This window comes from Rhincodon typus, chromosome 26, assembly GCF_021869965.1.
Source record: "Rhincodon typus isolate 14 chromosome 26, sRhiTyp1.1, whole genome shotgun sequence".
NCBI classification, from domain to species: domain Eukaryota; kingdom Metazoa; phylum Chordata; class Chondrichthyes; order Orectolobiformes; family Rhincodontidae; genus Rhincodon; species Rhincodon typus.
The window spans coordinates 22,812,560-22,884,648 of NC_063357.1; the positions used below are offsets into that span (position 1 = coordinate 22,812,560).

The window sequence follows — 72,089 nt, forward strand, 5'->3', positions numbered from 1 at the left end:
CAGTTTTGGCAGCTCCATCACATATATATTCACTACAAATGTCTTCAGGACAAAACTTATCATCAGGATAAAATGAGGAGGAGCATAAAGTACTTGAAGTAGTGTGTACTATCTACAAGATGCACTGCAGAAATAATTCACCAAAGATCCTCAGACAGCACCTTCCAAACCCATGACCACTTCCATCTAGAAGGACAAAGGCAGCAGATATATGGGAATAGCACCACCTAAAAGCCACCCGCCATCCTGACTTGGAAATACATTGCCGCTCCTTCACTGGGTCGCCAGGTCCAAATCCTGGAATTCCCTTTCTAATGGCACTGTGGGACAACCTGCAGCAGGTGGACTGAATCGGTTTGAGAAAGCAGCTCACCACCAGTTTCTCAAGAGCAACTCGGGAAGGGCAAGAAATGCTGGCCAGCCAGCTACACCACATCCCACAAAATGAATTTTTAAAAAAATTCCTTTGGAACAGAGGGGTTAGAAGAAAATTTAATAGAGATTTTTAAATAAAGATTTTTAACAGATGCATAGGAAAAGAAAGAACTTTTTAAGACTTGCAATTACAGTTTATAGTTCCTTAACATATCTAATGACATCCTAAAACCCTTCACAGCCAATTAATTACTTTTGAAATATCAACATATCAACAAACGTCAATATCAAATCTGTATATAATATCCAAAAAAATATAAAATGTAAGTTAAAAGAAGAACTACAGATGTTTGAATATCTGCAACAAAAACAGAAATTGTTGAAGGAACTCAGTAGGTCAAGCAGCATCTGTGGAGAGAGTGTAGAGTTTACATTTTGGGTCCAGTGACCCTTCTTCAGAACGAATGAAGGTAAATGACCAGTTACTTTGTTTAGTTGCACTATGGATACTAAAAGGGCTACAGGGAGAACTACCTGATCTTCTCTGAATATCATTATAATTTTTTTAATATCCACTGAAAATGCAGTAAGGAAGGACCTTGGTTAATAACTTTTTTGAAATATGGCATCTCTGGCAAGGTAGCACCCAATACTTATCAAAGTGTCAGCCTAGATTATGCAGTTAAGGTCCTGTTATGGTAATCAAAACCTGATTCAGAGGTGAGAGTGGCTCCATGAAGCCAGGATGAGACTGAGAGACTCCTTAAATGTCTAACACAATGATTTTGTCAGATTTGTAGCTGAGAGGTACATGCAAAAATTAAGCTCCATAACACAACAGGTATGGCAATAGTATAGGAACAGTTCCAAGCTTTTGGGCAAGTTCGCAATGATAGGTCATCAATGTGATATTGTCTTCAAGAAAGTGATGGGACAAATGTAAGAGATTTTAATTTTACACAGAGTGGGGAGCAGAAGATGGAATTTTTTTCCAAAGGGAGTGGTTAAAACACAAGCCATTGCATCTTACGAAACAGTGCATAAATATTTGTAGCAGAGAAGTTATAGAGTGAAGGGAAAAAATCAGGGGACTGGCTCAGTTTAGGATTGATCTAGTCAAGAGTTGGAACAGACATGTTTGGGATGAACAGATGACTATAGATCTATGATTCCCTGGCCTTCCAGCACTGGGAGTTTTCTTGTTAGAGTAAGTGATTGACATTGATTGCTGTGATAATTCAATAGTTCCAATTTCATTATATAGAATGGCTACTGATATTTCTTCTAGGACGAGGGCAAACAATCTGAGCTTATAGTCCATAGTGGTATTAACAACAAAGTTAGGAAGGGAGTATGTGGTCCTGCAATTGGAATTTGAAGTGCTTGGTATAAAATTAAGAAGCAAGACTGTCAAATAGTAATCTCCAGATTACTCCCAGTGTCACATGCAAGTGAGCACACAAATAGAAAGATAAGACAAGTAACTGTGTGGCTGGAAAGATGGTGTAGGAGGAGGAGGGCTTTAGATTCCTGGCAGATTGGGACTGGCTGTGGGGGAGATGGCACCAGGTGAGTTGTATCTGACTGACATCCTTGCGGAGCATTTTGGTCGTGCTATTAGGGAGTGTGTAAACTAACGCAGCAGTGGTGTGGAAGCCAGGAAAGAGTATTAGAAAATAATACTAGGTGCATTAAATGTACGGAGAGGCAAATGGCACTAAAGTAGAGAACAGTAATTTAGTAGGTGAAGATAGAGCAAAGAGGAAGCAATGAAAGATAAATCATACTGCGTGTATGTGAAAACGCAGGGTAAAGTTAATAAGATTAAGGAGTTACAGGCAGGATTTTCTTGTAGGATTATAATGTTGTAGTGGTAACAGAGACCTGGCTTAAGGAAGGCTGGATCTGGATGTTTAGTATTCCTGATTAGAAGGTATTCAGAAGAAATGAGAAAGGAAGAAAAGGAGAGCAGGGTCATTGGGGGAATATTGCATTACTGGAAGAAGAGGATGTTTCAGAGAACACAAGGAAAAAATCAATTTGGCTTGAGCTAAGGAACAGGAAGGGTGTAATTTCATTGTTCAGTGTAATATATAGACCACCAGCTTGTCAGAAGAATAGGGAAGAACAAATATGCAAAGAAAGTACACAGAAGTATAAACATTATAAACTAACTATAATGGGGATCTTTATATATTCAAATTTAGACTGGGATAGTGGCAGTGTAAGGGGCAATGAGGAACAAGTGTCTAGTATATGTTCAGGAAAATTTTCTATAGCAGTATGTGTCCAGTCCAACAACCCGATGGCCTGAACATAGAATTCACCAGTTTTAAACTGTCCCCATCCCCAGCCTCATCCCATGTCCAACCCTCCCTCTCATCCCCGCCTCCTTGACTTGACACAACCTGTTCGTCTTCTTCCCCACCTGTCCGCCCCACCCTTCCCACTGACCAACCCCTACTATAGTCTACCTGCATCCACCTATCACCATTCCACCTACCTTTCCCCAGCCCCACCCCTCCTCCCTCTATCTATTTCCCAGCTCCCTTCCCCCTCCCCAGTTCCGATGAAGGGTCCTGACCCAAAACATCGACTTTCCTGTTCCTCTGATGCTGCCTGACCTGCTGTGTTCCTCCAGCTCCACACTGTGTTGACTAAAGCACGGGGTACTGTTCTAAAGCGTGTACAGGAGCAGAGAGCTGTATGTGTATGTAAGTCATTGGACTGTCACAACAAGTACTGAGAGCTATTAATAAAACTTATACATAGTCATGTTCATAAGTAGGGACAAACAGTAGAAGAACAGGGGGGATATGATGAATTTGTATAAGGCATTAGTTAGACCCCAGTTGGAATATTGTGTACAGTCTAAGCAGTAATTTTAGGAAGGATGTGAATGAATTGAGAGAGTACAGAAGAAATTTACAAGAATATTCATAGGATGAGAGATTTCAGTTATGAGGATAGATTTTAGAATTGGGATCGTTTTCCTTGGAGAGGTGAACACTGATGGTTGATGCAACACAAGTTTTCAAAATCATGAGGCATCTGGACAGAGGCTATTTGGAGAAACTACTCCCATTCACAAGTGGATGGAGAACCAAAGGGCACTGTTTTAGTGTTTGGCAAAAGAACCAAATGCACCTTGAGAAAAATCTTTTTCACACAGCAAGTAGTTAGGGCATGAGGCAGTAGTTGGAAATGCATTGCCTGGAATTGTGGTGGAAGCAGTTTCAATTGAAGTACTTAAGATAGCATTGGATGATTACTTAAATAGAAACAATGTGCAGGGATAAGGGAAAAGGTAGGAGAGTTGCCACTAAATTGAAACACCCTGAGGGCCAGTACAGACACAACGGACCAATTGGACTCCTTCAGCACCATAACAATTCTGTGACTTAGTGATATCATCATCTGGATCATCAAAGGAAAAATGGACAGACATCGATGTTTATTTTCTAGCAATCTCTACATTCCTGTGACACGTTAGACTGAAAGGCCTCCTTTTGGATTTTGGCTTAATGCCATCAGAGTCAGCAAGCAAAGACTTTCATCCAAGTTGCCAACACAGGATTTGAAACCAGTTTCCAGGGTTATTAATCCAGTGCATTATCCCACCATCAAAATTATCATATCTTATTATAGTGGCATACCATTGATTGTGGGTGAATCCTGGAACCAAATCACTTCTATTGATCCAATGTTTAAATCTCTGTGTAATGTCACAGCATTTACTCGCATTTATATGCATTTACTTTAATGTACCTACGTGCATCAACATCTGTGTCTATTTTATTGCAGTTCTGTAGTTACATATTTTGTATTACTCATAGCACATTTACATCAAATGTGAGTGGAAGTTGCTACCGACAATGAAAGAAACATGGCAAAACAGTTCAATTCAGTTGCTCTGCCATTTTGTCTATTTCCTTATTGTTACTAAGCGTGATATTGAAAAGTCTCTACAAGACGCAATTAAATAGGATTCATCATAAGTTAAATGAATTGGAATGGATAGAAAGATTGAGTTCCATGAAACTGCAGTGTAATATCTTATTGATTTGCTGCAGTGATGCCTATTTAGTTCTTTGAATCAAAATGTAAAGTGGAAATGCGCTTTCCCTGTTACATGTATGATACATATTGCTAGCTATGGCTTTATTATCTGTAAAGTAAATGTACTTAAGTGTAATATTTTTCTCAAAATTATATTCTGTAAATAGATGAAATTGGAGAATGCTAATTGGAGAATGTAAATAAAATAAATTATAAATGCAAATGTCCGCACCTGCAGCCTTTGTCACCTACTTGAGCAGTTGCTGGGACCCTGGTTTTACTCCCTTCCTCACAGAAAGAGGAAGTGCTGTCCTCACTGGTCCCTATGTTTCCTAAAAATAATTTGTGTAAAATACCAGAAGTCATATGCCAGATTCCAGGCATATGCTTGTCTAGTCATAGTTTTATTTCTACTCATATCCACAGACTCTGCTAACATTGATCATTTTTTGCCCCCTACACACAGTCAAGTGCTCTCAAAACATTAGCCATTACCTGTTCTCTAGTTCCATTTGGTCTTAGGCATCCCGGCCAGACATTACTAGATGAAAGCAATTTGCACACCAATCTTTAAGGGACCAGATTTTGTAGTGGATTCCCACATAGTCACCAAATCTATCTTTATCAATAAGGTAGATCTTTGCAACTTCTAGTGCTGACCTTGAACAGAACACAAGACCATCTTGTAAATTCTGTCATAGACGATCAAATGGATTGTGGAGTTCTCACATGATTTGTGGGAGCTGAACACAACATTTGTGCATTCTGGGCTGCTAAGTTTCAGGACAGAACAAAATAGGTAGACATCATGTGTATAAGGTCAAGTGACAACTGATGACAACTCTCACAGTTAATTCACTGTTCAATAACCTATGATAATTTGTCATATAGTTTGAAAAACAATAATATTCTCTATGTGTTGTGACATTCATTTTATTGTTGCATCCATGAGAAGACTGTATCCTATGTTATGTAGAGAATAACAAATAACTGGCAGTAAGTGATGAGGCAGCAATGTAGATGAACAGTTTGGTTAATGTCATAAACTGGTTGAATCACTTGATATAGTGTGTATGGCACAGCATCCAACTGTAAATTTAAATAATATTTAATTAACATTTTGTGTGTTTCTACTGTACCTTGGGTCAATCATACCAACAGCATTGACAGAAGAACAAAACTGACTTATTGATCCATTTCTTCCTTCTCTAGTGAAAGCTATTGAGCAAAAGTGAGAGGCAGAGAATGGAGGAGGAGAGAAGCTGTAGTAGTTTGTTATATCAGTACAAAACAGGAATTTTTGGTTTTTGTCATAAAGATTATGGGCTTTGAAATATTTGGTCTGCCCAGTAAATGAGTATATTTGGACCAAGTGTGTTATAGCACTATCAATAATAATTTACTTCTTATTTTCATATTTAAATATTTACACATATTGTTGGCTTTCAGAGTTAGTTAAAAGAATTAGTCATTTTAAGTAACTGTTGTTACTTAGGCTGCAGGTGTGTACCAAAAGCATTTCCTTTGTCTACTGAGGAAAGCTGTTGAATAGACACACTCTTTTTTTAAGCCAGCAAATATAATTATATAAGCTCTTATGTGTACGAATTAGGTCCAGTTGGCTTGATCTGGTTCAGTACCTTACCAGTTAATAATAACCATGATGGGTACGGTAAAACGTTTATGGGAAACAGTTGAGTTTCTGCCATATGCATTAAACCAAATTTAAGCATCTTTAGATCATCTACATTTGTGCAAAATATGCACTCTTTCCCCACTGACAAACATACTTCATTAGTCCAAAGAGATTAGGTGCAGGTTGGCAGAGCCAGGTTTTAGGGACCCCGAAATGTGCACAATGGTGCTGATGGTATTTAAAATGTTAAAACTCTGCAGCTTAAAAATACAAAACTACTAAAAGTTCAAAGTTTCCAGCTCCTTACTTTTGAATCTAAGTAGGTAGAAGCCAATTCCTAGGAAAGTGCTGCTTTTGAAGCATCTATTAGTGAGTCAGATTGTCTAGTCGCTTATCGACAACGTCATTAGTGTACTGCAAACATGTCAATTTCTCAACTTTCATTAGCTCACTTGCCATTTTGGAATTGCATTAAGCCCAAAGAAATCTGGGTCAAACCTACCCCTCCCATAAGGAGTCACCAGATGAATTCAATGCTCACTGAATGGAAATCTGGAATGAGCAGCTTCTCATGATGGCTGGTGTACAGGTTAGTTCTCTGTAACGTTGTGAACAAATATCCCATACCCTACCAAGTGATGGCTTCAACACTTTATACCTGTTTTGATTTTTAGTAGTAGCTGTTTACCTCTCTGAAACACAACAATGACTTTCATTAATCTCAAATCATAAAACCACATGTCTTCATATTTAGCTTCCAGATAACAGAATCAAGTTTCCACTTGTTTACATCAGCAATGTCAGTGTGGTCAATGTAGTATTAGCTGAAACAGAACAGAAGATTTTAAATTGTTGATCATGAGTGGGTTATGCTCAAAATCAGTTACATTTATGTTTTTATTTAATGTATTTTTCCTAATCAACCTGTTCAGAGCTGTTATTACAGACCTCTGGAGAAGGTGGGACTTGAACCCACGTCTCTTAGATTGAGGGATAGGTAACACTACCTCTGCACCTCAAGAGGGTCCTGCATTTGTGTTGTGTGCTAGACCAAAATTCATTTCACCTGCTTCAGGTCTTGACTACAAAACTGGTCATTTCCCCAGATCAAAACTGTGAGCATCCATTATTGCATTTATTAGGGAAGACTCTTCAAATTCTGTTTATTGTCTGAGATGCACTGGGATTAGCCAGCATTTTTAGAAAGTGCTTTTCATTTTAAAAGATATTTAAGTTAGTAAGAAACATTTTAGAATAGCCAATGTAAGTATTAAATGCATTAGTCTTTTTCTAAAAAGTATTTTACAGTGGTTTTAGATTAGGTTACATACAGGTGCATACCCTAATTTAAAAGGCTTCTTATAAGCACTAAATCCATTTTCAGTTTATTAAGGAAACTACTCTAGGTTACCACCTCCAAATATGTTAACTTTTTTTTAATGAACAGTAAAAAGCAATTGTATTCTCTGCTATTGTCTGGTTGCCATGTCTAGACTCCCCTGATATGGTCTTGGACAAATCAGTGGTTTCCAGACTTGTCAATCATTGACAGTCTGAAAAAAGCCTCATTCATCACTGACAACAGACTTTAGCCAAGACAAAATTGACTGGGGATCATTTCTGTGTAATTGAGCATCCTTGCAGATGAACAGAACATATTGATTCTGGTTCATCTCCGTAATGATATTCTTAGCCTCATTACATAATGCATCATAATCTAACATTTGCAGCTGCTCCTGACTGCACCAGAGAGATTTTGAATTCTGCTTTAAAGATGTTTGTTCATACTGTCCAGTTCACCTTCCTGTTGCAGTTGTGCAAGATCTTCTTAGTGGATGAGCAGCCAGCAGATTATATTGCCAGCTTGTTTATGACTTTATAGCTGTAGAGGTAAGGAAATTGATGGATACATCATTTGCCAACAAACCCATTCACTTCAACCAGCTCTGCAAACTATCCTGGCAACATTGAAATGAGATCCTGTAACAGTTGGCCCTTTCAGGCTGAATTCCGAGCAAGGAGGTATGTGACCTGCAGGTCTAATCAGGGACGGAAAGGGAATCTGCATGAGGCATGTGGGGACTTGCCCAGCAGTTGAACTGGGGAGCTAGGCATGTAATGACCATCTCTAAATAAGTGTTATTATTTGCATTAAATCATTACATTTTATAAGTTAACCAGCAGAGACAAATTTTGAAGTTATTACATTGGCAATGTAATAATGCCAAATTGCCAAAAAAAAAGACAAGTCCAGCCTGCAAAAAAGACAACAGTCAAATGCCTCTTTTCAGAGCATTAGAGTTGTTCAATCAGGCTACAGAAGATTGGGTGCAGTATGTCGAATGGTTCAAACTCTTGCCATGTCAATGAAGTAGAGGGGCAAAAGAAACAGAGATTTGGTTAACTGCATGTGGGCACAGACATATAGTCTGATCTGAAGTTTAACATTCCTGGATGGCCCAGATGACAAAAAAATCACAGACATTGTAGAGTTACTCAAAGGGCACTACCACCCTAAACTCCAGATAATTTGATTTGATTTATCATTGTCACATGTAGCGAGGGACAGTGAAAAGTTTTGTTTTGCATGCAGTACAGTAGAACATAATGTACAAAGACACAAAGATCATAGAGTGATTGAACAGAACGAGGAATACAAAGTCATGGCTGCAAAGGAGGTGTACATAAAGCAAGATCCACATTAGATTTGAAATTTGAGAGGTCCATTCAGAAGCCTAATAACAGGAGGGAAGAAAGTGTTCTTGAACCTGTTGGTACATATGTTTAAGCTTTTGTACCTTCTGCCTGATGGAAGAGAGTATAACTGGGGTGGGAGGGGTCTGTGATGATGTTGGCAGCCTTTCTGCGGCAACAATAAGTGTAGATGGAGTCAATGGATGGAAGGATGCCTTGCATGATGGACTGCACTGTGCGCACAACTTTCTTACGGTTGTTTCTTACAGTTCTGGGCAGAGCGGTTGTTATACCAAGCTGTGACGCATCCTGATAGAATGCTTTCTGTGGTACATCTGTAAAAGTTGGTAAGGGTCCTAATGGACATGCTGCATTTCCTTAGCCTCCTGAGAAGGAAGAGGTGTTGTTGTGCCTTTTTGACCATCACATCAACATGGGTAGTCCAAAACAGGTCGTTGGTGATCGTCACTCCTCGGAACTTGACGCTGTCAATTATCTCTACCTCAGCTCCATTGATGTAGATAGAGGCGTATTCTCCTCCTTGCTTCCTGAAGTTGATGATCAGCTCTTTGGTTTTACTGACATTGAGGGAAAGATTGTTATCGTTACACGACATCATCAAGCATTCTATCAGTTTCCTGTATTCTGTCTCATCATTGTTTAATATCTAGCCTACATTGGTGGTATTGTCAGTGAATTTGTCGGTGGAGTTTGCACAAAATTTGGCCACACAGTCATGAGTGTACAGTAAGGGGCTGAGTATGCATCCTTACGGGGCACCAGTGTTGAGGATTGTTGTGGAGGAGGTGCTATTGTCTGTCTTCACTGATTGTGGTTTGTTGGGCCAGGAAGTCGAGGATCCAGTCGCAGAGGGTCGAGCAGAGACCTCGGTCTTGGAGTTTGGAGACAAGTTTGGTTGTGATTATAGTGTTAAATGGGATTATATAAAGGCGGGACTATAGTCAATAGGTAGAAGCCTGATATAGTTTTACAATGTTACAAGTGTACTTTGGCCTGGAGAGCCCCAGGCCATTGCAGCCTTTGTGGTGAGGCTCAAGAAGATTTCAAAGCCTTGTGATTTTGGGTCTACCTTAAATGACATGTTAAGATCATCTCGTATTTGTCATTAATAATGAAGCTATACAAGAGACGATTTTGGCAAAATTGGAAATAGATTTTTTTTTAAAATCGCTGGAGATTGCTTTAGCTGTGGAGAGCATGGAGAAAGGAGTACAAAGTGCTCTGAGCAGTGCAGGCCAGTTAGGGTGGGAAACCGCAAGCAGCAGTGGTACCTGGAGTGAAGATGTTGGTCCAACAAGGAAATGAATATGGGAATTGAGAAATTAAACAAACAGCTTGGATAGACCCTGAGTGCGCAGAGTGTTTTAAATGTGGGAAGCCCTCAGAAAAAAAGGATATTTGAGGCATAAATGCAAGCATAAGCAGAACCTGCCCAGTGCTGGTAAATCGAACAGTACAGCTGGTCCTGAGGAGAAGCAGGCAGTTGTGTCTGTCAACAATGTAAAAACGAGCAAACTAGCCCTGATCACAGTGGAGACATTGGTAAACAGAAAGATATTATGGATGGAAGTGGACATTGGAGCCTCCACTATCCTTGTAGAGGAGTAAACCTACCAGTATCTTCATGACGAGGTCCACCTCCTGAGGCTGAGGAGCACTTGTGTCCAGACTGACAACGTATATGAGAAGGCCATTAAGAGAATAGGTACAGTAGTGGCTCCAGTGACCAATCTGCTCAGCTGCCTTGAGACATGGTGGCTGGCCAGGGACTAAGTTTAATGGGGCATGACTGACTCCAAGAGATCAAATCAAACTGGCTAAAGTTTCTCAGCACCAAAGAAGAGTGGTACCAATATACCCACTTGCCCTTTGGCGTTTCATTAGCATGCGCTATATTATAAAGAACCATGGCGAGTTTACAACATGACTTGCTGGGCGTTGTTGTATACCTGGATGACGTATTAGTAACAGGTTCTATGTAAGAACACCACTTGTCGAATTTGGAAGAAGTATTAAGGAGATTTCATGAAGTAGGAATGTGCCTCAAGAGAGAAGTGCACCTTTTGGGGCTAAAGAGGTGGTTTAACATGATTATCGTGTAGATGCAGACAGGGTACCCATGGAGCACAATATGAATGCAATCAAGGAGACAGGCCAGATTTCTATCCCCAGGAAACAGTGGAAACAGAGGAAGGTGAAGCGATGACACAAGGGCATGTCACCATGAAATAAGTCCAACAGTAACAATATTATTAGAGGCTCAGTCAGTTGAGCTACGTTGTTCTATGAGACAAAAGAAGTCACCTGAAAATCTGAGTACTTGATGGACCATTTTAAAAATGTTAATTATCTGATATATCCATCTCCCTTTAAGTAATCAGCCTTTTGAGGATAAGCTCTGAGGGAGGAGTCATGTGACTTGCTGGTGCAATCAGGAGTGGGGAATCTGCATGGAGCATGTGGGGTCCTGCCCAGATGGTTGAATTGGGAAGCTGGGTATGTAAGAACTGTGTAATGTACTCTGTAAAGAAGTGGTAGTAGTTGTATTAAATCACTGTGTTTTATAAGTTAACTGGCAGAGCCAAGCTTAGAAGTTATTACAGGCCAAACGCCCAATGCAGTCAGATGGGCTGATGCTGTGGTAGATGCCTACTGTAAATTCCTAACTGGGAGTACCCAATGTTTTAGGCTCATCTGTTTAAGCATTTTCTCTCTCACAATGCAAACCAGTAATTTGTCACTGATTAGTTATTCTGAGGTCACAGTATGATGAAATGATGGATATTGGTGAATATTGAGGCACCTGTCCTGTCCGAAGAGGTATGACAGTTAATGTTTAAAACAGTGCAGTTGGGAGTCCACTTTAGAATTCACAGTTCCTGCATGGATTTCAAGCTTTGGGAAACTTGTCAGTGAAAGATAAGCAAGAACTACAGGCTTGAGTAGACATTCGTGAGCTCACTTTATGGCCCAGGAGGAGCATGATTACTGCTTCTAGTATAAACCCTCAAGAGACTTTGGCCTTTCCTGACCCCAATCTCTGGATTACCCTTGCTAGATTTTCTGACTGTCAACTTCCTCTCAGCCCTCCCAATTGCAAGTTGGAACATCCCATCCAATTTTTCTGATGTCACCATAATAGGCAGCCTTACTAGTAATATTGATGGAAACCTAAACTTGCAAAGAGATTTAGTAGATCAAGTGAATGACAAAGACATGGGAAATTATTTTCACTGTAGGTAAATGTGACATTATCAACTTTGGTAGATAGAGCATTTCTCTTTGAGGCTCTGTATAAATCAATCATTAAGTTATCGGTTACCTCAGTTGGCAGGATGGCTGGTTTGAGATGCATAGTCATGCCAACAGCGTGGGTGCGATTCCTGCATTGACTGAGGTCACCATGAAGGTTCCCCCTTCTAAACCTTGTCCTGGCCTGAGGCATGGTAACACTTGGCTTAAACCCATCACCAGTAGTCTCTCTCTAATGAGAGCATGAAACTATGGTGACTTTACCTTTTGCCTATTATAACCAGACAGATATTCAGCTAGATTTTGAAGGACTAATTGACACAATATTAATCTATTCAATGTTTCCCATTTCTTTTCCCCTTGGGGTTCAGGTATGTAATTCATTGAAGTTTGTGTCACATGTAAACAGTGTCGTTAAGAAGGCTTTTAGCATGTTTGCCTTCAATGCTCAGACCTTTGAGTACAGCAGTTGGGAAGTTATGTTGCAGTTGTACAGGACATTGGTGAGGCCTCTTTTGGAGTACTGTGTCCAGCTCTAGTTGCCTTGTTATTGGAAGGATATTATCAAGCTGGAGGGGGTTCAAAAAAGATTTCCCAAGATGTTGCTGGGAATGGAGGGTTTGAGTTATGGGGAGGCTGAATAGGCTGGGACTTTTGTCGTTGGAGTGTGGGAGGTTGGGGGTGACCTTGTAGAGGTTTTTGAAATCAAGAAGGATGTAGATAAGGCGAATAGCAGGTGTCGTTTCCATATGGTGGGGGATTTCAAGATTAGAGGGCATAATTTTAAAGTTAGAGGAGAAAGATTTAAAAAGGACATGAGGGGCAACTTTTTTAGACAGGGAGTGGTTTATGTGTGAAATGAACTTCCAGAGGAAGTGATGGATGCAGGTACAGTTATAATGTTTAAAATAAATTTGGATAAGTACACAAATTTTTAAGTTTTGGAGGAATACGGACTGAGTGCAGGCAGGTGGGACTAGTTTAGCTTGGGATAATGGTCGGTACGGACTGGTTAGACCAAGGGGTCTGTTTCTGCACTGTATGACTCTATGATCCTGTGGGAGCCATGGCCTCAGTTGGTTAGACCCAGGAACTGGAATTCTGTTAACAACAGCTCCTCCCTCTCCAGCTCTTTGGCTTTTCATCTCACTCCTCCTTAAAGAATCTTCTGAAAAATATCTTTGGCCCCATGTCAGGTTTTACTAGGTTATGCTTCTGTTAAACACCAAGGGATGATTTACTACACTGTGTGAATACCAGTTAATGTTGTTGATCCTAGATATCCACTAACTGTTGTCAAAATAATTTTGCCAAACTGTTAGACATCAAAATATATTTCAGACAACAGATGGCAGAGAAAAAAGTAAGAAACTGATGTTTGTTTTGTACTTATGTAATGTGTCTCAAGATTTGTGTTTAATTTTAAAATGATTGGAGGTCACAATGAGTTCTTGTGCTAATGCAGCACATTGCATTTAAACAATTACTGAGCATCACTGTCTGCACTGGGCAGTCAGGATCCTGTCATGTTGGCAGGATCAGACATACTGAGCTGTTTAGCTTAATTTTGGCATCCAAGCCAGAACTCATGCGTCAAACTGCTGTGCAATCTCATGTGAATTACATGTTCTTTCATCTGTTAATTGAACAGCAAAGTCTCAATTCGTGTGCCAAAGTCACAGTTCAACTAACCGAGTTCTGGGAATATGTCAGCAGTGCTGCAACAAATGTAAATATGCTTATTTACCCAGAGGATTCTGATCTCACAAACCGATCATGTATAAAAAACATTTTCGTAAGATTTAATTAGTTTACCTTGGTACTTGAAATAGGATAAGATCATAAAATATTGAACCTTTTCATGTAACAACATAGTTAATGTACACCATTAGCTTGCTTTGTAGTCCCTTATTAATCCCTGAAAGGTACAAGAAATGACCTCATCTCTACAGAATAATACAACAGAAAACTATATTAAAACCGGAAAGTTATAAAAGAGCAAGTCAAAGTTAAATATGGACACAGCTTTCCAGCAAGCAAATTTTTATGCCACAGAGCACTATCATTGCAATTCAAATATACCCAGACCTATCTCTAAACATAATGTGAACATGCTGCTTTAGGACTGGAAAGTAACACAGTTTTTAATCCACCAATACTTCCCCACTGGCCCATTTTTCATAGGGTTGGGCTGATTCTGTTGATGTGGCAAAATAACATTTTACCCACACTTGTATCCAGATCTGGAAATAACCGAGTGGCAACTGTATGATTTTTCATGGCAAAGAAAATATTAGGCAGGAGTTTTTGTTATTAGGTCCTCAAAAAATAATTGCTCAGATAGTAACCAGCTCCCAGGCGAGCTGTGAATATATCGTCTCCCAGGATTCTACAAACCTGGCAATTCAAAACAAACAGACACATTTATTGCTTGTTGAGAAGGAGGAGACAGTGAGGATTCAGGGATGGGGGTGAGGGGTGTGAGAGGGATGTGGGCAGTCGGGGAGACAAGTGGGAAAGAAGGATGGGGCACTCAGAATGGGGTGAGTGAATGGGGAAGAGGACGTACCAGGAAAGTGAATACAAAATTAAATTCTGATGATCGGTAGGATTAACTTGTATTGCATTAAGTTCAGAAGGCTGAGGAGTGATATCATTGAGGCAGTTAAAACAATAAGAAGCCTTTGAGAAACTAGACTGAAGAAATTATTTGGTCTGAGGGATTTTAAAGCCAGGAAGCCATAACCTGAAAATGTAGGCTAGGAAACAGCAGTGGAATTTTGAAAGACAAGCAGTGTTGAATTATTGAAATAACCAGGATTCAGATTAACAAATATTTTGTGAAGTATGGGTTTCAAGGAACATGGATTAAATGTTAGTAAATATTGAGCTGACATATAAATCACCCACAATCTATTTGAGTGGTGAAGCAGGCTTGTTGGGCGGCATGGCCAACACCCTTCTTCTTATGGTAGAAGAAAGGAGGAGGAGATTGAAAATACTGGTAAAGGAACATAGAAAGGTCAGGAAGGGGGTGACAGAAAAAGAATTATCATAGAATCATACAGTATAGAAGAAGCACTTCAGTCCATCAAGTTCGAACCACCAAAGGCACAGTAAATCTATACTAGTCTCACCTTCCAGCATTAGGCCCATTGCCTTGAATGTTATGACATTTCAAGTGTTCATCAAAATATTTTTTAAAGGTTGTGAGGTTAGAGGCAGAAAAGAAGGGATGAGTGGGGCCAAGGAAAGGAAAAGTAGAGTGTTCCCTTTAATTAGTTTTTGGAAGGCATTGATTTGGGAATTCAGGTTGCCATCACTAATAATGTGTGGGGCAATATGATTAAGGATGGAGAAGGATTTCTCAACTCTATTTTAACTTAAAACATATGAATGTGTTGTGGCTATTTCAGGATAAAAACATTATTTGATGCTCTGTGTCTGATTGTGACCAGGGAAATGGAGGGATGTACTTTAGCCAGGACAATGTTAGCAACACCTCCGTGTTACACAAGTTTAATTTATAAACCAGATTTTTGGCTTCCCTGGTTAGTAGAAATGGTTTCACTCAGATTGTATTACTCAGATGTGACAGGAATATAATCATCTTAGACTGATCCGGTTATCTATTTCTGTACTTGTTTAGTTATTGCAAGTTTGATAAAAGAAGAATTTTCAATGTTTCTCTAACCCATATCTAATGATGATGGGAGTACCATTCTGTAAGTTTTTGATTATTTAGGCTGACTTGTGTCCTAAAAGCTGAATGGCTGTAAGGAATAAATCAATTCCTATGGAACATTTCTTAATGCCTCAGGAGCAACGGACAGTGTTGCTACTGGATACGCCAGTTTTCCAATGAAGTGAGAGCAATTGGCCATTTGGGCAGTGGGAAAACTTTGGTGTTTAGTATAACATGGTTAACTGCTCCCTTTCCTGACTGACTTGGCTCTTGAAAATTGTGCGAACATTAAGTCTTCAGCTGTTAACACAGAGATAAACCAAACATACAGCTACGCACTGACTTGAGTACAACTTTTATGTTGGTCCAGGACTAAAAAAACATTTACAGTGATATAGACTGTGCCAGTGATCAGTCTCACCAAAATGAAGTCATACATAATAAATTTAATCCAATTGCTCAACCAATTAACATGTCAAAAATGCTGAGTTTAAATCTGAGGTTTAGTTATCATCCAATAAATGGGTGAGCTTTGGTCAAATTTGTTGGTTAAGCATTTTAACCCTTCAAATTATATGAGGGTGCTCCGAAGCTCCCATTGTATTCAGAGGGTTTCAGAGATATTCCTTCCTCAGCTGCTGAAATTCTCAACTATGCTTTTGTTACTGCCAGCAGTTTTAACTTTCCACTGTTTTCCTGGAGGCTTCCATTGGTCCACTGTTGTTTCCATCAAGGCACTGAGAGAATGTGTACAGTATTTCCACATCATTAAATATATGAACGATAATAATTTGCACCATTAACTTAATAATTGTTTTCAGACTTTTAGCAAAGGGAAAAGAAAATGGATGCTTTGTCCTAATAGTGGGGTTAAGGGAGCTGATCCAAGGCACTATTCATTGTTTTAGGAAGTTTTGAAAGTGAGGACAGAGATGTTAACACAAAAAGATTTGAGGAGTTCCAGAGGTGTCTGAAGACACCATTACCAAACATGAAGTGAGGGGAGAGATTTTGGATATGAGGCCTTGGTCAAGAGAAGACCACATTACAGGGGGAGCAAATTGTGAAAACAGGTAGGGATTTGCAAATAAGGTAAAGATTTGAGGTTAATGCAGATCTGTAAGGACAGAATGAGACTTAGGTGTAAGCTAGAACACTGGGAGTAGCGTTTTGTGACAAATTGGAGTGTGTTTAGATGGAAGACAACTAAAGCAAACATTACAGTAGTGAAGCCTGGAATAACACATTGAAATGATTACCAAATGTTCCTCCTAAGCTGTGTAGTTATGCAGCAGCCTGAAAATTCCTGCACATGCAGCAGACTTGTTAGCCTCTTTAAGTTACCTCATGCATGTGCCAGGCAAAAATACTTAAAACGCCCATAAATACAACCAAGTTAGAGAATACATTGATGAGGATACCAGCGATGATTAGAATGAGGTAAAAGTGTTGTGTAAATGGACTTGCATCTTTACCCTTAGCATAACTACTGAGCATACGTTAATGGAACTATGTCATAATTATGACATGATATGGAACTAACATCTGGGTCTGTAGGGCTTCAGATAAGATTTCCTCTCCAGTTATTTTTTATATAAAATTGTGCTCTATTAAGCCAATTAAAGTTCACCCAGATAGTGGCAATTACACTGGCAACAGGGACAAGACTTACAGAAAAAACAGTGTCAAACAACATACTCATCTAGATACCAATCCACACGGAGAGGAAAACATGGTGAGAAAGCGTACATTAAGGAACATTGTTGAATGAGGTAATGGTTCTGAAAGAGCTAATGTTGAAGTTACACTAAACGCCATTCAATACAATGTGTTACATGGTCTTTAGCTGACTTGCATAAGATCCCAATGGGGTCAAAAGTGACATACCTGCCTCCTGATTGTTATAGGTAGTTATGTCTAACTAGTCAATTTAAATAGAACCTTTTGTTATCATGCAATAAATTGCCTTACGCTATGTAAGACCAATCCCTATTCTTGTTCAATCTAACCAGCAGTCTATCCTCCACAACTGATAACTAGGCAGGCCCTGAGACTTAGCCTGGAGGATAGAGCAGAGAGTTTTGGTGGCGCAGTTGTAGGACCCCTAACCCTGGGCCAGAAGGCCTGGGTTCAGGACCCACCTGCTCCAGAGGTCTGTCATAACATGTCTGAACAAGTTGATTAAAGATTGGTGGCAGCGATACAACTCAAATATCCAATACAACAAGCACAGCAACACATAGCTGGAAAAGGCCTGTGATAGCCACATCATGTGACCAAGTACAGTGGGTGACCAACTGGCATCCAAGTCAGCTATGAATCCTATCCCTACAGCCTTTATGGCCACTGCAGGACTATAGATGGGCCAAACAGTGGCAGAACTCTAAGGCTTTGGAGTAGATTTGTAGCTCGGGTTGTGGGTGTTGAGGTTGTTGAGGTTGGTTGGCTCGCCGAGCTGGTTTCTTGTTCCGCAGACGTTTCTTTACCATGCTTCTCGTTACTCACTCATCTCAATCCACATGGACAAGGAGAACCACCACTTCGACCGGGACAACACCAAGATCCTGGGGCAGGCTAGGCAGAGACAAGCACGAGAATTCCTGGAAGCATGGCACTCCACGAACCATGCTATTAATAAACTCGACCCCATATACATTCCATTACAAAGGGAAAACCGGAAGTGAGGCAATCCATCTCAACAGACCCCAGAGTTTAAAAACCAGGCGGGAAAACACACTGACGCTTCATCAGAGGCTGCACTGAGGATGTTACCAAGCATGGCAACGAAACATCTGCGATACAAGAAACCAGCCCGGTGAGCCTACCAACCTCAACAGTGGCAGAACTGCCACAGATGGTTCAGAATCGAAAAACTACTGTGGCACAAACAGGGAAACTGCACAAAAGGTGCTGGACATTATTTTACATACTTCTCAAAACATCATGAAGAAACACGACAGGCTCTGCCCACAACATAGAAAGCTACCAGCCTTCCATCCATTGACTCCATCTATATTTCCCGCTGCCTAGGGAAAGCAACCAACATTATTAAAGACCCCTTCCATCCTGGTTATACTTTTTTCTATAGTTGGGCAGAAGATGTAAAAATTTGAATACACATACAAATAGATTCAAGAACAGCTTCTTCCAGGCTACTGTCAGACTTTTGAACTGACCTCTCAAATGTTAATTCTGATCTCTCCCTCTGCACCTTCTCTGCAGCTGTACCATTACGTTCTGCAGTCTGTTCTGCTACCCTGATGCACTTTGTATGGTATGATCTGCCTGACTGGCACGCAAAACAACACTTTTCACTGTATCTCTGCACATGTGATAACAACAAATCAAACTCAGATTCAATGCTCCCCATTCATCGTAGAAACTCATATTAAGAGCAAACAAGACATTTGTTTTCAAAAGCACATCTGTGCAGTAAAATTTCACTTTTGGGGAAGTCATGGATCTGGATGGTCACAATCAGAGCATGGAAATCATTGCAAATGGCTACCATACACAATTTTAAGTGAGGCATAGAAATAGAAATTATTGTTTTGTCAGACAGCCTTAGACGACTAAACGAGGCCACCATACAACATGTTCCAGCAAGAACCATCCTCACAGTAAAAGGCTAGTTTTAAGCAACGTTACAATACAGATATAAAGAGATTGTTTAAGCACTGTATGTTGTCTATGACCACCCATATTTATTGTTCAGTGCGAAAGCCTGCACAGGCCTCAATCTCATCCTTACGGTAGACAGAGTTATCAGTCATACAGTGACAAGTGAGTCTAAACAATAGATCCCCTGACTCTTTACGGATCCAGGGAAGTTCCACGTACCACATAAAACTAAAGGCACATGCAAATCCGATCTGTTGGTTTACACGCAGAAAGGTCCTGAACCCAATGGAATTAAGAGGAGGCTGAGACGATGCAGTGGAAAGGCATTATTTCTAAAGTCATACAGCTGACTACATGGTGTTCAGCTATGGCCCCAGTTCCTAAACTGAACAGCTCCATTAAAAATTGTGTCAACTTAAAACATTTAATCAAGGCAGTGCAACATGAGATATCTCCAAAGGCATCTGAAGACAAGAACCTGGCTAAACTCACAAACAAATGTCGGACATTGTTCATCAAGCTGGATGTGACCATTGTTTTTTGCAACTTTCCTTAGACATGGACTCTAAAATGTTTGTAAGATCCATGGACAAAAACAACAGGACGAACAGTATAGGACAGGCCAAGCTCACACCTTTAAACAGTGACATAGGATTCATGATCAGCTGCCACTGCTAAAAGAATCCACATGAGTGACTCTGGAATGTGAGGGGACATTGTACTGATGTGGCTGCATGAGCCAAGATCATACTTTGTTTGCACACAAAATGCATGGAATAGCAAGGCTTTGATTTTGTTTTGAAGGAGAAACAGGTAGCTGGACAGCTTTCATAATTCAATCCTTGGAAAGATATTGCAGCAACACAATCACTAATGTCTGAAATAAAGGTTGAGAACCCTCTGAAAAGTAGTTTTCCATGGAACGATCCTTTACAAACCCTAAAAATTTTCAATAAAATTAGTGAAACCAGAGGGGCAGGCTTTTTCTGTAAAACACAGAGACATTGGCACAAAGAACTGGTGGAATGTAGTGTAAAAAGGGTATATAGTGCAGGAGTCAAATCATGTTGAGGATGAAAGAACTTGGCAGGAGATATAGAATAAATGGAATCATGGTGTGATATCAAATCATAGGGACCTGGTATTTGGATCTGTAGGGCTCCAGAAATGGTTTTGACTCTTGCTATTCTCTATATATATTGATGATCAATAAGGCTTGTTCACCCTGATGAATATGGACCTATTCTCACTGTGTAGGGCAGTGACAATCTCTGAAAAAAAAATGGAAACCATTAATGACTGCGGTATTGTATCTGGTAAATGTAGAGGCTGGTGATGATACTGGTCAAGTTTACACCCAAAGTAAAAAGATGAAAGTAAGTAATGCAAAATAAATAAATAATAAATGAATAGATATTAGAAGTATGTGAACTATTGATACTGGAGACTGTCAAAGATTCATAGAATTACAGAATTATTACAGTGTTCTTACAGACCATTCAGCCCATCATGTCTACATCAGATCTCCAATGAGCGTTATAACTTAGTGCTATTCTCCTGCCTTTTCCCCATACCTTTGCACATTGTTTTTATTCAAATATTCAGCTAATACCATATTGAATGCTTCATTTTAATCTGACTCCAGTACAAATCCAGGCAGTGCATTTTAGACACAGGCAACTCATGTGGGAAGAAATTATTTCCCACATCAGATTTGCTGTGTTTGCAAATCACTTTAAATCTGACCCCTATCATTCTCAAACCTTTTACAAGCAGGAACAATTTATCCCTATCTACTCTATCCAGAACCCTAATGAATTTGAAAACTGCCATCAAATCCACTTTAAACCTTCTTCTCTCCAAGAGGAACAGTCCCAACTTAATCGTGGAGTCAGAGAGTCTTACAGTATGCAAACAGGCCCTTCCAGCCCAACTCATCCACGCCAACCAGGTTTCCTAATATGAACTAGTCCCATCTGCCTGCATTTGGCCCATAGCTATCTGACCTTTTCCTATCCATGTACCTGTTCAAATGTCTTTTAAATGTTGTAATTGTACCCATCTCTTACTTCCTCTGCAGATCATTCCATATACGCGCCACCCTCTGTGTGAAAATTTGTCCCTCAGGTCACTTTTAAATCTTTTCCCTCTCACCTTAAACCTACGCTCTAATTTTGGATTCTCCTACCCTGGGGAAAAGACTTTAGCTATTCACTTCATCTATGCTCCTCGTGATTTTATAAACCTCTACCTGTTTCCTATCACTCAGCCAATTTTGGAACCATGCTGCTACTATCCTTTTTTATTTCAGAAGCTATAACTTTTCTCTCAAGTCCATGTATGGCAGTGTATCAGAAGGCATTCTGAAAATCCTGTACACCACATCACCAGCATTATCCTTACCCTTCCTGTTACCTCTTCAAAAAACTTCAAGTTAGTCAAATACACAGTTCCTTTAGAAATCCGTGCTGGCTCTTCCTAAACAACCCACCTTTTTCAATATGATTCTAAACTCTATTCTGTATAATTGCTTCTTAAAGTTTTGTCACCAATGAAGTTAAACTGACTGATCTGAAATTGCTGGGCTTATCCTTACCACCTATTTTGAACAAGCACTGTGGTGAGGTATGAAGGCAGCTACAGAGCAGGAGGTTCTGAACAAATGCTTTGTCTTCTTACAGAAAGGATCATGGGTTTAGTAAAAAAGGCCAATGCTTCTTTGAAAGGAAACATGTTTGAATCTGTTACATTAATGAATCCGAATAATGTGTTCCATGAGGGCTTAAGGGTCTAGGCCTGAAAAGTCAGCTTTCCTGCTCCTCTGATGCTGCTTGGCCTGCTGTGTTCATCCAGCTCTACACCTTGTTATCTCAGATTCTCCAGCATCTGCAGTTCCGATTATCTCTGAATGACTATGCACGTTAGGTTTAAAAGATGTAACAATGCTAATATCTGAACTTATCGCATTGAGAACCAGGCCAGAAAATAGAACCAACAGTTACTAAAATATCATGTACAAAAGGAAATTGATTTAGTTGATAACTGAAGAACTTTGGGGCAAGTTAGAAACTGGAAAGTAGCATGGTCTGCATGTAATCAGATCAGAACAAGCTTTTGGCTTGGAATGATAACAATTGGATCATAAATACTACAGTTGTTGGAGAATGGACTGAAGGATATATGGTTGTAGATAAATGATTTATTAAGGATTGCTTAGTGCAAATTAAATTGACAAAGCAAACCCTCAATGAGGAGGCCAAAATTATGTGATGAAAAAAACTACTAAAAATGATGCTTATAAACTCATAAATTATGGACAACTGTAAGTCATAAAAATGTCAGGAAATAATGTTAACAATTTTGTTTTAAAGTGATAAAGAAAAAAATAGAACATTGCTAATTGAAGCAGAGCCACCAAAGTATATATTTCAAGATCACACAAACTTTTAGTGGGAATGGGACAGGAATGGATAGAATAGACATGGACTGAGATGGTCAACTGCCTCATGGAATACAATGGTTTTTGTTTGCAGTGGCATCATCTACTGCAGGGCAAGCAGCCCACAGCTTAATAACATAGATACCTAATTCATGAGGTAAGTGACTGTCCCTGCGTGCATTGTGTCCTTGCAACAGCATTGCAATGAAAGTTTCTGGTGTGCTCCAAAGTGTAGCTTAAAATGCAGAAGCACACTGTACCATGATGATGCAATGAGGCTTAAACATGTCAGCAGCTAGCATCCATAGACATGAGGTGTGTGTAGCCACTGTCCTTTGAATGTGCCCTGTGAAGTTGATGGTGGATATCTGGGATGGAAGTCCAGAGGAAGAAGTGATGAGCTGGAGTTGCCAGGTATCTGTTCTTCGTGTTAGGAATTTTCAGTATCTAGTTTCTATCTGGTGTTTGGTATATTAGGTGACTGCATATTAATGAGACAAAATTAAGTAATAATGAGGGTGATAGTCAGTGATAATACCCATAATAGGTCTCCTGTGGCTCACAAGCAAGAATCTTATCTCGACACTTGGGACTTAGTTAAAAAATGCAACTTGTCGGTCTCAACATTGAGAAATGCCTCGTTCAATTTCTCATGTGATTCTCCAAAATTCTTTGCCATAATTGTTTAGGACCTGGGAAGATTTCACTCAGCAATTTTTCTGGAATCCCTCAAAATTTCCTTGACAACATCAGTCACTCTGTCTTGCATCAATTGCCATTTGTCTTTTCAGATAAAGTTTCCAAAGTAGGTTCACAGGGAGCCTATGCCTGCTCAGAAAATGTAGCTCTCGTTGCTATTCAGGTGAACTTTTGGTGCAATTTCTCAGGATAGCTTGGAATTGAAACAGATGCAAACAACCTGCTGCAGTGATGTTGGCAGAAGAAGCAACTACCCACGAATCTGAATCAACCCCGCCTTAGTCTGAGTGCTCTTTTTGCACATGGGATCAAAACCTGTTAGATCTTAGTTCAGTCCAAAAAGTCCATCCCTTTACCACAGTTCTGTGAATATCTGCATGGGTAGAATTTCTGGAACCCATAAAGATCGGATTACTTTGGGATGTTATGAAATAGCAGATGTCTTGCATTAGCTTCGCACATCAGTCTTTATAATTGAAAACTGGGCAAAATCCAAATTCAGTCAAACTGACTGGAATCTATAACATATTTTGAAGCTAGTTACAAATGTGTTGTGAAGAAGTGAAAATACTAAATGTCCACAGGGATTCTAGAGCAGACGGCATGCAGTTGAACATTCTCAGGAAAGCAAGTAATGGAATACGTGAGTTTCAAATTAATGTTTCCTCAAGCTCCATTTGTATGATACCAGAGGATTACAGAGTGGCATATGAATTTGCACTACTCAAAAAGTAATTAATAATGCGCATTGTAGAAGATTAAGGATCATGTTCACAAGTATTTTTTACAATGTTCTCATGTCTAATTAAGGTGCCATTACATTAATTGTTTAAATTGGCTCTGTGTAGGGAAAATGACCTCTGAATGACTCTTGCCTTTTTATAATCTATGTCATACTGTAAAATCTCCATGGCCTCGGTGTTATGAATGTCCTGACCACCAATTAAAACAGTTATTTAATGCATTTACTTTAAACCAAAAGCAGAATCAGAGACCCAAATTTCCATTGGTCCACAGTCCAATCAGTTCCGTAAATAGTAAGCCATTTATAAAATGTACTATGTGGAAAAGGGAAGCGTGTCTACTGTAGGTTGAAAAATATAAAAGTGTTTTTAAACAGCTTTTGTGTAACGAAGCATAATGTTACTTCAACAAACTACTTTGAGATGGTGTATGATAAACAGAAGGCAAATGACAATGTCTTTTGAAAAAGGGAAATTTACAGAAGGAAATGATCTAGAACATAAGTGAAATGTAATTTAATTTTTTATTGGATGCATTGGAAAGTGTTGACAGGCTAAAATCTCCTTTGATTCGTGGATATGTTACCTTGTTGTAAGCCCTTAATTATATGTTTTGGCTGTCACTTATTTAGATGGGCATGTCAAGATAATTTTATAATCTATTTATATGTGTTCAGAATGGAATAAATGGATGTAATACAAATAAGGGCTTTGTTAGATAAACATTTCTTAGCACCTCTGTTGTGTCTGCTGTGGTTCACCTTGTAGCACTATTGTCTCTGGGTCACAAGCTTCTGTATTAAGGCCCCCACCAGGCTTGAGACCAAAATTCAAGGTTGATACTCAGGGAGTACTGCATTGCTGGAACTGCTGTCTTTGGCTAAGGTAATAAATCAGATTCCATCTGCCTTCATGGTGGATGTAAAAGACCGCACGGCACTACTTCTTTAAAATCAATTTATCCCTCGGATTGAGATCAATATTTATTCTCAAATTTCATCTAAAAACAGGTTACCTACTCATTACCACTTTGCTGTGTGTGGAAGTTTGCAGCGTGCAACTGCATTTCCTGCGTTACAACACATATATAAATGTATCTCTTTGGGTATAAGATTGCTTTGAGTAATCTAGCGATCGTGAGAAGTGCTATATAGATGAAAGTCTTTTTTGTTGTTGGTATAACACAATTCAAATGCTCACAATATATGAGTTTGACTTTTAACTCATCCTACCTTGAAGAAACTGTGCTCCAATTAATACTTGGGTTATGCTGGTGGGTTTTGAGACTGTAGAGACTAGTAAGACTTACAGTTAACATTATTTGTATTGATTATATCGTCAGGGCATGACATTGCCATTTAAATATGGCCCAGTTCCTTTGGGACAGAAAGCATTTCCATTCCAGATTTAAGGGAAGTTGAGATGAGCAAGTTAAAATTGCATCAAGAATACAGCAAAATCTGCTAACCATTTAAATCCCATGTTTGCACTCTTTGTACACAGTTGGTGTTGATGGCAGTGGGTAATCAGAGGAAATTAGGCCTTCAGAAAATACATTTATTTCTACTTTATATGAAACCAAGCAATGGTGTTTCAGCCCAGACACAGTCACTACTGCCTCAGGAGGTCCTGTAGAGACACAGCAAGAGAATTTTCTATCAATAGGCAGCAAACTCGCTATAATACATTTTCAGTTACACCAATGAAGATAAAACAAAGGACATTGAATGCTGGAGATCTGAAACAAAAAAAAACAGAAAGTGCCGGAGAAACTCAGCAGGTTTGGCAGCATGTGTGGAAGAAAAAGCAGAGTTAACGTTCAAGTCCAGTGTTCTGACAAAGTGTCACTGGGCTCGAAAAATTAACTCTGCTTTTTCTCACTCCACAGATTCTGCCAGACCTGCTGTATATATGTAGCATTTTTAGTTTTATTTCATAATGTTGTGTTATGGATCAGACAAGAGCCACTCAACATTTTTTACAAAGGTAGCCTAAACCCTAATATTTTCTTATTTTAAAGGCAGATGAGAAGTGCCATGTTCCGGATGCGATGTGACTGGTCAAACTACTTAACGTTGAGCAAAACACAACTTATTTAAACACTATAGTTAAAATATAAACAAAAGAATAGAATATCCTTTTATTGTAACGTGTACTCCATTATAGAAGTACAATGAACAACTTATACAATGTCTGCCTTTTCTGGTGCCATCTCAGATACAAGTACCTAGGTACAAATCTTGCATACAAAAGAGGAATAAAAAGTAGTTGCATTACTTTACAGAGTTTAAAAAATAAGTTAGAAAGAAGACACTGTTAAAGGATTAACATTACATTTCAGGTAAAAAAAATTTCAAATAAACATTACATTTTAGTAGCTCAACACAGGGCCTCCTCACATGGTCTGACCGCCCGTTCCAGACCCCAGTCCAACAGCCGCCCAGCTCCGATCCAAACCTCCAGTCCACTCTGTACCAGCTCTCAGCTGCTCCAAGGTAAGTTCCAGGACTGTCGCCCCTGCGCCAGACTTCACCCGTTACCCGCTCGCCTCACCCTGCTCCGGGACTCCCCACCGCCTCGCCCTTCTCTGAACCTTTCTCACCAATTATTGGTTACAAACTCAGATCAGTATATGAGATCGCTTTTTTTGGGTAAGATAATTTAGGATTGAACTTTTTAGGGAAATGATAAATTAACAGTCTACTTTTTTATTTTTAGCCATGTCTCAAGAACTTAAGTTATTTCATCTGTGATGATACTTTCACTTTAAGAGGTTATTTTGTCCTGGGTTTTTTTGTGAAGAGAGTTTCTAAGGCAGAAGTACCAAGGTGTCTTTAGAAAAGGCCTTGGGGTTTTTTTCAAAAGTTGGAACAATGGAGTCAGCCTGGTTTTGACCAGTTCTCACAGACCAGACTTTCCAGTTTTTTTTTAGTTTTAGGTTTAGTTTTAAGCTTTGGGGTCTCAAAAGAGTTGGAAGCTTCAGTGTATGTCTCCCAGCTACTACTTTCTCTGAATTTTTTCTTCATGTTTTTTCCTCCTGAAACTGCATATGAGAATCCCTATCTGCTAGCCCAATACATTAATTCTGTCTTACTCAGCATTTAAGTAAAATTAAACTTGCTATAATTCTATAATGAAAAAAAGAAGTGTTAGTCCATGACTTCGTTTGACGTTTTCTTCAATAATTGGTGAGAAAGGTTCAGAGAATTGGCAGAAGGTTCATTTTAGCATTCTCACCCCCAAAATAAGAGGTTTGTGGGTACAAATCCAAACCCAGGAACTTCAGCATGAAATTAATCAGAATAAAAACAAGAGAATTCTCCCCAATATCCTGATCAGTATTCACCCCTCAAACATCACCTACAATCAGATGACTATCAAATTACAGTTTTGGTACCTGATATGCGAGTTTTCTCCTGCATTTTCTAAATTACATATGTCAAAATTCAAAAGAAAAAAGGTACCTCACTGGCTGCAAATTGCATTAGACAATCTGAGGCTGAGGAATATGCTTATGAAAATGCAAACTTTTTTTGGTATCCTAGTCTGTGATAACAGTCGGGTACAATGCATCTGGAATTATCAGACTTATCTACGTAACCTACAATTGATGGAATATATTAAGTATATACTTTGCAACTACATCTGGATAGATTTTCCTTTTCACTGCATTTGGAAATTTGGCATTCCTCAATGACAGTGAAGAGGAAAAGAGATTTGAGATCTGTCATGACCAGGATCTGCTCTTTCCGCTGCACTGTTCTCAGATTTCCTGTTGAAGTTCAGATTTCTGGTTGATGTTAACCAGCACATGTTCGTTGTTCTTATTTTGCTGAGGTGTGAGGGTACTTGACCAGTCTCAAAATGAGCATGTCATTGTAAGTAATGCATCTCATAGGTGCTTGCTCTATACATAATCTACTTAACCCGTATATGCAGAAAAATGTCAGAAAGAACTGTTGGCTATCAGTGGAATCTTACTTTCAAGTGATTTAGATGATAATAGCTAAATTAATTTTAAAAGGAAGAACTTGCATTTAACAACTCTTAACAGTCATTGGAAGGAAGAAAGTTTTGATCCCATCATTCTGGGCTGATTCTGAATTAAATAAATTTTCATCAAACTATGCGAGCAGTCTCTTAAGAGATATGTTTTAAAACAAACATTGTTAGGGTATAGATTTGTCTATTATGAAGATAATTTGAAATGATTTGACGTTGAATGGCATAAGTACCATTCATGCCTCCAGGTTGCACATTGTTCTTTTTTTTTGGATTTTATTATTTCTGCTGGTTGCAAAACCTTGAAATAGAATTGAAATAAAAGTGTAAAAAGTTTTACACAGGCTGCGCTGTTTAGCTGTTCATTTTGCAATGTTATTTGTGGCTATATTTTAATCTATCATAGCATAAATGGCCAGCATAAAGCAAAGTAGGAAAGAAAAGAATATGATTTCCTTGTCTCCATATGGCTCTCTCACATGTTTTTGGCCCCATCACATTTTAAAATGTGAAATATATTGTAAAAGCAGAGAGAAAACTAGCCATTTCATCTTTGCTTTTACTGCCCATAAAATAAAAATTTACCAACATCTGCCAATCTACAGCTCCCCTCACTAACAATGATTGAATGCAGGATCTCCATTTTACTGCAATTATTTCCTGCAGTTATAATAAAGTAGGTCTTGTTCATGAAACTACACTGTAGGAATGGAATTAAACATTGTGCGTAGTATAAAATACCTAATGTCAGTTGAAAATTTAGCTTCAATTAATTCTTCATTGGAATGATAAAGAGGAATTGCCATTGTGCTGAATATAGTATAGACATGAATTAATTATCTGTTTGATTTTGGGTAACATTGATTTGTCCTACAACAAAACTTGCTTCTTGACCTGAAATAGGAACTCATTTGATTTGCTATTTTAATAATAAATCTCTGGTCTCAGCCGGCAATGGAATATACAATGACACATTGGTAAAACTTTCAAAATGATTTTAAAAGCTTCAATGGATGCATTTTTTGTGATCTACAAGTTTTTAAACAAACAAAAATGACTCCATATTATACAGCCTGCACAGCAAGTCTTTTTAAATAGTTTAGACAAGTAATTTTTTTCCCACTTTCTGCTTTCTTGCCAACTCTTTTCTTTTACAAGCTTCATTTGCCTCTTCACCTTCTTCTTCAGCCAATGTACCACGATGACAAACTTTCGATGTTGTTGTCTGTGATTACTGATAGGAAATATACTTACAGTGGAAGAACTAGATATCAACCTTAAATTTAAAAATAAAATAAATGTCTGGTAGGTAACCTCTTATAAGCAACTCTTTTCTTCCTGTAAATGTTACACCCACCCACTCCTACAAGCCTCGATACCATTATTGGAATCTTCCATATTTCCTGTAGAGAATCAAGAAAAAACTGATGTTTGTAAAGCTAACTCTATCCTCAATCTTTCTGTTGTGGGAAATGTGTTCACATCATAAATTTTAATTTTCCTTTGCTCATTTATTGAAATTCTACCATTTTATCAATAAATTGATGGTCTTTAGAATTAGGATGCTTTCCCTAGAGGAACTATGTACTCCTTTAAAGTGTACATCTTACAAAAGAATCTGCAAAGCAAAAATCCAATGATAGTTATTCCATTCAAATTTCAATAATGTTTGTAGTCCACGAACAGTCTGTCTTCCAACCATAAACATTCAATTTTGGTACAGTTTCAACTGTATTCTGTCAAGAAACAACAACACTTGTCGTTTTCTGCATGTAATGCCCACATTTTAAGAACTGTGATATATGCCTGCATCAGTCTTACATTACAAATCCTGCTTCAATCAACATCTTAACTAAAGGTCGGGCAAATTAATTTGGTTATTTCATCACGAGAACAACTTGTTCTACTTTTCAATATCAGGTCATTTAACAACATGGATATTTTGCTTAGCTTTGCTACTTTACTGTAACGATGTGGAGGAATTATCATTTTGTAAAACATAGCACAGATATGAATGAATTATCTTTTTATTTGGTTTATATTATGTTTTACAACAGCTGACTATCTATACAATGTCTTTTCATTTGACTTCTTTGAAAAGGGAAGTCTAATTTATTTATTATAAATGATGCAGCTCATAAGATACCAGTAACACAATGCTGTATATACAAACACAAAATAATATTAAGTGTTATCAACCGTGGTTGGTATGAAATGTCAAGTGGGGAATTTTAACTGCCAGTTTGGGTGAGTGTCAATGGATCTGACAGGTCAAAAGAGCCAAAATTGCCAGCGTGTCAGGAACCCAACATTAAACCCACTGCCTTCTGGATTTAACTTGAGAATATTTGGTAACATTCAAAGAACTCTTGTAGGACAGACTGCTTTGTTATCAACATGTGCTAAAAGGCAGTTGTGCGCATTTTCTTTACACTCAATACTGACTTTAATTGCCAGGGCAAGGATTTCACAGGCTTCCTGGAGCTTACTAGGTAGAGCAAGATGAGAGGACTGTGGAAATTGACAGGCCTTAGTAATTGACAGGCTGGAAAACTTTGTAAACTAAGAAATACAAGCTGTTTTCTTGCCTTAGCGAGAGAGTTTTACTCATAGGACTTGTTCTGAGAGTGTGCCTTCACCACTTTGGAGGTGATTTCTGAGACTTATTTATTTTTTTCCTGCTGCTTTGCAGTTTTTTTTTGCCTTTTAATCCATACTTTGCAGCTGCCAGCCTTCTCAGCAGCACAGAGATAGCATCAGCAGCTCTAACTAAGTCCTCCAATGAGGAACAAAATGAAGAACAAAACCAACAGCAGTTGCAACAACAGCACCGATGGCAGGAATAGGAGCAGCCTTCTCCTTTACCTGTCAGCCCAAAGGACAGAGGAAAAGAACACAGCGCTCCAGCTCACAGGAGGTGATACCTCCAGCACAGGTTATACTGGCCGCTTCCTGCACCAGTCTATGAAGGACACTTGCAGAGCCTGTGGAAAATGGACTGAGATGGTTAGATTTTACTCATATCCCAATGCCAGACTGAATTCTGAGTGAGGATCCTGAAGAGGTTTTCACGGAGGAGTGGAATTAAGAGGGGGTATTTGCAGGCCCCATCCATGCAGAGGGAAAAAATAGGAATACAAGACCAATGAAAGATCAGTGCACTGTGGGTTTTCAGACCAGTATATTAAATTGGTCCTGACACCTGTCACATTGGTCATTACGCCAGTGATATTGCTCTTGGAGCCACTAATATTGGTCAAGGTACATGTTGCAATATAACGTACTGGAAATGTGTATAAAGTACGTGTTATTGTCTGTGGTGTTGCCTAAATGGATTCTTCATGTTTTCCCAGGATCTAACAAACTAGATGTAAAAGTCTGTATTTGTGCTTCTGAGGGTATATATGGCAATATCAAATGAGGCCTCATTTAAGAGTTCAAAAGATCTTTTATTGAGAATGTAAATGAAAGTGTACCACCAATATAAGAAAAAAACGAGTTAAAAATACTAAAAGGAATGACAACAACCCCTGCCTCACTACCACTTGAATATGAATTGATGGCTTGGCTTTTATAGGTCTGTTCAAGCCCGTTATCTTTTCCAAGAGTTACCTCTGGTTCATAGTTTGTTCCTTGTCAGTGATCCACTTGGAGAGTAGGTGGCAGTCAAAGCAAGCTCCAAATGGGGAGAAAAGCGGGTGAAGTAATTAAAGGCTGCAAACACAACAATGGCCACTGTGGTTCATTAAGAGCTGAGGCATTAGACAGTCATTGAGGGAAAGTTGCCCCTTGGCCCATCTTGTCTGCACTGGTTATAAAACATGGATCTATTCTAATCCTATTTTCCAGCAGCTGGCCCATAAACGTCTTTGCTGTGGCATTTCAAGTGTACATTTGAGTGGTTCTTAAATTTCTTGAGGGTTCCCACATTTACCACACCCTTAGGCAGATGAGTTCCAGATACCCACAACCTTCTGGATGAAAAATCTTTCCCCAAATCCCCAATAGACCTCCTGCTCCTTACCTTAAAACTAAGATGTGTCAGCTGGTATTGGCCCCAATACTAAAGGGAAATTTTTCTCCCTATCTACTCTGTCTATGTCCCTCTGAGCTTTGTACATCTCAATCTGGTTACTGCTTAGCCTTCTCTTCTCTAAGGAAAACAACCCAAGCCTTTCTAGTCTTTCTTCATAGCTGAATCACTCCAACGCAGGGAGGATTATGGTGAATTTCCTCTTCACCCTTACTATGTGAAATCACATTCTTCCTACAGTGTAATGACCAGAACTGCACAGAGTACTCCAGCTCACCTAACACAATATACAGCTCCATCATAACCTCCTTGCTCTTGCATTCAATGCCTTGACCAAGAAATGTAAGTTTCCCATAAGCCTTCTTAACCATTTGGCAACTTTCCTGCTGTCTCAAGGATCTATGGAAAAACATACCAAGGTCCTCCTGATCCTCTGTACTTTATAATGTCCTATTATTAATTGTGTACTCCCCTGCATTGTTAGTCCTTCCAAAATGAATTTCCTCTCATTTTTTTCAGGAATAAATTCCATCTGCCACTGTTCTTCCCATTTGGCCAGCCTGTCCATATTGAAGTGCAGTCTAAGGCTTTCCCCCTCGCTCATCCTCCTCACTATTTACCTCACCTCCAATTTTTGTGCCATCTGTGAACTTACTGATCATACTGCCTACATTCATGTTTAGATCATTAATGTATGCAGCAAACGGTAAGGGACCCAGCAATGAACCCTGTAGTATGCCATTGGACGCAGGATTCCAGTCACAAAACATCCTTCAACTATCACCCTCTACTTCCCGTCATGAAGCCAATTTTGGATCCATATTGCCAAATTGCCCTGGATCCTATGAGGTCTCTTAGCTTCTTGACCAGTCTGCCATGTAAGACCTTTTCTGAAAAAAGCTTTTCTGAAGGCCATGTAGACTATATCAACTGCACTACCCTCAACTACAAACCTAGTCAACTCCTTGAAAAATTCAATCAAATTTGTAAGACATGATCTTCCACTTACAAACCCATGCTGACTATTCTTGATTAATCCTTGCCTCTTTAAGTGGATTAATGATGTCCCTCAGAATATTTTCCATAGTTTCCCAACCAATAGCGTTATACTCATCTGGCCTGTAGTTTCCTGGTTTATCACTACTACCCTTATTGAATGATTCTACCACATTAACTGTTCCCCCAGCCCTCTGGCACCCCTCCTGTGGTCAGAGAAGATTTCAAAATTCATGTGAAAGACCCTGAAATCTCCTCTTTTCCCTTCCACAGCAGGCTGGGATACATCTGTTCTGGGCCTGGGGATTTGCTCACTTTAAATCCTGCTAAACATCTCCTTGCTGTCAATGCTAATCCGTTCAGGTATATCATAGAACCCCTCCCTTCTTTCTATACCTACATCATCCTTATGTACAGTAAATACAGGTGCAAAGTATTCATTTAAATTTTAGTTATGTCTTTTGGCTCCACATACACAGTTCCACATTGCTCCCAATAGGCCTTACACTTTCCCTGGTTATTCTCTTACTCCAAATATATTTAAAAACATCTTTGAACTTTCCTTAAGTTAGTTGCCAGTGATTTTCCATATCATAGAGTCGTGGAGTTAGACAGCATGGTAACAGACCCTTCGGTCCAACTCATCCATGTCGACCAGATATCCTAAATTAATCTAGGGATGGTCAGTAAGGTTTTGTGCGAGGAAAATCGTGTCTCACAAACTTGATTGAATTTTTGGAGGAAGTTACCAAAAAAAATTGATGATGGTAGAGCAGTAGACGTTGTTTGTTTGGATTTTAGTAAAGCCTTTGACAAGGTTCCGCATGGTAGACTAATTAGTAAAGTTAGGTCGCATGGGATGCAGGGTGAGCTTGCCAACTGGATACATAATTGGCTTAATGGCAGGAGACAGAGTGTGGTGGTAGAAGGTTGCTTTTCGGACTGAAGGTCTGTCACCAACAGTGTTCCACAAGAATCGGTTCTGGGTCCTCTTTTGTTTGTCATTTATATAAATGATTTGGATGAGAATATAGAAAGCATGGTTAGTAAGTTTACGGATGACACCAAAATTGGTGGCATTGTAGACAGTGAAGAAGGTTTTCTAATATTATAAAGGGATCTTGATCAAATGGGTCGATGGGCTGAAAAGTGGTAGCTGGAGTTCAATCTGTATAAATGCAATGTATTGCATTTTAGTACAACAAATAATTGTAGGACATATACAATTAATGGTAGGACCTTGGGTAGTGTTCTAGAAAAGAGGTACACAATTCTTTGAAGTTTGCATCACATATAGACAGAATGGTTAAAAGCGCATTTGGCATGCTTCACTTCATTGCTCAGTCCTTTGAGTACAGGAGTTGGGAAGTCATGTTGAGGCTCTACAGGCCAGTGGTGAGGCCTCTTCTGAAATACTGTGTCTAGTTCTTGTTGCCCAGTTATGGGAAGGATATTATCAAGCTGTAGAGAGTTTAGCAGAGATTTACCAGGATGTTGCTAGGTATTGAAAGTTTGAGTTATAAAGAAAGGCTGCATAGCCTGGGACTTTTCCACTGGAGTGTAGGAGGTTGAAAGGTGACCTTATAGAAGTTTATAAAATAATGAGAGGTGTAGATAGAGTTACTGGTAGTTGTCCTTTCCCTAGGGTGGGAGATCTCAAGGCTAAGGGGCACATTTTTAAGGAAAGAGATTTAAAAAAGACATGAGAGGCAAATCTTTTTTACACAAAGGGTCATCCGAGTGTGGAATGAACTTCCAGAGGAAGTGATGGATGCAAGTACAATTACAACATTTAAAAGACATTTGGATAAGTACATGAATAGAAAAGGTTTGGAGGGATATGGGCCAGGAGCAGGCAGATGGTACTAGTTTAGTTTAGGATTATGGGCGGCATGGACTGGTTGGACTGAAGGGTCTGTTTCCGTGCTGTATGACTCTATGATAATAAAATCAATTGAACAAGATATAATGAGAAGAATTTCAATCTTTTACCTTATTCATCACATTAGCTTTGCTAGAGTTTTAAAGAAACAGTAAGTAAATAGGATACCAAAGCACTAAGCATATTCACTGTTCTGTTTTAAAATTAATTGCTTATACTTTCAAAATCAACAAAATGTTAGACATATCAGAAGATAACCCTGTTTTAAACATATTCCTGTAGTTCGGAAAACAGCCTTGTTTCAAAATTATACAACAGTTTATGGATTATAAGTTGCTTTCATGGATAGGTTTGATGTTCTGAGGTTTTAATGGAAGTCATAAATTTTTCAGCTATTTTTGGAGTAAAGCACTCTGAGAGCTTTACATTCTATCTGACGATGACATTTTAACTGCCTTCTGTTCATTCGCAGAGCCCTCGATTTAACTGTCCTGGTAAAATATAGCAATATACTTCTAAGAAATCATTGTTTTAGTCACATGTTAAAGATTCCTTTGTGTTACTGTATTGAGTGACATTAATAAATTCAGGGATTCTCAACCATTTTGTTTCTAAGGCACCCTTTCTATATTTTAAAAAAATCCAGTGCAACTATTCAGTAAAAGTATTACTTTCTGTATCAGATGAGATACTAAAATTGAAAAAAAAGCTAACTATCCTTATGTCTATCATGCTTGGTAACTAAATTCTCTGTAAAGATTGATTGGACAATATTACAGTGGTTGAGCTATATTTCCACTTTCAGTGTAAAAAAAACTAAAATTGAAGTAGCTATCTTCATAGTTGCTCAATTTTGTAGATGCATGTCAGTGTTACATTGTTCACACAAGCCAACATCTCTTTCTTTATTCAGTCATGGGACGTGGCCATTGCTGACTGGCCAGCATTTATTGTCTGTACCCAGTTTCCCTTGAGAACGTGGTGATGAGCTGCCTTCTTGAACTGCCATAGTCCATGTGCCGTAGGTAGACCTTAGGGAGGGAATTCCAGGATTTTGTCCCAGAGACAGTGAAGAAACCATGATATATTTCCAAGTCAGGATGGTGAGTGGCTGAGAGGGAACTTGCAAGTGGTGATTTTCCCATGTATCTGCTGCCCTTGTCCTTCTAGACGGAAATGGTCATGAGTTTGGAAGGTGCTGTCTAAGGATCTTTCTGCAGTGCATCTTGTGGATAGTATACACTGCTGCTACAGAGCATTGGTCATGAAAGGAATCAATGTTTGTGGAGATGGTTCACCTCTTTTGTCCATGTTTGAACCAAGGCTGGAATGAGGTCAGTAGCTGAGTGGCCTTGGTGGATTCCAAATTAAGCATTACTGAGCAGGTTATTGCTGACCAGGTGCTACTTGTTAACACCGTTGATGACACTTTCCATCACTTTATTGATGATCGAGAGTAGACTGAGGCAGTAATTGGCTGAGTTGGATTTGTCCTGCTTTTTGTGTACAGGACATACCCAGGTAATTTTTCACATTTGTTGGTAGATACTAGTGTTGTAACTGTACTGAACTAGCTTGGCTAGAAGAGTGGAAAGTTCTGGAGCACAAGTCTTCAGCACTATTGTCGGAATGTTGTCAGTGCCCGTAGCCTTTGCAGTATCCAGTGCCTCCAACCATTTCTTGATATCACATGGAGTGAATTGAATGGCTAAAGACTGGCCTCTGTGATGCTGGGAACCACTGGAGGAGACTAAGACGGATCATCCACTAGACACTTCTGGCCAAAAATTGCTGTGAAAGCTTCAGCCTTATCTTTTCCGTTGATGTGCTGGTCTTTTCCATCATTGAGGCAGGGGATATTTGTCATTCCTTCTCCTCCAGTGAATTGTTTAATTGTCCATCACCATTCATGACTGGACGTAACAAGACTGCAGCGTTTAAATGTGATCCATATGTTGCGGGATTGTTTAGCTTTGTCTGTCACTTGGTGCTTATGCTATTTAGCATTTAAGTCATCCTGTTTGGTGGCTTCACCAGGTTGGCAACTCATTTTTAAGTATGCCTGGTGCTGCTCCTAGTATGCCCTCACGCACTCTCCATTGAACTAAGGTTGACCCTGGCTTGATGGTGATGGTTAAATGGGGTCTATGTCAGGCCATGAGGTTGCAGATTGTGGAATACAGTTCTGTTGATGGCCCACAGTCCCTCATGGATGCCCAGTCTTAATTAGCTAGATCTGTTCGAAGTCTGTCCCATTTAGCACAGTGACAGTGCCGCATAACAATACAAGGGTGTTCTCAATGTGAAGGCGGGACTTTATCTCCACAAGGACTGTGCGGTGGTCATTCCTACCAATTATGTCATGGATAAATGCATCTGCAGCCAGAAGATTGGTAGGGATAAGGTCAAGGATGTTTTTCTCTCTTGTAGGTTCCCACACCACCTACCACAGACCCAGTCTAGTAGCTATGTCCTTTAGGACCCGACCAGTTCAATCAATTGTGTTGCTGCCGAGTTACTCTTGGTAACATTGAAATCCCCCACCTAGATTACATTTATGCCTTTGCCACCCTGAGTGCTTTCTCCAAGTGTTGTTCAACATGGAGAAGTACTGATTCATCAGCCAAGGGAAGATGATATGTGGTAATCAGCAAAAGGTTTCCTTACCCGTGTTTAACCTGAAGTCATGAGACTTCATGGGCCCCAGAGTCAATGTTGAGGACTCTCAGGGCAACTCTCAGGTGATGGTATTGTCTGAGACATTGTCAGTGAGGTATGATCCTATGTGTATGACTATGTCAGGCTGTTGCTAGGAAATAGCAAGAACTGCAGATGCTGGAATCAGAATCAATACAGTGTGGAACTGGAGGAACACAGCAGGCCAGGCAACATCAGACGAAAAGGAAAGTCGACATTTCGGGACTAGTCTGTGAGGCAGCTCTCCCAATTTTTGCACTAGTCCCCATCTGTTAGTGAGGAGGACTTTCCAGGGTCAACAGGAATGTTTCTGCCATTGTCTTTTCCAGTGCCTAGGTCAATGCCAGGTGGTTTAATTTCTTTGTTGAGACAATGCAGCAATTGATACAACTGAGAAGTTGCTCGACTATTTCACAGACACTTGAGAGTAAGCCACATTGCTGTGGCTCTGGAGTCACAGGTGGGGATGGCAGATTTCCTTCCCTGCAGGACATTAACATTTTTTAAAAATCAACAATGGATTCATGGTCATTAGTAGATTCTTAATTCCAGATTTTTATTGAATTCAAATTCCACCATCTGCAGTGGAGAGATTTGATCTCGGATCCCCAGAACCTAAGCTAAGTTTCTGGATTAACAGTCCCGCAATAATACTACCACTAGACCATTCTTCAGCCTGATGGTTGAACCTGATGAAGGAAGCATATTGAATTAAAAGCAAAATACAGTGAATGTTGGAAATTTGACATTAAAACAACAGGAAATACTGAGAGAAGCAAAGTTAACATTTTGAGTTGAATGTGAGTCATCTTTGGAAAATAAAAGGATTTTCAGAGTGGAATCTTCCTGGTCCCGTGAGGAAAGTTTTGGATCAGTAGGCGGCAGTGAATAGCTGTTTGAATTATTAATTGCCTGTTTTGAGTTGATTGGAAATGCTGCCGGGATCTTTCCTGCAGCAAATCGGCTCCTGCACTGACAACACTGACAAGGGAGTTCGGCTGTATGGCTTCTTATTCTAACCTTCTACCAGCGCAGCGTTGATCAGCTGGTCACAGTTAGTTCACCTCCACAGGATTGGCCTGTCAACTGTGGCCATAGTTCATTTTATTTTACATCCTACTTTTGCTTACAAATTGGGGATGCATTGCAATTTTCTCATTAATACTTGAGACTGATGGACTCCTGGCTGTGTGTTTCTGAACTAACTGACAGTAAGTAGTTAGAAAACTAAATGTTTTTCAAATTTAGACGAGGGAAAGGAGCATCAATACACTACATATTCTTTGTTAGTTTGACATTTTGCAAGTACATTGTCCCATTCCACAACAATGAATATTTCTGTACATACATATGAATAGGGAAACTATTATGACAAAACACAGCCAAAATCTTTCAAATATAACTTTTGGTTTAGATATTAGCATATTTTTGAAAAACAAATTCAATCTCAGGTTTCAATACTTCCAGATCTTGATGGAACATTTGCTTTTACTTTTATGATTTTGCTCCTTTGATAAACTGAGTTTGAATTGCATCATTGCTATGTGGCTTCATTCCAGCCCTTCACTAGATTTCTGTACATTGTGTTACTTTAGTTGCACTTAACTAGAAAGAGAACATTGGGCATCTCTGGATAGCTTGTCATGATGCAAGAAGCTTCAGGTTATTGCTCTTCATTGAGGCTGACTGATTGTGGTATAATATCAACGCATTAAAGCTTAATGTGCAGGATACAGGCTGCTTGTCCCTCTGTATTGAGTGCTATGTTATACATACTAAAGCTTAATGTGTTTTTGTATAAAATTCCTTTGCCATTTTAATACAAGCATCAACTTTTTTTTCAAACTTTACTGTTTTTCATTTTGTTTCAATATCTATTATAATAGTTGACAATGGACAACTGCTGCGTTTGCCCATGTAACACCACAAATATTGTAATAGAGTCCTGTGGTCAGATGTAATGTCAGCATTTGGCTGGAGCAAAACTGGAGAAGGTATTTACTTCATCTCTTCTCTTTGCTGTTACCAGTTTATGCTGGTTCAGTCCCACACAACAAGTTGGCAGTGTGGATACCTCGTCTAGTCTCAGGGAGTCAACCCATGAAAGAATAATGAGCATGGAGAACAAGTGAGACAAGCCTCTAGTACTGGTTCTCAGTATGAGGTCCATAGATACACGAGTGACCTCGTTCTTTGATTATTTAGGTCATACAAGTGTATTTTATTTTCTCTTTACTTACATCAGTTTAATTAATTTTAAAATAGAATGACTTAACACAAAGCCCACCCTGCATCACGTGATGCTTACTTCATTTGTAATTGTAAGCGTGATGACCACAAGAAGCTTTTCTTGCCTAGGAGAGGTGGGGGATTATTTGAAAGTCAGGTCGTCATGTTTTCCTAAGGATCAATACACTCCGCCTATAATGAGCAACAGTTTTCAACTACTGACATTGGGCAGGAAGGAAAAATTGCAAGTTTGAGAATACCCAGAATGTCACATGGAAAGAGCTTCTCAATTTTCCACTGGGATTCTCTTTTATCCCTTCAGTGTGCTTTTTATTAATTGCTCGACAGGTGTAACATATAGGGTGCAACATTTAAATTTCTCAGATGTATGCTGTACAAGTACATAGAACATACATAGAATTCCTATAGTGTGGAAGCAGGCCATTTGGCCTTTCAAGTCCAAACCGACCCTCCGAAGAGCATCCCATCCAGACCACCACCCTTCCTTATCTCTGTAGCCCTGCATTCCCCATGACTAATCCACCTAGTCTACACATCTTTGGACTGTGGGAGAAAACAGAGTACCCGGAGGAAACCCACGCAGACACGGGAAGAACATGCAAAGTCCATACAGACAATCCAGGTCCCTGGCGCTGTGAGGCAGCAGTGCTGGCCACTGAGCCACAGAGCACCCAACAAACACCATCTCACCCCCCACCCCCCATTGAAAGAAAACAAAACACTTCACCAAAGGGTAAGGTTATTTTTGCTTCTTTCATTGAACGACTTTCTTCTTGGAAAGATATTCCTCATATTTGGATGGGGGCAAAGTGACAGAGGCTCAAATGTTTCCATAACTGGTGACTGTGTCACTTTGCACTAAAGATGTATTTTCCCCAAAGTTTGGTGAGGTCTGTCATTTGCCATCCAATCATGGAATATCTAATCTCCCATTCTAAGCACAATATTTCTTTACTGGAAGTCAAAATAGGGATTTGAACCTGCTGATATTTAGCACCTGGGTATTTGAGTTTTATGCCTGACTATTCATTGGTGTGTGTTACTCAAGCAGGGTGTGGGTGGTTGAGTTTGGAATGTGAACCCCAGAAGTTGGGCATGTTGGACAACTCCACTTGGTATGGAGTTGGCCCTGATTGATTTCCAGCTGGAAAGCTTGGCAGATTTCATTTCCACTCAGGCAAGGAGCTCACAGAGTCAGGTAACCTGATTGTCAACCCACTGCTCTGATCCCTCACACTGAAGGGGGTGGCAGCCGGGAGGAGGGATGCATCTGATCTCTTATCCCAGAGGGTCCCATCTAGAGATGGAATGTGTTTCTAATACCATTTTATGGATCAATCTCCAATCTCTGTGGTCTCTTTAATGAGAGTGATCTGATGTATGGGAGCTTGGGCTGAGGTCTAAGCATTCCTCCACCTCCTGGCCCATAAGCAGTTCTATGAAGGTAAATAACCTCTCCCCTGAGATGCCCTTATCTTTCTTAAGCTGGAAATACAGGAACCCCTTGCAAAGTCTAATTAACTTCCTTCTGCTCTGTAACAATTCTGTGATTCCATGATCCATAAATGGAGGCCTGCTAATTGATGAAGGGTCAGCAGTCCAATGTTTTCAAATAGTTTTTCTGAAGTCAGGCAGAACCTCAGTACTTCTGCTCACTCCATCGAACTCAGTCCCCACAATGTCTGATGCTCTGTAGTCCTCCATGGGATCATTTCTTCTGGCGCCATTTTGGGTTCATGATAAAACCACTGGATTGGGGAGGCAATAGTGGTATTATCACTGGATTGTTAATCCAGAGACCCGGGTAACAGACTGGGGATGCCCGGGTTCGAATCCCGCCACGGCAAATGGTGGAATTTGAATTCAATAAAATATCTGGAATTAAGAATTTAACGATGACCATGAAACCATTGTTAATTGTCAGAAAAACCCACCTGGTTCACTAATATCCTTTAGGGAAGGAAACTGCCATCCTTACCAGGTCTGGCCTACATGTGACTCTAGACTCCGGGCAATTAGGGATGGACAATAAATGCTGCTTAGCCAGCAATGTCCTCATCCCGTTAATGAATAAGGAAAAAATTTGCAGCTCAAGTTGGCAAGATGTTAAAAATGTGCAGTCAGCTCCCAAGTGCATGACAATAATAAATGGTCAATCCTTCGTCCAATTCCTTTGAACGGGAAGTGATTTTGCATGAAATTTCTTTGAAATTTCTTTCCAATGGAGCCAGGCATTTCAAAGTCTCCCTCTTTGGCAGATGTAATTAAAATGCAACTGGTTTGGTCAACTAATTTTATCTTAGAAACTTAGAAAAGTGAAATATTAAATATCATCATCAGATAGAAATCTTCGATAGAGCACATACTATTAACGTGCCCTATGTTTTAACATATTAGCTGCTGAGACTAATGATACACTATAATCATACTTCATTCCTGGCATATAAGAAAATGTTAACAAAACAGATAATCACTGTTCTTTTGCTAGGAGCTTGTCCAATTCCAGTTCTTCATTAATCATAAACTGTCCGGTGAGAAAGAGCAATTGCTAAGAATATTGGCTTGCACCATTGACACACTGGTGATGTTAATCAGTAATACAGAAAACTCAATCTCACAACATTCTTGCTAGGAATTTGTAGTGTTCCTCCAATTGATAGACCTTGGTGGAAGTTTGGAGGAAAGCTGACGTATGGAATCATAGTCAAATCAGAGAATCCACAAAGAAATTTCTGCTATCTAGTTCAGTTTGTTTTTGTCAGTCGTTGAGAATGAGTGGTACAATACCTCTTGTGATACAATACTTGCTTTGGACCCAACTTACTTCAATAAATCTACAAGTCTAGCAGCACAAAAGGAAGATGCAAGGGTACTCTAAATCACCTCCAATTATCTTTGCACAAACCAATTGGTTGTTTTCTGCATTTCTCCTCCCATTTCTTCCCAATTTGCACTCCTCCTTTCTGGAATGCATTGAACCTCTGCTGGAGTTTAACTCTTAAAGTCCCAGCTTGTGCTTGGGAAAGTCACCCATAAGAACATCAGATATAGGAGCAGAATGAGGCCATATAGCCCATCGAGTTTGCCCCACCTTTCAATCATGGCTGATATGTTTCTCAACCCCATTCTCCTGCCTTCTACCTGTAACCCTTGATCCCCTTACCAATCAGGAACCTGTCTATATAGACTCAATGACGTTGTCGCAGAAGGCTGTGGTGGCCATGAGTTCCAAAGGTTAACCATCCTCTGGCTGAAGAAATTCCTCCTTATCTCTGTTTTAAAGGGTCGTCCCTTCACCCTGAGGCTGTGCCCTTGAGCCCTAATCTCTCCTGCTAGTGGAAACATCTTCTCTACTTCCACTCCACCCAGGCCTCTCAGTATCATCAATGCTATCATCTATGTTAGCTTTGCCATGTTGCCTGGATTTTACAGTGAAATGAAGACTGTTTTTAGTGCTATTGAGGCATAAACTGAAGTGAAGCAAGGTTTATCACAATGACCCCACCCAGAAAATTATCACAAAGGTTTTCTACCAACAGAATTGTCAGTTGGAACTGTTGCCCACACACCCTGCATAATAGAGGCAGGTGACTATAACCAATGTCCTAACACCATTTTTCCAAATTTCTGATGTAAAGAATCCCACGTTAAAATGTTGGTATGAACAGCACTGCTTCCCTGTCCTAGCATGGCATTCATGTTTCATGTTGCTGTAACCAATCACATGACTGACATCAGTAAGAGAGAAGACACCAGTCTAGATGAACTGAAGAGAGAGGTCTTAGACAATACTCTAGAGAGCTATATTGGATAGTCTACTAACTTCAGTTGTGAATAAAGGAGCTTTTCCATATGTATGGAGTTGAAGAGCCTGGTTTTGAGATGAGCAGCCTCATGGACAGTGTACGTGGGCATCCACAGCCTCTGATATTCCAGACCAATACCTCTGATAGCACAACTGGGTTGAACCCTGGGTTGACATATGGCAGCTGCTAGAGCAAGGGGAAAAAAAAACTCCCAAAGCCTACTCTGAAGTTTTAAGAGTTCAGGGAAACAGCTGGAAAAGGAAGATTCCAAAGGACTTCGGAAGACTTTGAAGGTGCAGCTGAATAAATATTAGACTCCTTGACAGGTAAAGACCTCAAAAGACTTCAATAATGGGGCCTCAGAAGAGGAAGACGCCAAAGGACAAGAAAAAGAACCTCAGAAGATGTCAAAGTTTAACCACAATACTCTGTGGAGTAAGAACAGGCCCAGGACACTTTGATAGGAGGAAGGAAAACCATATGTAGACAGCCAGGTCAGTCAGATACAATACTCCATAGAAATGGCAGCCCCAATACAGACCTTGTCATTACCTCAACTGTTTAAAAATGTAGAAGGCACAGAACAAGACCGGAAGTAGAGGGTTTGGAAGTTTCAGTGCAATTGAATGGTTTCAGGCTTATATCCAAAGGAGCATCAACACCAAGTCAGCATGCTTTCATACGTAACTGGATCAATAGCTGATGATGTGGAGCTGCCAGTAGTGGGCTATCTCTCAGCACCAAGGACATCCAGGTGCAAAAGTCCTGCCTATCAAGAGCTGCTGGCCAGTCAGAGGCTGGTAAATCTATTGAACAGAGGGCCAAATTAGAGAGTGTAGCTACTGCCACCACTCAAAGGCTAGGACCAAAACTAGATTCTGGGCAGTGATGGCACAAGGAAGGTTGGGGATATTGTAGAGGATTGGAAGCGAGAGTAGCGGTTTGCTTTCAGCAGATTTCTGATGGCAGATCCCTTGCTCACACACAGAATGTCTTTGAACGAGGGACCCACCTGAGAGCCCAGAAAAAAACTCCTGTGGCTTTTCTTGTTGCCTGCCCCCCTCAGGTGATGAGCCCCCTTACCTACCCACTCAGCCGTCTCAATTCACGTTGGAGAGGGAAGGCCATTCACAAATCTTCCCAACATGGACTCGTTCAGGGTGGAAGTGGGTAAGTGACAGAATTCCCATCCCTCACCCTTCTGCCTGATGAAGTTCCCTCTCACCATCAAACTTCCCACAGGGAAAGACACAAAATTGCACTGAGAGTCTCTGCCTTACTTCATGTTAGTTTCAGAAAAATAGGCTCTAACAGTGTACATGCATTAGTTAAAGCATAGCAGAGCTTTGTTTAAAGTTCACTGTCCAATTTGCAATCCAGGGTTCAGTTGAGTCCACCATATGAAAGGTATTGAATTTTTTTCTTGCCCCAGCTTTTTGGTATTGTTGCATGCTCGGCATGGCCTTTTGCTGTACATCTTCAATAACGCTTTTGATGCAATGAGAAAGAAGTGATTGTGACCCCGTCTTTGATGTCTTTTGTGTATCGTCACTCACTCCATTCTCCCTCCCAAAGGGGAGAGTATGAATGAGGGAAGTTGAAGAAGCTAACTGATGAAAATAGGGAAAAAGATCAAACCAAAGTTTAACAAAAGCTGGAAAAATTGATCCCTTTCAGATGGTGGAGTCAGCTGAACCTGGCATTGCAAACTGGATCATGAACTAAAAAAGACACTTCGATGCTTTAAAATATACTTTCCAAAAAATTGCAATTTTGTAGAACTTTATAATAATTTCAGGATGGCTCAATTTTATTAATACCAAAAGATTGATTTTGAACTGTGGTTCTTACTATAGAGGTAAACATACCAGACAATTTTCACACAGAACAGTCTCACAAAGAATAAGTGAATGCATAATAAGAAAACCTGGATTTGGAGGGTGTTGGTTCAAAGAGAAATGTTGACCAGAACAACGGAGTATACCTTCCTCCTTCAATAGTGCAATAGAAATGTATGCAGCCAGTTGATCTAGTAGGCAGGTTTAAGAGGGGTGTAATGTTTCATTTGAACACCTTCAACAGTACAGTACATAATAAGATGTTGAAGGTATTGAAGTGCACAGAGATTATGTGCTGAAAGATTACAGTAGAGAACATTCTGATTTAGAAACATAAGTGAAGGTATCACTTCATTTTCATTTGTTTTTGTGTTGTGGGTGATGATGGCAAATCCACACAATGTGAATTCCCAGTTATCTTGAAAAGGTGACAGTGTGTTTTCCCCCAGAAATGCTGCAGTTTCATGTTGGTGATGCCTTCATGATGAAGCTAGATAGGATATTCAAAGATTTTGACTCAGCAACAATGAGGAAACAATGGTTTTCATCAAAGTCAAGATAGTGTGGGATCTGAGAGAAATGTAGATGTGATGGTGTTTCAATTGCATCAGTGATCCTGTCTTTCTCAGTGGTGGGAATCAAAACAATGGGAGGCACTGACAAAGTAATCTTAGTTGCCATAGTGTGTAGAAATTGCAGAAACAGTGCACTGATGGAAGGAGTGAAAAGCGAGTCCAGTGGCAGTGAGGCCAATTCAACAAATTCTAATAATACAGAGCAGCAAGTACTTTACTTCAAACAGTTACTCAAATGTCATTTTCTGATAGTGTGTTGCACTACCTGCTCATTAAATACTTTGAAATCCTGTCATATAATCACAAATGAATCTTCTTTGCACATTGCTTGTTGCTTTTTATTAGCTTGAAAACGTTTTATCAAACACAGGAAATTTCTGTATAATTTTATTGTGTAGAAATTAACATTTCAATACTGTTATAATGATTTTTTTTCATTATTGACACTTACATTTGTGTCTTGTATGCAACTCAGTCTCTAATATTCTCTTTGGTAACCATGGCAGCTTGAGCTAACCAAACCATTTTAAATTTGCACCAAAGCGGTGAATGAATAAGATTTGGCAGCATCTGTGAAGAGAAATCAAGACCTGAAATGTTAACTCTGATTTTTCTTCACAGATGCTGCCAGACCTGCTGAGCTTATCCAGCAACTTCTGTTTTTGTTTCTGGTTGCAGCATCCGCAGTTCTTTTAGTTTTTAATGAATAAGATTTATTTGATTAGTTTTCCTTGCAACTATCTATAAAACTGAAAGTCCTGCATGTGGCACATGTAGGACAAAAATGCCAGTACAGCTTTGGAAATACTCGCAGGATGTAAAGTATTCCTTAAGGCATAATTGTCCCAAATACTCCTTACAAACATCTGTTTTCTGCTGCTTCTATTCTAGATCTATTATTTGAGTTCACCAACAGATCACCACATAATAATCAATTACAAAACAGATAATGCATTTCTTAAAAAAAAAGGTCTTAATGTTTTAATATGCTGGTCATGTGAAAGAGGCTGTACACAGTTAGGGATGTGAAGCCTCTGGAACAGTGGCCAACCGAGCTTGCCTACATCAATTGTGACCTGAGGCTTTCAAACGTCTCCGTTATCTCCAACACCTCCGTCCTCCTGGCACAGTTTGGTATCTGGTCATCGCAGAATAGTGACCGCATGACCCACGAGATGAGATTTGCTGTGTTGGAGCCATTGCCACAAAGTGGTGACTTTGGGCCAAAATTTCTCTCCACTTGAGTAGGCTGGATCAGCTAACATGGGTAGTCTCTCCCTCCTACAGCTGCCTGTTTCAGACAAACATAATCTCATAAGGACTATCATATGTATCTTCCAATGGACTGTGTCCAGCCTACCCAGAGCCAGAGAGCTCCCAAAACTGCACATTTTGCCTCACCTCCATTCTCTTCAACTCTTCAATTCAGCATTCATGATGCAGGAGACATTTTTTTGGAAGGCTTAAACTAATTACCCTTCCATTAGTAATAGCATTCTGTGAGATGATCATGAACCTTATGTACTCTGTTTATCCATCTCTTTTTTTTATTTGACTATGAATGCTAATATTGTTCTTATCAATCATGTAATTTATAGTCTAAGAACTTTGAAAGGGTTTGAGTGAGTTACATCACATACTGATGTCAAGGATCACATGCTAAGGACTTCTTGCCTAGCCTTTAATGGATGAGGCATGTCTCAAATGTCTCATATAAAGAGTTTATACAGTAATAGTTTTATTACTAGCTATTAATACAGAAACCTCAGCACCATTATTGGTTAGATGGAAGATTAGGGTCATCAGTCTTGGGTCCAAGTTTTACCAGAATGATTGGCTAGTTGCAAAGATGGCCATCAAAATGGCACTTGCACATGCACACTCAAGTCCAATAATATCAGTTACTAGCGACATATGACCCTCAGCCAGAATGCAACTGCACGTATATGGTCAATATCACACGGACATGCACAGATATATAGTTCAATTGCTAATGCTGCACATGAAATGTAAATCATTCAGATATTATCAGAGCTAGTTGGGATACAGAATTGGTGCACGCTGTTCCACTGCTTTGTAGTGACATGGCGCTGCGTACCTGTGCTTTTACACATGCACAGTGGCTGCACCTGCTAGTGATGACACTGCTAATAAATGCAGCCAAACCTTACAACATGGTGGTCAGCATGTGACGTGAAGATTTTATATTTAAATATTATTTACAGCATAAAAGCAATGATAAAGTTTGCTAAAGGAAGCTTATACAAGAGTGATGACACTATTATTTTTAAAAATCACAGAACCTACCAAAAAGAAGAAAACAACAACAGACCTGAAGAGCAAAAGACAGTAAATATAAAATTACCAGAATTGTCCCTACTCAAGTTTAAGCTGGTGAGCCAGACATTGACGATTGGGTAAGAAAATTCAAACGTACATAAATACAGAAAGACTGAAGTAATTTTACAGAGCTTGGAAAATGGCACAGAATACAGGCTGAATGCTTGCCCTTTATAAATTAAATTCCAACAGAGCAATGAGAAAAAATGGGGTAACTGAGACATAAAGGTGACAGTTTAGAATATTTTTTATATGAAGCCAACAGTTTAAAATACCACAAAGAATGACAATTTAGAATATTGCTGGGAATGTGGAGGAAGAAAGATGAATCTCTCAGGAGTTAAGTGGTGTTTGCAACCCTTTGAGTGCAGAACAATTTTAACAGTAAAAGAATTAAATAAAAATTCTAAGTCATAGTGAAGCTCAGATATAAGGAAAAAGTTCCATTACTGAAAAACACTTTAAAGAAATAAACAGGAAGATGTAGCAATGTTAGAAAAGAATGATAAATTTAAAACTTTCTCTGCTCAAGGATTTGAACACACCAACGGATCAAACCTAACACAAAATTGGGCATTTTGGAGAAAGAAATTCGTAAGATATAAAATTGTTTCAAGATTAAACAATAAACGTGAAGCACAACAAGTTAATACATTTATTTATTCTTTTGCAGAAACAGCAGATGATATGAGTGCAGGCAAAGGAATTGAGGAAAAATCAGACAAATTTGAGGAAGTTTGAAGGCCTTTAATATTTACTGCAATCTCAGAACAAATAAGATTTTATAAAGATCCAGGTTTACCAAAAATAATTTAGCAACCAGCAATTAATAGAGTATGTTAGCAAGGTTAGTTGAGGGAAGTGACTACAGAGAATTGGAAACAAAATTGATTAGAGACCACGTTGCTGTAGAAATAGTTGATGAATCTCCATCAGATTAATCACAATCATCAATACATTTCCTAAAATGTAAAATAGTGAACAACACCATAAAAATGAGACACCCAAAGGTAAGAAGCCATAAACTCTTTCCAGTGTTTTAATATAAAAAAAGCTTTACAGGCAAGATCAGTGCCCTGCAAATAAAGGAGAATGCTTCCCATGTAAGAAATCGGTCACTTTCAAAAAGATGTACTCAAGTAAATGTGCAATCTTTAAAATAACTAAAGATACAGTCTTCAAATAACTGTCAATGACGGGCAGAAATCTTCAATGGAAGACAAGCCAAAATACTAACAAGAAATATAATTTGAGTCCAATGAGAACATCATAAGGGAGAGACACCTCCTGACAGATTAAATTTGTGAAGTCGGAGACTTGACAGAAGATAGGCAGTATTCAAATGTAAATACAAATATGAATGTGTTAATAATAATTTGAACAAAGTGCTTGGGGGAGATGGAGTTTAAAAAGATGTGAAAGTGTTACCATATGAATGACATCACCCACTGTGATGATGTCAAAGATCACGTGATATGGATACCTTGCGGAATCTTAGATAGACAGACGTGCCCCGAGTACCTTGTAAAAAATTGTGAACCACTGGCTTTCCAGTCTGCAGCAATATCTGGATTCTTATAAAGCCCCACAAATTCTTTGCCCATTCCCAAACCCATGTCCATGTTGGGCTGGTTTTTATAATGTCCAACTCTGCTTTCCTGATGGTCTGGATCAAGATTCTCCCCACTTCTTCCCTTTTGCGCAAATCAACAGATGTTCCTGAAGTCCTCTTGGTGACAATGGCAGAGAAGTGTTTATTTTAATGGAACAGTTACCTGATCTGTCTTGCCTACGAATGAGCTCCAATCCTGTATCAGTGTGCGAAACCTTAGTTATTCTCAGAGACAGTGTTAAAATAGTTTATTTTTCTATGAATGCTACATTTCTCAGTCCTCCATCTCCAGCCCACCCCTTTCCTCAAATGCTCCAAATTCCAACATTTCTTAATACTATAGATCCCAGAGTCCCATGCCACTGATTATTACTACATACTAAAACTGCACTTTTTCTCTTTTCCCCTTCTATTTGCACTGTCAGATTCTAGAATTTCAGGCCCTAACTGTTGCCAAGTTACAGTAACTCCTCAAGCTGAAAATTACTCCTAAAGGACTAACACCAGAATTGTACATTCCCTCCCAACTATCCCAGATCACTAATTATCAGTTTTAGCTTCAAAAGTATATCATCTACACACTTTTTGCCATCTGTTTTTCATCTTATCCCCATCCAATGCTGTTACCCAATTTCGTTAATAACATAGTCATGACTATCTTCACTATTTCTATTCTGGACATTAACAAGGGTAAGATTGAATGCATCTGGAAAAGAACAAATATGTTAGCCAGTTAGAGAGATTGGAAAACCACACATAAGAATGTATGAGAGATAAAGCCATGGGAGTTAAACCAGAACAAAATAAATGCATTGTACATCCAGGATATCAGTCAGGAAAGCAATTGTTGAAAAACAACTTAACTACCAAAGAAATGTTAAATTCAGAGATCCTGAAAAAAAAATGCTCCCCAATCTGAATCTACAGTTACAAGTTTATTCTCCCAATTTATTAAAACTTGCAATAACACAACTTATATCACTGAACATGTTTGTACTATCACAATGCTGCTCCATTGTTCTGACATGCTGGTTGTTCTTACCTGCTTGGCACTTTAAATGTGTTCATCAGAGCAACTAGCCCAACTTTACTCTGTGAACTCATTCTTAAAGTTACCTTTTTCAGTTTGCTTTGTTCAATAAATATTAGGATTAAGATTACCCATGTTTATTTCAGTACTTTTCGTAGAAGCCCCAATTTATTCTAGATTTATGCTTCATCCATCAGTGTAGCTACGATTAGGAGACTTATAAATATCTTCTGCCAATGGCTTCTTTCTCATGCTATTGTTTAACTCTACACGTAATGATTCTCCATTTGATCTTCCAGGACAAGATCGCTTCCTACTCTGCACCAATCCCATCTTTTATAAACAGAGCAACATCACTTTCTTTTCATCTTATCCTCTCAATTTTTCTTGAATATTCAAGTTTTAATCTTTGTCAACTTGCAACCAGGTCTCTGTAATGGATATCATACTATACACATTTATCAATATTTGTACCAAGAATTCATCTATCCTTAATTTTGCTTTTTCACCACATTTTTCTTCTGTCACCCTACTGGCTGGTACACTCTTGTATTTGTATGCTTTGTCCCTTTCTATCAGTCTCTGGTTATTTTAACCGATATCATTTTTGTGCTCAACTGCTTTGTCTTTTCTCTTTAACTTTCCAAACATTTCCTCACCTGAACCATCTCAGAGAAAAGAACAAATTATGCACTTTACACATCAAAATGACACGTGATGTTGCACAAATGCCATTTTAGAGTCATAGAGCCCTACAGCACAGAGACAGGCACTTCGGACCAAACTGGTCCATACCGAGCAATTTTGGTTAATAACAGCTCTTACCATACAACACTGAGACCCGAAATGACTAGGTATTGACACAAGAATCTTTAATACATTGATTAAATGAGCAGTGAACAACTGTCAATTTTATACAGAGCCTTTACAACTGTTCATTTAGTTTTACTTCAATTTCTTCCAATTGTCCTATATTGTTGACTATGAGTTTAAGTGTTCACTTGCAGCTGCTGTATTCATTCAGAACATGCCAATCTTGATTAAGGATTCAAAAATCTTAGAATGCAATATTGCATTCTAATCTTTACTCCTTTATTCTAGATGCAGCTCTTGTCTAAGTGAAGAGATTTAGGACAATGTGAGAACAACTACCCCATGGAAGAGCTCAAATATCATTGTGGCAAATGGCCAAGGTAGCACAGGAAAGTTGTGCCAGATACTTCTTCTCTCTGCACTTGGAAAAATCTCAGAAATTGTGACTTTTAAAGGATGACAAGAGCACTTATCTGAAGAAACCATTCAAAGCCAGCCCAAACAAGTGAGAATTTACAGCGGTGTCGGCAAATGTTAGGAACACAATGTAGTGTTGTTAGATCTTGAAGACAGAACTGCTCAGCTTAGCATTTTAACTATCTTCCTTAAAATTATGGAGTCAGTTCTTTCCAACATGTTCTGCTGCATGGTTGCTATGAAACATATAAAGTTGCCTTTTTTTTCATTTTAGACGCAGACAAACTGGTTAGGTATTTCCAAAAGTTTCCAAGCAAGTTTTAAATTTTCAAACATTCTGGATTTTTAGCCATTACTTTTCAAGATGAATTTAAACTCTGTTTCTACTATCAATGGCCATTATTTGCCTGTTGACTTTTATTGTGTGTGTCAATGGGCTATTTTACTGCAAGTTAAGGGAAATTGGAAGATATGTTTTCAGTTAATATCCATAATTATACAATTTCAAGATAGTCATTAAATGGTAATTGTGAGAAGCTGGATTCATTTTCAACCCCGTAGCTCAAGGGTACTGATGCAACTTTTGTGCTTCCTATTGAAACAATTGAACTCGGTACACAGGCAAAGGTCGGACTGGATCCTCCTACAAAGTGATGGTTTTGCTGCTCAGTGAGCTGTCAGCTAGTGACTTGCTTTTCCTTTCTTCTCCTCACACTAATTGATTTGATTTATTATAGTCACGTGTACCTAAGTACAGTGAAAAGCTTTGTTTGCGAGCAATACAGGCAGATCATAGTTAGCAAGGACATACAGAGCATAGGGTGCTTAGACAGAGTGAGGCATACAGATTACACTACACAAAAGGCACATGAAGCAAGATTGACATTAACAGAACAACATTATTTGAAGTTAGAGAGTCCATTCATCAGTCTAACGGCAGAGAAGAAGCTGTTCTTGAACCTGTTGGGGCGTATGTTCTAGCTTCTGTATCTTCTGCCTGACGGAAGAGGTTGTAGGAGAGAATTAGGTGGAAGGAGTCTTTGATGACTTTGGCAGTCTTTCTGTGGCAACGAGAAGTGTAAATGGAGTCCATGGATGGAATGTTGGCTGCAAACAGAAAAAGAAAAGACTTACAGATTTTCATAGGTAGGTAACCAAATTTCTTTATAACTTTAGTGAAGTTGTTCCTGGATGAGAAGCGAGGCGCAGGAACATCTGTATTTTGGATGCTTGTAGCCCATATCTCTTCAAAGTGGTGTCCATGGTATTCATGCATATTTGTGACATAAAATGCATTGGAAATAATCTTGATACATGTATTGGTGTACACAAAAAGAACATACAATGATCTGCCTGACCTGAATGATTGTTTTATCAACCAATATCTAACTATCTACTGCTGCCATTTTGCAGCTCAATGATTCAGCTAACACCATCTCTCACCCTACATCAGGTTATAGTCCAACAGGTTTAATTAAAATCATAAGCTTTCATAGCACTGCTCCTTCATCAGGTGAAGTGACTTCACCTGATGAAGGAGCAGCGCTATGAAAGCTAGCGATTTGAAATAAATCTGTTGGACTATAACCTGGTGTTATGTGATTTCTGACTCTGTCCACCCCAGTCAAACACCGGCACCTCCACATCGTCTCTTACTCTGTCATGGTCAAATATGACATCAAGCAGTAGGAAGGAATACTCACCAGTGCTTTTTAAAGGGATCGTCAACTAGTTACAGCTTAGTGGCTGGTTGATTTCTTTTGGCTGCTGATACAATTCTCTATATATTTAGTACTTCCAATGTTCCAAAATGCTCCACAGCAAGAAATGTTACAGATGCTGAAGTACAATCTGCTGACATCAAAATTTCTGAACAGCCCAGTTTCTCATTGAATCTTCCACTCAGAGAGACCATTGCTACAATACTCATGGAGACTGATAACTTCAAAAAGTTAAATTTGATTTCCAATTGCTAGCAGAAAGAATGACAGAGGACGTTCTCATACCTTAACACAGGTATTGAAACAGACAGCTTAAAAGCCATAGAATGGAATTTTTAACAGAACTGAGAAACCCACGATCAGGTGTACATTTTATTGCCCTTTTAATAGTAAAAATTCAATTCTCCTGCAACCAGTCCAAAATTATTCTTAGCTCTCAAGAGTTTATTTCTGTCCTTTTCTTTCCCAGTTTAGTAGCCCTTAGGCAAAAATTGTCCCTCGTGGTGGAAGTTTTCCTGGAGCTTTTTTCTCCAGCTTAATTGGGGCAAATTTTCCAATTTCATTCATAAGTTTGATCTTTAAATCCAAAAACCAGCTTCCACCTTCATTCCATACCCTAAACCAGCCTCTAGTTAATCTCTCTCTCCTGAGTGCTGCTACTTGTCTGTGAGTATCAGACTCACCTTAGAAACCTTTCAAGGCCTGTCCCCAATGCAAACCTGAATCCTTTGAGCTTTGCAGCCAGGTAAAAATGCTGCAAAGGAATTTTTGAGCGTTCAACTCTCTTTTATCTTGGAAGTAAATGGGCAGTGTAAAGCACACTGTTTATAACTAAACATTCTTAATAATATTCCAGAACTTTGGAAACCAGCAGTTAACATAGATGCTACTGCCATTGTCTACAGCATGAATATTTTACATCTTCCTTCCAGTGAACAATGTAGGGTTCCCATTAACCTTTAAGAGCTATGTTAACCAGGCCTGTTGTTAGGCAGATTTCAAAATCGGTCACATGTCTGTTTTCATTTTTCTCATTTTCTTAAATTAACGAAGCAGTTCCAAAACATAGTAATCTCAGAAACATTATACTTGTTGTACTGCAGAACAGAACAACTTACTGGAAGAAGGTAGAAGGGCTGTCAGTAGGAGGTCACATTCACCTGCTCTGAGCCGACTTTTATTTTAGATAGAGAGAAGATAGGAATGAAATGCAAAATAAATGTCCAAACATATGAGGAATCTATAATGTTTAATCACTAATTATTCTCTGGAAAGGTTTGAATTATTGTTAAAGATGAGGGAATAAGTGTAAAAAGAGACATCACAAAAACAAATTAAAATTAAACAACATCTTTAGCAGAGAAGTGCACTTCCGAGTAGTTTGCACCTAAAAGATGATGCATCCCTTAATTTATTCTCCTCCAATGGAGCATATGCAATTTTTCAAGTTTTTCATCCTATCTTGTACTTTGTCATACCAGTCTCCTGGTGAATCTGCACTGTGCTGTTTATTTTGCTTTAATATCCTTCCCATAATTGCAATGTGATAAAATATAGACGATCATTTTCAAATTTTGTCATTGATTTTAACACTTGGGATTATAATTGACGGAAATGATTTAACAGGGAAAAACCATTGATTTAACATGGCCATTGAAATCAGTTGACCATGCAGGTTAGCTAATCTTTGTGAAATCAATGTGGAATAGATATAATTGTCTCAATTGAAATTAATGTTTTCAACAAAAGATACTGAAATGATTCCAGCCAACCACGCATGAAAAATCCCACATCTTCAACTGTGATTTACAACATTTGTGATAAGATTCACATGTTGGAGATGAAGGTGCACCTGCGTTTATCAATGTTGGAAATAATTAACTCAGACATTGAAATACACAAACCACCTGCATTTTATGGAACTTTTTTTGGCACAGCAGGGAAAATGTATTTGTGATTGCAGAACTGGAGAAATCTCTCTGTAGTTCTTGAAGAATAAAGCACCCAATGATGACATAAACTGGAGAGAAATATCCAGAAATAAATCAAAGAGCTGCAGATGCTGGAGATCTGAAACAAAAACAGAAATTGCTGGAGCATCTATAAGGACAAAGCAGAGTTAGCATTTCAAGTCAGGTGACTTTCAGACATTCCATGTTCTCGTATCCAATCCTGACATTGTCATCAAGGCTGCTGACAACGGTGATGCTGTTGTTTTTCTGATGTACTAACCTCTATATTGTGGAACATAGAACATAGAACAATACAGCGCAGTACAGGCCCTTTGGCCCTTGATGTTGCGCCAACCTGTGAAACCAATCTGAAGCCCATCTAACCTACACTATTCCATTATCATCCATATGTTTATCCAATGACCATTTAAATGCCCTTAAAGTTGGCGAGTCTACTACTGTTGCAGGCAGGGCATTCCACGCCCTTACTACTCTCTGAGTAAAGAACCTACCTCTGACATCTGTCCTATATCTATCACCCCTCACTTTAAAGCTATGTCCCCTCGTGCTAGCCATCACCATCCGAGGAAAAAGGCTCCCACTGTCCACCCTATCTAATCTTCTGATCATCTTGTATGTCTCTATTAAGTCACCTCTTAACCTTCTTCTCTCTAACGAAAATAGCCTCAAGTCCCTTAGCCTTTCCTCATAAGACCTTCCCTCCATACCAGGCAACATCCTGGTAAATCTCCTCTGCACCCTTTCCAATGCTTCCACATCCTTCCTATAATGCGGCGACCAGAACTGTATGCAATACTCCAAGTGCGGCCGCACCAGAGTTTTGTACAGCTGCAACATGACCTCATGGCTCCAAAACTCAATCCTTCTACCAATAAAACCTAACACACCGCATGCCTTCTTAACAACCCTATCAACCTGGGTGGCAACTTTCAGTGATCTATGCACATGGACACCGAGATCTCTCTGTTCATCCACACTGCCAAGAATCTTACCATTAGCCCAGTACTCTGTATTCCTGTTACTCCTTCCAAAATGAATCACCTCACACTTTTCCGCATTAAACTCCATTTGCCACCTCTCAGCCCAGCTCATGGCAAGCTAATGGAGCTAAGGATTGACAAGTCTCCTGGCCGTGATGGAATGTATCCCAGGGTACTAAAAGAGATGGCGGGAGAAATAGCAGGTGCACTGGTGGTAATTTTCCAAAATTTGCTGGACTCTGGGGCAGTCCCAGCAGATTGGAAAACAGCAAATGTGATGCCACTGTTTAAAAAGGGAAGTAGACAAAAGATGGGGAATTATAGACCGGTTAGCTTAACCTCTGTAGTGGGGAAGATGCTTGAGTCTATTATCAAGGAAGAAATAGCAAGGCATCTTGATAGAAATTGTCCCGTTGGGCAGACGCAGCATGGGTTCATGAAGGGCAGGTCATGCTTGACAAATCTTTTGGAATTCTATGAAGACATTACGAGCAAGGTGGACAATGGGGACCCAGTGGATGTGGTGTACCTAGATTTCCAAAAGGCCTTCGACAAGGTGCCGCACAAGAGGCTACTGCATAAGATAAGGATGCATGGCGTTAAGGGTAAAGTATTAGCATGGATAGAGGATTGGTTGACTAACAAGAAGCAAAGAGTGGGGATAAATGAGTGCTATTCTAGCTGGCAATCAGTGACCAGTGGTGTGCCTCAGGGATCGGTGTTGGGACCGCAATTATTTACAATTTATATAGATGATTTGGAGTTGGGGACCACGTGTAGGGTGTCAAAGTTTGCAGATGACACTAAGATAAGTGGCAGAGCAAAGTGTGCAGAGGACTGTGAAACTTTGCAGAGGAACATAGATACATTGAGTGAGTGGGCAAAGGTCTGGCAGATGGAATACAATGTAAATAAATGTGAAGTCATACATTTTGGTAGGAGTAATAGTAAAAAGGATTATTACTTGAATGGTAAAAAGTTGCAGCATGCTGCTATGCAGAGGGACCTGGTGTCCTTGTGCATGAATCACAGAAGGTAGGTCTGCAGTACAACAAGTAATTAGGAAGGCAAATGGAATTTTGTCCTTCATTGCGAAAGGGATCGAGATTAAAAGCAGAGAGGTTATGTTGCAGCTGTACAAGGTGCTGGTGAGGCCACATCTGGAGTACTGTGTGCAGTTTTGGTCTCTTTACTTGAGAAAGGATGTACTGGCACTGGAGGGGGTGCAAAGGAGGTTCACTAGGTTGATTCCGGAGTTGAGGGGGTCGGCTTATGAGGAGAGGCTGAGTAGATTGGGATTATATTCATTGGAATTCAGAAGATTGAGGGGGGATCTTATAGAAACATATAAAATTATGAAGGGAGTAGATAAGATAGAAGTAGAGAGGATGTTTCCACTGGCAGATGAAGCTAGGACAAGAGGGCATAGCCTCAAGATTAGAGGGAGCAGCTTTAGGATTGAATTGAGAAGGAACTTCACCCAGAGGGTTGTTAATCTATGGAATTCCTTGCCCAGTGAAGTAGTTGACGTTTTTAAAGATAAGGTAGATTTTTTTTGAACAATAAAGGAATTGAGGGATACGGTGAGAACACGGGTAAGTGGATCTGAGTCCACGAAAAGATCAGCCATGATCTTATTGAATGGCAGAGCAGGCTCGAAGGGCCGGACGGCCTACTCCTGCTCCTAGTTCTTATGTTCTTTATGTTCTTATGTTCTCTGCAGCTTATCTACATCCCTCTGTAACCTGCAACATCCACAACTCCACCGACTTTAGTGTCATCTGCAAATTTACTAATCCATCCTTCTACGCCCTCATCCAGGTCATTTATGAAAATGACAAACAGCAGTGGCCCCAAAACAGATCCTTGCGGTACACCACTAGTAACTGAACTCCAGGATGAACATTTCCCATCAACCACCACCCTCTGTCTTCTTACAGCTAGCCAATTTCTGATCCAAACCACTAAATCACCCTCAATCCCGTGCCTCCGTATTTTCTGCAATAGCCTACCGTGGGGAACCTTATCAAACGCTTTACTGAAATCCAAATACATCACATCAACTGCTTTACCCTCATCCACCTGTTTGGTCACCTTCTCGAAGAACTCAATAAGGTTTGTGAGGCACGACCTACCCTTCACAAAACCGTGTTGACTATCCCTAATCAAATTATTCCTTTCTAGATGATTATAAATCCTATCTCTTATAATCCTTTCCAACACTTTACCCACAACTGAAGTAAGGCTCACTGGTCTATAATTACCAGGGTTGTCTCTACTCCCCTTCTTGAACAAGGGGACAACATTTGCTATCCTCCAGTCCTCTGGCACTATTCCTGTAGACAATGACGACATAAAGATCAAAGGCAAAGACTCTGCAATCTCCTCCCCAGCTTCCCAGAGAATCCTAGGATAAATCCCATCCAGCCCAGGGGACTTATCTATTTTCACACCTTCCAGAATTGCTAACACCTCCTCCTTATGAACCTCAATCCCGTCTAGTCTAATAGCCTGTATCTCAGTATTCTCCTTGACAACATTGTATTTTTCCTGTGTGAATACTGACGAAAAATATTCATTTAGCGCCTCTCCTATCTCTTCGGACTCCATGCACAACTTCCCACTACTGTCCTTGACTGGCCCTAATTCCAGTGGATACTGAGCTCCAGCTATTGGACAATTCCTCCTATCTTTTCGGAACCCTGATCCCAACATCAAGCATTTGCCTATTGTATCCATGACTGTCACCAACCTCAGCTCACCTGGGCATCACCCCAATAGTCCACAACCCCATACAGCCTGCTTCTACTTTCTCCCCAAAATCTACAAATAATACTGCCCGGGCAGACCCATTGTTTCTGCCTGCTCCTGCCCCACAGAACTTATTTCCTTTCTACTTCAACTCAATGTTTTTCTCCCCTTGTCCAGTCCCTTCCCACTTCCATCCACAATTCCTTCTGATGCTTTACATCAGTTTCAGAATTTCCAGTTCACAAGCGTCAGCCACCTTCTCTTTACTATGCTTATGCATCCCTTTAGACATACAGCCCCCCATCAGGATGGTCTCAGCGGTCTCCTCCTCTTCCTGGAAAGAAGCCTGAACCATCTGCATCCACCATCACCCTCCTCCATCAGGCTGAGCACTTTGAACAACTTGTCCTTCAAATCCTCTCACGTTTTTCAGGTCAAAAGGGTGGCCATGGGTGTCTGCATGGGCCCCAATTATACCTGTCTCTTATTCCAGTCCTACTCTTGCCCTTGGCAACAACTCTTTCTCTGGTACATTGATGACATTGTCAATGCTGCTTTCCTCTCTCATCCAGAATTTGAAAAGTTTATCAATTTTGCTTTCAATTTCTACCCTGCTCTCACCTTCACCTGGTCCATCTCTGACTCCTTCCTTTCCTTCCTTGACATCTCTGTTTCCCTTTCTGAGGATAGGCTGGTCATTGATATTCATTTCAAATCCACCAACTCCCACAGTTACCTTGACCATACCTCCTCACACCTTGCTTCCTGTAAAGACTCTATTCCATTCTCCCAGTTCCTCTGTCTCCTTCTCATCTGTTCCACAGGGGGGCCTCAGAAATGGCCACCTTTTTGCTCGACCGAGGATTCTCCACCACTGCGGTTGACAGGGCCTTTAGCCATGCTGGGCCCATCTCCCACACTTCTGATCTCACCCCTTCTCTTCCCGCCCACAACAAAGATAGAGTTCCCCAGTCCTCAGTTATCACCCCACCAATATCCACATCCAGAGGAATGTATGTCACCATTTCCATTCCCTCCTGGACACCCTGGTCCATCCTCCTCCATTCCTAACATCTTCCCACACCCCGATTGCACCTTCCAATGCAATCGCAGATAGTGAAACACCAGCCCGTTTACCTTGTCCCTCCACATCATACAAGCCCCAGACATATCTTTCAGGTGAGGCAGAAATGTATCTATACTTCATTCAATCTAGTCTACTGTTTTCGCTGCTCACAATGTGTTCTGCTCTACATTAAAATGCACACTGGGCGACCACTTTGTAGAATGCATATGTTCTGTCTGCAAAAATGACCCCAAGTTCCCAGTTGCCTGCCAGTTTGTAGCAGCATCCTGACTGCTAAAAAACATAGATAGCTAAATTGGCCAAACAGCAAGGGATGCTGGGTACATTGGCCATGTAAAACTCTGAAATCACAAAACTCACGTACCAGGCATAGTGCAAACGCAGCAGCCAGGTGCTACTGATATTAGCATAATGTAAAAGACAATAGTTATCCCAGACAGACATAGCCCCAACAACTTATCTACCAAACAAAGGAGGGCTCAGACAGAAAGGCACCAGATCCTGCTCCACAAAGAAACGAACAGTAGCATACTATTCAAATGCTTGATGCTATTTCGAACTTTTAGGTATATATCCCTGATTGGCCAGAACTGGAGAAGGTTCCAGAAAACCATAAAAAAGGTATAAAAACAGGATTTACATGCAGACTACTTTCTTGGAATCTTCTGAGTCCTTCTGAGGAGACCAGCATGGCAGGAGACAGACCAGCTGACCATCCGGAGAGAGAGAGGGAGAAAGCAGTTTCACAGATCCAGAGACAGAACCAGAGAGAACGTGACTGCATACATCTACAAGAGACTCGAAGTATTGTCAGCTTAAGGGGCCAAATAGGATTAGGGATCGTATATTTAGTATTAAAGGTTTATATAACTTGTTCCCAAATAAATTTGAACTGTTTTGCATTGGTACTGGCTTATATTCATAATGATTTGACCGCTTCAGTATTGTGGGACACCTGGGCAAATTCATTCATAATGTTCTGGTAAGAGTTGTCAAAATTGTTTTAAGGAGAGACTTAACAACAACTTCAACACACCATCGTGTTGCCACAGCAAAATTTCTGTCTCAGGCCTGTTGCAGTGTCCCAATAAGCCTGAGCACAAGCTCAAAGAACAGCATCTCATTTTCCATTCTGGACCCTGTAGTCTGTAGGACTCAACATCGAGTTCAAAACATTAGTGCATGATTCAGCTTGTGTTTATACCCATCCCTATACCTGATCCTGTTATGACATGCTTTTAGCACTGACTACCCGTTCTCTCCAACTCTCAGCTTTCTATCACTTATTGAGATCCTCTTCTGTCCTGGCTTCCTATCAATAATTCTCGTTTGCCTACTCCCTTTTATATCATCTGTCTGGATTCCTACCCCTTTTATATCCTCTGTCTGGATTCCATCTCCATCTACCAACTCTCCTGTACCACCCCACCCACATCCCCAATCTTCAGCATAAATACCACCTTTTCCTAGCTGCTATCAGTTCTCGTGAAGAGTCACCAGACTCAAAAAGATAACTCTCCTTTCTGTGCAGATGTGCTGCCAGAGCAGCTGTGTTTCGCCAGAAATTTCTGTTTTTGTTTGCGAATTATCTAGAGACTGAAAACTTAAGGAGATCTAAACATTGGTACTGCTGAAAATACAAAACATTCATTTTTTAAAAATGATTGTAGGTTAAACCATTATGCCTCAAGGACACTGTATATTCCTTTAATCTTCCTTTTGTACTGGACTCAAAACCTTCTTAACCTTGTATGTCTCTGCATGTATGCTTTACATCATATCTTTATTATTTTTCTTTATTATCTTAACAGATAATAAAATTGCTCTTTCTTTACTTGAGAAAACATTGTGATTGGCTCCTTACTGATAATTTAGACATTGGGTAACTATATTTTTTTATCAGAAAGCAGTATATCCTCATGATAAAAGGAATATGAATGTGCAAGTTTCCCATTTTCAGTTAAAGTGTTTTGTTGAGTAAGAGTCATGATGTCCAGTCTGCAATGACTCAGAGCAACTTTTCCCATGCAGCCTTTTACATTTCACTTCATTAATTATGCAACTGAGACCTTAGGTGTGTTTCCTGTGGAATTGTGTAGCCAGAGAAGCTGAAATTCTTACTACTAATGGGACCTTCCAGGGCATGTGCCTCTGACACCATATTTAAAGCCCAGATGTAAACAACATTACATGCTACAATCCAAGAACTGCACCCCCACCCCCAAACTGTGATATGCAAAACTAAACACAACCCAGAGTAAAAGAAAGCTCATCTGCCATTTTGCAGACAGGGAACTTCATGATTCCTTGCAACCCAAGGCATTGTGCTTTTATGTGAACAACACCCAAATTAAATGCAATGTGCATAGAATGTGCTAGGGCCTGTTTTGCATACATCGTATCACACTTAAACCATCTTGTAATTGAAAAGGTCTAGGCCCGAAACATCAGCTTTCCTGCTCCTCTGATGCTGCTTGGCCTGCTGTGTTCATCCAGCTCTACACCTTGTTATCTCTTTGTAATTGAGAGCACTGAATCGGTGATCACTGAATCCACACATCTTTGCAGGAAAATGTCCTTTCTACATAACAATATATCAAGGGAGTGCACTGCTATTCAAAACTGGGAGAAGTATATTGGGTAGCTCACAGGTCTGCTTCCCCCTCATTGCTTATTGGTCTGCTGGGAAAAATTGCATGAAGTGCTGCCTCTCTCAGGTCAATTGCTGTTCTACAGATGCTCGATCATTTCAGAGCACCTTAGCTATCTCCATGCACTCTGAAACATTGAAGGTTAACCAATGACAGAAGGATCAAAAGAAGATTCCTGAGGAATCGTCTCAAACTGCAGTCAATGGTCCCCTGCACCTGGGGGTAGCCAGTGGAGGTGGAGAGTCGTAGGGTCTGCGCTGTTAGATTCTCCTCATCACGAAGGAAGGATATGAACAGTTTTGCTCTAGAGATACTTGTAGATCAAAAATTGGGAGATGCCACATTGATGCCCATTTGATCCTTGAATTATGCTGCTGGCATTAAAATTCAGGGCATTTATGACCTTGACAGTGACCAGAATGAGATAGTCCCACATCCTTCTGAGCACAAGTCCTGCTCCAGCAGATGACACAGTTGAGGGATGATCAGCTGGAACAACCTTAATCAGTGCCTCCACTGTCTTTCAGACAGTTGACAAAAATAACAGCAAGATCTATAGATGTAGGGTCACATTATTCTCCTCCACCTCAGTGCATCTTCAGCTCTGTTAGGAGCTGGAGGAACACAGCAGGCCAGGCAGCATTACAGGAGCAGGAAAGTTGAGCCAACCTGAAACTTCAACTTTCCTGCTCCTCTGATGCTGCCTGGCCTGCTGTATTCCTCCAGCTCCACACTGTGTTGTCTCTGACTCCAGCATCTGCAGTTCTTACTATCTCTCAGCTCTGTTTCTCCCTCTGGTGGTGTATGGCAGCCTCAGGAGGTTGTTGTTTTTGCTGGGCTTGCTGGTGAGTTGGTAATCACCGTCTCCTCCTATGTTATGTTGTTTATGCTGTAGCACCAAGTCCATAAGGAATCCAGCAATGATAATCGCCATGAGAGATACATAAGCAGATAATCTGTGAGGAACTTCAGGAAGACAATTTTATTGAAAAATCTCCTGAGCCCTCCCATCCATTACAATGAAGATTCATGTTATGCCCTGAAACAGTGTGGTAGGGAGGCTTCCCAAGGCAATCATTGTCATGCTTCTAAAAGGAGATCTGAAGAATGTCACCTTACCCAAACGTATATTACACAATAAAAATTTTAGCGTTGCTTTGGGTATAGAATTTTGCCAGTAAGTCACCATAATCACCCTGTCCCCTCACAAAGCAAAGGCTCACTTCCACATTACAGCCCATACACTTGCATACTTACAGTTCAGCGTACAAATTTGGTAGCTGTGAAGCATTGTCTTCCAAAGCTAGGTATGGAATTTGTTTGTGAAATGAGAACTTAAGGTTCTACTTTTAAATGCCTTGTTCTCATTACAATTGCTTAGATGACAAGACAAGTAGGTAATTAGTGTGCACAATATAATGGCCATGATTGCTCGAGGCCATAATTTTAATGTGCCATCTTGGAGAATGTATGAGCTGCAACTGAAGTGTAAACTGAAGCCAGATGGGTGGCATTACTGCATCAATGGAGGTATGATTACTGCAATAGTTCAAAGCAGGACCTCCAATTTGATGAGTTTTATACTGCTCCAGAAGGAAAAAGCAGTAGCTTATTCCAGAGATAGTAGGAACTGCCGATCCTGGAGAATCTGAGACAACAAGGTGTAGAACTGGATGAACACAGCAGGCCAAGCAGCATCAGAGGAGCAGGAAAGCTGACGTTTCGGGCCTAGACCCTTCTTCAGAAATGGGGGAGGGGAAGGGGATTCTGAAATAAATAGGGAGAGAAGAGGGAGACAGGTAGAAGATGGATAAATGGGAAGATAGGTGGAAAGGAGACAGACAGGTCAAGGAGGCAGGGTTGGAGCCAGTAAAGGTGAGTGTAGGTGGGGAGTTAGGGAGGGGATAGGTCAGTTCAGGGAGGACGGACAGGTCAAGGAGTCGGGATGAGGCTAGTAGGTAGGAGATGGGGGTGGGGCTTGAGGTGGGAGGAGTGGATAGGTGGGAGGACAGGTTAGGGAGGCGGGTACGAGCTGGGCTGGTTTTGGGATGCGGTTGGGGAGGGGAGATTTTGAAGCTTGTGAAGTCCACATTGATACCATTGGGCTGCAAGGTTCCCAAGCGAAATATGACATGCTGTTCCTGCAGCCTTCGAGTGGCATTGTTGTGGCACTGCAGGAGGCCCAGGATGGACATGTCATTTAAGGAGTGGGAGGGGGAGTTGAAATGGTTCGCAGCTGGGAGGTGCAGTTGTTTGGTGTGAACCGAGCGTAGGTATTCCACAAAGCGGTCCCCAAGCCTCCACTTGGTTTCCCCGATGTAGTGGAGGCCACAACGGGAACAGCGGATACAGTATACCACATTAGCAGATGTGCAGGTGAACATCTGCTTGATGTGGAAAGTCTTCTTGGGGCCTGGAATGGGGGTGAGGGGGGAGGTTTGGGGCAGGTGTAGCACTTCCTGCGGTTGCAGGGAAAAGTGCCGGGTGTGGTTGGGCTGGTGGGGAGTGTGGAGCAGACAAGGGAGTCGCGGAGAGAGTGGCCCCTCCGGAAAGCAGATAAGGGTGGGGAGGGAAAAATGTCTTTGGTGGTGGGGTCGGATTGCAGATGGTGGAAGTGTCAGAGGATGACGCGTTGGATCCGGAGGTTGCTGAGGTGGTACGTGAGGACGAGGGGGATTCTGTTTTGGTTATTATTGCGGGGAAGGGGTGTGAGGGATGAGTTGCGGGAAATGCGAGAGACACTGTCGAGGGCATTTTCGACCACTGTGGAGGAGAAGTTGCTGTACTTGAAAAACTGGGATGTCCGGGAGTGGAATGCCTCATTTCGGGAGCGGAATGCCTCATCTCGGGAGCGGAATGCCTCACCTCGGGAGCAGATGCGGCAGAGGCGAAGGAATTGGGAATAGGGGATGGCCTTTTTGCAGGAAGGTGGGTGAGAGGAGGTGTACTCTAGGTAGCTGCGGGAGTCGGTAGGCTTGAAATGGATATCGGTTTCCAGGTGGTTGCCAGAAATGGAAATAGAGAGGTCCAGGAAGGGGAGAGAGGTATCGGAGATGGTCCAGGTGAACTTAAGGTTGGAGTGGAAGGTGTTAGTGAAGTGGATGAACTGATGGAGCTCCTCGTGTGAGCACGAGGCGGCGCCGATACAGTCATCGATGTAACGGAGGGAGAGGTGGGGGATAGGGCCAGTGTAGCTTTGGAAGAGGGATTGTTTCATGTATCCTACAAAGAGTCAGGCATAGCTTGGGTCCATGCGGGTACCCATGGCCACCCCGTTTGTCTGTAGGAATTGGGAGGAATGGAAGGAGAAGTTGCTAAGGGTGAGGATGAGTTCAGCTAAGTGGATGAGGGTGTCAGTGGAGGGGGACTGGTCGGGCCTGCGGGACAGGAAGAAGTGGAGGGCCTTTAGGCCATCTGCATGGGGAATGCAAGTATATAGGGACTGGGCATCTATGGTAAAGATGAGGTGTTGGGGACCAGGGAATTGGAAGTTTTGGAGGAGGTGGAGGGCGTGGGTGGTGTCATGGATGTAGGCGGAGAATTTCTGGACCAAGGGGGAGAAAATGAAGTCGAGACAAGTGGAGATGAGTTCAGTGGGGCAGGAGCAGGCGGAGACAATAGGTCAACCAGGACAGTCAGGTTTGTGGATTTTGGGAAGGAGATAGAAACAGGCGATGCGGGTTTGGGGAACGATGAGGTTGGAGGCTGTGGGTGGGAGGTCATCTGAAGTGATCAGGTTGTGGATGGTTTGGGAGATGATGTTTTGGTGGTCGGGGATGGGGTCATGATCAAGGAGGTGGTAGGAGGAGGTATCGGAGAGCTGGCGCCTTGCCTCGGCGATGTAAAGGTCAGTGCGCCATACTACAACTGCTTATTCCACCCACTTTGCAAGTGGTGTCAGTCATCTCATGTCGTACTGTGCCGTTGACTTTCAATTCAACATGGCAAGGTTCCAACTTCAAACCAGTGTGAGTGACTTATAGGATCTGGCTGTAAGGCACTAATTTACGCCCATCTCATGTTTCCTTTTGTGTTCCTGTCCCTGTATACTCTGACCTTTCAGCTTCCTGCACCATTTCCAGAGCCAATGGAGTGTGCAAACTGCTGGCACAAGTGTGATGATGACATTTGCCGCATAGCAACATGTCAATCCCTTAACTGTTCAATACTCCCCACTTATTTAAGCTATCTAATTCTCTTTCCATGCTAAAAGCAATGTATATCAAAGGCAGTCAGCCAAGAACTTAGCTCTAAAGACACTGTCCACTAAAAAAGCAGCATGAGCCACATAGAGGTTGGCCACGTGTAAGTCATTGCTTTCTTAGCGCACTCACTAACTTTAGCAATGTGAAGTCTACAAAGGCTGACAGCCTCCAAGTAAACGCAAAGTGGGTGATAGCTACGAAAGCAAACTGAGAGCCATAATATGTACCCTGGACAATGCATGATGCATTTGTGTGTTCCTGCACACAGAGTGACCTGTCAGAAACATATAAGTCAGAAGGGGCCCATGTGCTCTAACATAATGCTTTGAAGGGATGAAATGATGCAAGAGTTGTTCTGAGGGAAGGCATGATGACATGCTGGTGGTTTGTCAGTTTCGACTTGAGCAGATGAAGGTTCAGGGAGATGAAACATGGAACATGCAAGGTCATTGTTGTTGATTGCACAATGGCTGAACAAGCATTCAATGAACTGCAGGAGCAAGGTCCTTGCTCTGATTTACATGTTGGGAATTTGCATCATCTAATTTCTTGAGGAAGGGGAGGAGAATTGGAAATAATATTTTAGTAAGATGAGTCAGACAAATAAAATTGAAATAGGTTGTCTGAAGTTCTGAAGTCACTGTTTATATCTTGAGTAAATAAAAGAGGAAATGTTTTCCCAAGAACCTGATTATTTCATTCTCACTGTATTTTCCCATCTTTCTGTCATTGTGCATGCCACAATAAAAGGCCAGCCCTCCAGACCATTTGGTATTGCATTCAACCAAAAAAGCTTGAACAGAGAGGAACCAATTCGCTTCTCCTAAACAGTTCAAAATGAAATAAGTTAATGTCATGTAGAAACATTATTAAACAAGACTCAAAAGAGAAAATAATACATTTATTTGAATTGTATGCCCCATTGTGATCCATACCTATATATCATTACATAGCTAGCAAGGAAGAGTATAAAGTGAAGAAGAATACTCTTACTAGAGACCTATGTCTTAATACATTATTTCTTACAGTTCAGCTCTACATTGTGCCTTTTAACAATACCTTAAAATCAACTTAGTTTAGTTACTGTTCTGTATATGTTACTGTTGAATTATTATCCCTATCATCTGCCAGCACCCCTCCTCAACTACATGATCAAACATGGGTATGAGTCAAATGGAAATATACAAATCAACAGCAAAAATTAAAGTTAACTGCATCTAATTAAACAATCAATTAAAGTTTGAATAATCACTGAAAAATTGTGCATGGAAAACAAATGAGTAGACAATTAAACATCTTTGGTATTGAAGAGAGTTTCATGTGAGGCAAGACTAACAGTGTGTTTAAAACAAAGCTCAGCCTACTGCGACAGAATATTGAAAATTGAATACCGCACCATGATTAATGATCTTGTAAGGGTAATACCATAATTTTATCATTACCATCCCAAAAGTCTCAATACTATCCTTCTACTGAGCATCTCCAGCTGTTTTACAAACATCATTCCAAAAACTAATGATATTAGATTGCTATGCTTGACATTGGAATAAAATTCTTTCCCTGCAGTATTAGAAGTAATTACTGCCCCATTGAGGAGGCTGGAAAGGAGGCTGCTGCAATATGGTAATCCAATATGATGACAGTATGTGAATTGAATGTAACTTTTGCAGTTGTTCAACATGAAAACAGAACTGTTTAAAGCCTTACAGTACTATTGAATAATATTTGGTTATAGTCCGGATTCATTTTTGTTTACAAGCCAGTACTGCAATTCCTTACTCAACCTATTTTTAGTTTATTTTATACTTACGTCACTGTGAATTCAGAGAAGGATGGTAATGTATATGTAACAAACTGTAGTCACCTTCTGGATATATTTGTATATTCCAAGTGTGGAATGTTGCTTCTGATTAGAAATGATCTACTTGTTTTGGCAGTGGTGGTTTACTCTATCTCATCTGTTTACAAGGTCTTCTTATCTGTAAGGAATCATAATTATTTTTCATCAGGCACTATAAATTAGGCACATGTAAAAGATTAAGTTCAGCAGCAATTTTACCAAGTCAGTTAAATAGCAGATGGATACTTGTTCTAATAAATGGTTGTTATCAACAATTGGATCAGACTTTTCCATTCATGTCTTGTGCCTAAACAATCGTGTTGTGTTTAGGCTATTATTGTTCTAATCATTCTGCAGCCAGGCAAAATGTGCAGTGGAGTGCCAGGCCAACAAAACTCAAGACTCGGATTTTAATCTCACTCCCAAGTGCAACAAAACTAAGATGTTGAAAACAAGCGCTAAGTGGATGCTGTGTTGATAGGACATGCCTGTTTGATAATCTGGTTTAAGAGTGTAAAATGGTTCTAATTACTGTTTAACATCATTTGAACTTGGTTGGAAGTACTAAACATACATCTCCAGGTTTAGTTGTCAACTGTTAGTTAAACTCAGTGCAGTGTAGATATTTTCCAATCAGCCGTTTTGAAGATGTTATTACGCAGTTCTGAAGCAAATGGAATTTGAACACAGTTGTCTCCATTCACTCAATTACTGAAGGCTCACTTAACACACAACACATTTCATTCTGGCTTGGAGACCATGTAAGAGGTCACATAAGTTCTCCAACATGGTTTTGGAGGCCTTAGAGAAGGAACCACAAAGGAGAAGGGATATCCTATCCTCACAAGGGGATTAAGGAAAGCAACTAGCCCTTCTTTCTCTCACTCTTGCAACAAGTTTTGTCACTCTAGCTGTCCTGTCTTCCTTCAACGGACCAAGGAGGGCCCTTAGCAACATCAAAACCAAACACATCCTCTGGTACCTTCTGTAATTTAAATGGGGGTTAGTTAGCTCAATTGGCTGGACATCTGGTTTGCCATACAGAACCAATAGCATGAGTTCAATTCCCACACCAGCTGAGATCACAATGAAGGATCCTCCTTCTCAACCTCTTCTCTTCTGTCACCCAAGGCACAGTAACCCTCAGATTACACCTCTCTCTAATGGAAAGCAGTCCAATGGTAAGGTAGGATCATGGTGACATTACTTTCTGTAAATTGTCCAATTTAGATAGAATAGCACAATTATTTAATTTTTAAGCAAAGCCCTCAGAGATTTCCGCAATAAAACTAAATAGATTATTGGTGAAGTGTGGAAAAGTGTCCCAGCAAGCCTCCCAATGTATTTCAAATTTATTCTTAACCTCCAGTAACAGGTGAAATGCAGAAGATGATATCTCTCTAAGTAGAACTCAAAATACTGCACAACAACTTGTTTGTCCCCACCCATCTGATTAATATTAGGGAAAGGTGTTAGACTAAGTATTATCCAGCCAAGTGCCATACAGTGTCCTAAATGTGTTCTAATAGGGAACCTGAGGAGCAATCAGTCCTTAAGCAATCTCCTAAGTAATTATTCCTTATGCAAGTTTTAATTCTTTACAAAGTAAATTAGGAAGTATGTGAACTGTTGAGGCTGATACATGCAAAGCCCCTTACAACTCACCAATGTAAAAATTTAGTTTCTTTTTTCCGTTTTGTCTCTATTAACCAATTCTCAATCCATGTTATAAAAGCAAAATACTGTAGATGCTGGAGATCGGAAATTAAATTAGAATGTGTTAGCTAAACTCAGCGTTCATGTTCATCAGCATAAAACCCAGCATGCTTTCATCTCTCTTTGGTTCCAAAGAAGAGTTATAATAGACTTGAAATGTTAACTCTGTTTTCTCTTTGCTAACAATCCTCACTCCATGACAATATTTTAGCTTCAATCCCATCACTATGTAATAACCTCGAGCACACATTATCAAATGCTTCTGAAAAATTGAAATATAATGTATCCTTTAGTTCCTCCTTACCTACCCTTCTAGTTGCAATCTCCACCCAAACTACTCTTATATCTTGATTTTCTGAGCTAAGATCCTTTCTGTATACTTATCCCATACCTTATTATCAGGTGAACGAGTTTCTATTATGTCCAACTCTTGTAGAAGTCAAGTATCCTGGAATATTTAGCTTCCACCCTTAGCCATACAGCAACCAAGCTTCCATAATGGCTTCAAAATAAGCTAATTTCTTTCAATGTATGCTATTATTTATCTGTTTTGATGCAAACATTTCGTATTTGTAGATATGGTGCTTTTCAATATAATTATTTTTATTTTTCCTTGGTGTGACCTTGGTTATTGATAACCTAGTATCTTT

General features: G+C 40.1%; 1 long non-coding RNA gene across 2 annotated transcripts; it reads left to right on the forward strand.

Annotated features, from left to right (window-relative positions):
• The first annotated feature begins 23,123 nt into the window (after positions 1-23,123).
• On the forward strand, positions 23,124-52,739 carry LOC125486174. Of its 2 annotated transcripts, none has more exons than XR_007264859.1 (3): positions 23,124-23,196; positions 48,604-48,720; positions 52,387-52,739. It is a non-coding gene; the product is annotated as an uncharacterized LOC125486174 (long non-coding RNA). The 2 variants fall into 2 exon arrangements; XR_007264860.1 differs by lacking the exon at positions 23,124-23,196 and adding an exon at positions 26,623-26,719.
• The last annotated feature ends 19,350 nt before the right edge of the window (positions 52,740-72,089 follow it).